Below are 72,089 nucleotides of genomic sequence, written 5' to 3'. Positions count from 1 at the left end.
ATATGAATCAATAATATAAAACGATATGCTCCACATCAGATTTTCTACACTGCCTACAGTGCACAAAGAATTTCTCATAAATTGAATCAAGTTAAATGGGTTAGCATCGTTTGGCATAATCCTTGCAGCCCTGGAGCAATGGCCCATCTGGGTATCTCACAAGAACAGCACTATCAACTATGCAATGTTATGGGCTGGGCCGTGACACCCCTGATGTGATCTATGGATAGTTTGGGCTTTCCTCCTCCCATTCATCTACTTGGTGGCCTACGCTGGCCGTTGATGTTAGTTGCTTAATCTTAAACATAACTAAAGTTAAATGGCTATAGTTACGACCTCTACCTCTATGTATTCTATCTAAATATTTTTTTTTAATCCCTAGCAATCAGATAGTTCGTTAGAACTTATGCTTATGAAATAGGGGAACTTAACACCCTGACCATTGTTCGATGGCCATTTCATATTTTGTCCCTTGCGCCCAAGTAGGTTTTTGTTTAGAAAAAACCAATGGTCTAGTTGATAGGTGTGGCTGATGCCTTGATTCTCTTAGGAGGCAATTCTTTATTTTGATACCTGTGGAAGAGAAAAATTATTGGTCCACCAATTTGGTATTGGATCAGTCCAACTAGAAAGCAACGTGCACGTGCAAAAAATAAAGAAGGATAAAAAAGAGTCGGGGTTTGTAGTTGTCCATGTTGCTTTTTGGTTGGACCAATCAGTTTAGCAATGAATCTGGTCGATTAAAAATTTTTCATAAAAATAACCTTCTAATGTCGGTTTCTTTTAATATCTATCCGCACGTGAAGAAATAGAAGTCTACACGTGGTACGCATTAAAAGCATGTGTTTTTAGGACTGTTAGTTTAGCTCGATTAGATAGTATTTTCGTACAACCGATCAAGACATAGGGCATCCACTCCTTCATTTACTCGATGCGTGTACGTTTTGAATTCGAATCCATTACATGAAAATAAAATCCTGTTCTACTTGGATTACAACCCGATCAACAAATATTAATTTCTTTTAATATCTATAACCTAGCCTATTTTTCGATCATACCATGGATTGTGCACACCAATTTCATGGCATGGTTCTGGACACAAATGTATGAGATGGAGGAATGGCAAATTTTAGGCACAAAGGATAATGGCTTAAGATTCGGTCGGTGTGCCAAGCTTGTCAGCAGCCTAATCAGCCTCTTATGCAGCACACTCAATCAAAGAAAGGAAAAATTCCACAACCAAACCCTTCCCTTAAATGAGTTTGTTAAGGAGCATTGGAATATTTTGAAACACGTTCCTTTTTCTTTCGGCAAGAAAGAAACACGTTTCCTAAAGTTACGTTGGAGGAGATCTCATACATGGTCAACAGGCTACGAGCATGATGATGTCAACACCAAGACAAAACAATATCAACGCAAGATCGATGTCTCATGTTCGTATGATGAGAAGATCAAAATAGGAAGCAGGAATATCACCAAACGTCCCATCAGCCATGCCACAAGGGTAGCACAGTATCCCAAGTTGCAATATCTTAGTAGATACATATCTTGCGTACAGTATAAAATAGGAACTAATTCCCAACAAAATGCTAGCCTTCGTACTGTCGTGGGATCGGCCCAGAAATTTGGTGGGTCAACGGTCAGCAGCATAAGAGAATGGGCGTTTGATGGAACTCAAAACTTTGAACGAGGATTTTATAGCCATATGTCCAGGTGCGTTTCATGTAGTCTGTTGTGGTGAATCGGCGATCTTATCCTTCTAACCACAGCGTGGGGTCGTGAGGTTTACATGACTCTAGGGGCGGCTCAACACATTTGGTCGTCTAAAATTAAATATTAAAATATAATTTTTTTAATTAAAATTTATATAATTTTTTTATTAAAATTTTATTTTTTTAATTTTTAAGATAAAAATTTTTAATTAAATTTTTATAATTAAATTTTTTAAATATTTTTTAATTGATAATATAGTCAATCTATTTAATTTTTTTTGGAACACTGTTGATTTTAAATAAGATTTTATTAATTTTAATTTAAAATTTTTTTTTTCTGTCGAAGTAATATTTACTGAAATTATTAATATTATTTTAAAAATAATATATGTATTTGGAAAAGAGTCGAATCATCTTATATGATTGAGTATGTCCATTGGACTGTTATCTTCCATCTGTATAATTTTTTTTTAAATTTTTAGCTCTGAAAATAAATCTAAACCATCGATATCAGAGTAGTTATTATATTTTAAGGAACATTAAGATTAAGACAATATTCTTTCAAACTATCATTATCTATTGACTTCAATTTTTTACCACTAAATAGAAAATAAAAATATTTTCATATATCTTAAATTGTTCAATCTATTTTGAAGTTAAAAAATTGCTTGATCTACTATATATAAGAAATAATCAATTCTAAATGATTCTTTAAAGATTTTATTATTTCATTAATTGTCAACATCCTCGTCAAATTGTTTCTTTCTACGAATGATACGCTTATCATGAAATTTAGGTTCTATTTTCATTTCAGATACAATTTTTTTAGAAGAAATCATAGCGGATACAAATCCATCTTCTCTATATTTAAAAAAAAAAAATTAATTATTCTATAGTAACATCAATATGCAATCTTTTGATTATAAACTTTTACTAACTAAGTTAACAGCAAATAATATATCATACCAAATAGTCATGCACAATAAAAATTCAAAATTTTCAAGCTCATATGTTGCTAAGCAATTAGCTTCACTTTTAGTTTTAGGATCTTCACTAACTTCTGCTAATTCCAATAAAGCATCTCTTATTTGTGGAGCTTGGAATCTTATTGCTTTAATACTTTCAATACGATTTTTCCAACGTATTTGTGATAATGATTTAAGAGTTAGACCGAAAATATTATCTTGCAAAATTTTTTATTGTTTAGTAGAAGAAAAAAATAATGAATATATACATTGCACTACTTCAAAAAATGAAATAACTTTAGTACAAGAACTAATCATATCACAAAGTACTAAATTTAGACTATGACAACCACATGGCGTATAAAAGGATCTAAGATTTATATCTAAAAGTTTTTTTGTACTCCTTACTGTTTGTCCTTCATATTAGATCCATTATCATATCCCTGTCCTCTTAAATTATTAATATCAAGTTCAATATATTTTATTTCATCCATAATGACATCAAAAAGACCTTTTTCGATTGTATCATCTACTTTTAAAAATTTTAAAAAATATTTCATAATTTTGATTGGACTTGATGAAATATCTACACATTACAATATAAAAGATATTTGCTCTTGATGACTTGCATATGGAGTGCAATCAAGTATTATTGAAAAATATTTTACTTCTATAATTTTTTAATAATTTTATTTTTAATTTCACTTGCTAAAAATTTATCAATTTATTTTGTACATTATGTCTAAGGTAATGAGTATGAATTTTATAATCTTTAATATGTCGAATATGTTTTTGTATCACTGGATCAAATTCTGCAATCATTTCAATTAGACTTAAAAATTTTTATTATTTTCTTGATAGATTTTTTTATTTTTTCATAAAAATAAATTATTTTTACAAAAAAATTTATTACAGTAAGAATTCTTAATAATATTTTTTTCAATATTTTCATCTCTATTTATTTATTTTAATATTTTTATCAATTATTTTATTTTTCAATTTTATTTCTAAATCAATCCATGAACTCATATTAATAATATGCTCATTACTCATCTCATGACTCTTAAGCTTAGCACTAAGTTTCTCCAATCTCTACTGCCAATATTAGTTAGTTTACTTATACTAGAAGCAGAATTAAATAATTTATAATAAAAATAAAATACTCTGTCCAATCTTTTGAATAAACTAGCCATCTTTTTTCATACTTCTCTCCGTTTGCCAATTTTGAATATAGTATGTAGTAGAAAAATATCTTAAGAATTCATCTTTAAAAAAATCTATATCATTAATTTTAATTGGATCTTTTTTACTAATAAATCTCTCAAATTTGTATCAATATTTATCCATTGACTTGGATCATAAATATTTTAGAAATGCAATCATTTAAATTAACCGATTGGTTCTCTTCACCATGACTTTGAGGATCATTTTGAATCTCTTTGTTGACTTCTTCTTATTCTAATATTTTATTATCATCTAATTTTAAAATATTATTAACTTATTCATTTAAAAATATTTATCAATATTTTTAATTTATTATTTTTATTACTTGTAAAAAATTTATCAAGAGCTCCTTTTTGAGATTGTATTAAACTTTTAATTCTTCTTTTTTTTTTAAGCTTTGAATAATCAAATTCATATTTTTGAGTTGTTATATTTAAATTCTTATTATGAATTATCAAAAAAATTTAACTATTATAATTATCTTTATTTTTTAAATAGCTAATACAAGATCAACAATCAAAATTTCTAATTCAATGAATCAAGTATTAAATAAAATAGAGATAATATATAATAATATAATATAAATTTTAAATTAAATAAAAAATATAAAGATTAAAATAATAGTATCCGATTGTTGAATGCTGATTGTAAATGAGATGATCAATAATTAACTAATTTATAGTATCGATTGTTGAATGCTGTTGTACGAGAGTGCAAACTGCAGAAAATATGAGTTAGAGTTATTATCAAGAAGAAGAGTAAAGAGAATAATAAAAGAAGAATTAAGAAATAGATACTATAAATTAAAAAAATATTTTTTTTATAAAAAAAAAACTATATTAATCTAGAGAAAAAATGATAATCTGTTGAACTTACAAACATAGAATAATCCAAACTACAAAATATCAAAGTATCAAACACTTCCCACCTCAACTAGTTTTGAGAATTTACAAATTTTCTGAAGGAGTACAAAAATAGATAACAAAAAAAAATCAAAAATCAAACAAAATTCTATATTTTATGGAGTGTATATGCCGTGTAAAATTGCAGCATCCACAATATTTTTATCAAAATATAACAGTATAAGAAAATAAATAAACAACCTATTTTTATAAAGGATGAAAAAAATGACTGTTGGTGGCTTGGTGCCTGGATTAACTCGGTAATTGGCCACTGTTAATGAAGAGGCCGCCCGTCGCCCGCTCTTTTTTTTCATTTTCTCCCACACTGCCTCAAACAGTAACCCCTTATGCTCTGCCATGTGTCCCTGAAAAACTTAAAAAAAAAAACCGACGGACATCACAGACCTTTCATCTTCCACTGTTCCTTGCCATCGGTGATCCGTGACTGGCCGATTGGCCGTCGCGACCACTCAGCCGCTCAGACCTCCGATGAGTGGCACCGTTCATCTTCTCTCGGGCCAAGCGGAGAGGGGGGGATTTGGGGGCAGGGGCCTTCCAAAAAATGAAAAAAGAAAAATGGTCTTCTAGGGATCATGGGCCTTCATCCTCCATCTTTGGAAGAGTTTGACGCGTGGCGTCGGTGGCCCGACGCCGTTCATCTTCTCGCAGGATGAGCAGGGGGGACCTGGGGGCAGGGCAGGGGCCTTCCAACTTCTAGAAAATGAAAAAAAAATCATCTTCTTTGAGGGGCTTCGGTCCTTGGAAGAGTTTGACGCCGGCACATTCATCTTCTCGCAGGCTGAGCGGGGGGGGGGGGGCTAAGGGCGGGGGCTTTTTGGAAAACAAAAAAAAATGACCATCCCGTTCATCGTCGCGCTACTCGCGGAGACGTCTTCCTCACCACCGATGACCAGTCGGCGGTCGACCGTGCGCTAAGCCGTTCTTCCTTGCGTGGTGCCGTTCATCTTCTCGCTGGTCGAGCGGGGCACCGGAGCCGCCTGGGGGCTGGGGGCAGTTGGGCGGGGGCCTTCAAGGGCAGAGGCATCCTACCATTTTGTCTTCTCTAGGGCTGAGCAGGGGGCTTGGGGGCAGAGTCGCGGAGGGAGGGGAGGGGGAGGTAGTGGGGTGGAGCCGTGGAGTCGGGGTGGAGCCGTGGTGGAGTCTTTCTGAGGAGACCTTACCGGGGTGGAGCGTGGAGGCGGAAGCGGGGGCCTCCTGAGGGCAGAGGCCTAAAATAAGGGTTTCGATGGCTTTGCCCTTTAGCCGCCCCGTATAACTCGTACCTTATCAGTTTCCTTCTAATATGGAATCTTAAGATTCTACATAAAATGAAGTAAAATTCATATACAAATGCCAGCTTATTTTTGTTTTCTAATTCGGCACAGAATTACTATTCGTATTCAAATTGATAACTTCAAGCGAGTTAAAGTATATTTTTTTTGAGAAAAACATGAAGCACATTTTTGAGGTATGTACCATCAAACTTTTTGCTTGGCATACTTCTGATGTGGTTTGGAAGAAAGGTGAGAGGTTGGGTTCTTCAGCAACTCATCTTCCAGTTGATTCTTAGTGGTCGAATTTTGTCCCGTAAAAAAAAGATAAATCATCGGCATGTTAGGCTTGTCCCTAAAATGGTTTAGATGAGAAATTGAGGTTACAAGGGATATGATTAGATGATGTGTAGATGGTGGTACCACAAATCAATAGTGGTTTGCAAGGGTATTGTCGGCCGCCAACTCAACATCAAGTTTTGGTTGTTTTGGTAACATGGATTAGGTGACCAATTGGTGACGGAGGATTTGATATTACAAGAGATAGGACTAAGATTCTCAACCTATTTTTAGAATATTTTGGATTTTCTCTTCCCTCTAATATGAATGAAACCTCATCGCTGTCTGTCCACCTACCTACCAATATTAGAGGATTGCATTTTCCGTTCCCAGTTGTACTTTGATTGCCTAAATAATTAAGCATTGAATTCTACATTAAAAGAGTATATCCATCCCGAAGGCACCTTAAGCAATACAGTCTAAAAATAATCTCCAATCTCTTATATACTTTATATTTTTGTAGGAAATTGTTAGCATACGTGGCCCAAAAAATCATATTTCGTATGAAGTTAATGTTGCAACTTGACAAGTCATATATGTTTAATGTCTGCCAAATAATACTTGATGGACTAACCCTTTTTCCAAAGCAACAACCAGGATACTACAAACTAGGAAGGATGATCAAGACTAACAAATTTTTAGAACAAAAAATAGTTGCAAGCCGAACTTTGAAGCAAATGAATATTACACTTCAGTCATATGCAATCAGTCCATTCAAGTCAAATTCTAATGTAATCAAGGTGTGCATAAATTGATTTTAGGCCTGGAAAGTTATCTGGCCCTAATCATGTTGAGTCCGGATTTCAATGATTTGGAGCATTTTTGAGCCGGTCTATTTGCGATCCAATTGATCATGATCAGGATAACTTGGCACACCACGAGTTTAGATTTGAATCCACATTTGGTTAGTGCGATCTAAAGTTAATTCATGACCTTTCACAAAGTTGCAATCATCCCTGCCATTTCCTCAAACCATCGTTCTATTATTGTAACCATCATTTATTACCATAATCATAATCTACTCTTGGTGAATTGAGTAACTTGGCATTTCATCCCTCCTAAAAGTGCAGGACAGGCTCTTCGATTATGCATAGGATTCAAGGACAAGAAATTCTTTGTACACCATTCACGTGTATAAAATTGATATGGAGGTACATTTATCTGATTGGTTACGTACGATTGCTTTCCACGCATACTTAATGCCCAGTTTCATTTTTTTTTTGAATTTTGAACGACGAAATATTTTTTTTTTCTAAAATTTCTAAGTGCAACTCTTCGATTATGCATAGGATTCAAGGACAAGAAATTCTTTGTACACCATTCACGTGTATAAAATTCGATATGAGGTACTTTTATCTGATTGTTACGTAGCGACTGCTTTCCAACGCATACTTAATGCCCCAGTTTCATTTTTTTGTTTGAAATTTTGAACGACGAAAATATTTTTTTTCTTCTAAAAAAATTATAACATTCTGTGTTGAAATTATGACTTCCAGCATATCATAATAACACAGCATGTCATAAAGAGAGAAAGATATTTTTATCATTGAAAAATTTATAAAATATTTATGTGACGAAAATACTTCTATCAAAATTATGACATCTTATTATAAAATTATGACACCTGTGCGGAAAGTCATGATTTCAATGTGAAATGTTATAATACCGACACAAAATATCATAATTTTTTAAAAAAATATTTTCATCGTTCAAAATTTTAAATAAAAAAATAAATTGTAGATATTAAATATATATTAAAAAATAATAATTATGTTCAATATAATTGAATAATATATTTTATATATTTTTATTGCACCATTCGTGTGTACAAAATATTTCTCACGCAAGGACGATAGAGATAGAGAGAGATGGCTTCTCTTTACTTGTGGAAGAGCAATCCAAGTTTTTGGAGCCCACCAAGGCTGGTGCCGGCAAGACAATTTGGCCCCACGCCAAAAGGCAAGCGGGAACGAACATTCAGTGGACCGTACAAGAGGATACTATGAAAGCGTGATCTCATGGTTGCGCGTATCCAATTGCATCCGCTGGCCGAAAACTCTGAATCCGGTCGTCGGCCCACCCTATATGACTACATACGCTGTATAAAAGATTGCAGTTCCCTTCCTCGCAACTTGCCCGCACCTTCCAGCTTCCAAATAAAAAAAAAAAAAAAAAGATTACGCAAAATTGAGATATATCATCCGAGTTATCATCCATATCACCATATCATATTACAATAGTTGTTTGAATCATCTCTATAAAACCTTTATTTTAGCAAAATACCAAGATCTATATTATTTAAAGAATTTCTAGAATTGTTTTATTTAAATATCATGGTCATGAGTAGCTATCGATTGATGCAATGTATCACATGAGCTCCCTTGTATGAGTTGATGCAATGTATCATATCAGTTTCCTTGTACGGGTCAAAAACTAGGAGCGAGTCGCAATAGTGACGCGTGTTTGACAAAAAAAAAAAAAGAATTTTGACCAGAAAGGAAAAGAGGAAAATTAAGTGTGATGTCTTATGTTACACCATATATAGAAAACTTTATGGCATCCATATGGGGACATTGAACCTACACAAGCATTTGGGTGTCTATTATTTACATGTGCTCTGGATCATGTGAATCCTATGAGTCCATGTGTTGTGTCGGCACGATATTTGTGTTGATCACGTGTCCGTGATGAAAACCAATAAACATTTGTATGCAAAGTATACCATCTCTCATATTTAGATCCCCGAAGGATTTAACGACATCTTAAATAAAACATGAGGAAATTCGAGCATTCAAATGCAATAATGAAGCACTAATCTAGCATTCAAGAACATGTTCATCCACCAAATCCCATTTTACATGGATCAATCCATGAGGGAGAAATTAATATTGCCAAATGCCAACAGTAGAATATAGAAGCTCCCACAACTTCAGTTGTGACTATAAATTCCAAGAAGAATCATTTTGGAATGATTCACTGTTGGGACCCGGTATTTCTTATATTACTACTACTGCTACTATTATTTTATTATCATTATTATGTTGGTACAAGGAAATCAATAAGAGCAGGCTTGATGGGTCATTGATCAGACCTGAAGATATTGCCAAAAAAAACCAACCCGGATCCTTTTTACTAGAACTTGACCCTGGTGAGGGGCAAAGGAGAAAAAATATAATTGGGGAGTCACTGAAGGAGGCCAGGGGAGAAGAACCTTAAAACATTGAAAATATCAAGTTTGCCTCCTAACAAAGAAAAGGAAATCCCCATCACTGCCCCCACTTGGGTATAGAATACAGTGCATCTGTCCTTCTCTAACGCACACACCAACTCAGCACACAGCCCAAATAAATAAAGAGCTAATCAGCCAACCCCAACCATATCAGCCTCGTAAGTCCTGTTATCTCCGATTCTTGCCCGAGTGAGGCATTACATTTATCAATTGCGCCTCCCCATTAAACAACATCTCTACCACCCTTCTCCTCTCCACCCCTCTTTCTTCCTTATTCTTGGCCCTCCTACTTCTCTAATAGAATAAAATAAAAGGAGCTCCAGGTATCACATGTGCTGATCTCACATGTCATTCTTCTTTAATGTTTGGGATTTTGGCTTGAAGGAAAAAAATACTTGCTGCGCAATGCAAAGGAGGTCCCTTTTCCAGTGGTGACAGGAGCAAATCCAACTGAGGTAATGCTTAGTTCTTTGTTGTTTCTCTTACTGTAATGGATCTCTAGAGCATTTTTACAGAATCAGTTGGGTCTGAATCTGAAGGGGCTTTGGAAGAAAGCTCTAATTCATATCATATAGGAAGGCATCGATGTTTTATGTTTGCTCAAAAAGTTAGGAGTCTTTTGTGTCATTTTGATCATGTGGGAGGTCTTAAAAGCCAAAGGCTGAGAGGGAAGGATGAATTTTTTATTTTTCCATCCATTCTTTTTTTGTTTTTTTTTTTGGGTTTGATTGGTCAGGCTGCCCATCATCTGTATATAAAGGAAAAGAATATGCCAATAGAACTGCCTGCATGTTAATTTCTTCCAACTCCAAGAGCCCAGTTTGTGTTTTCCTTTTTCTTTACTTTTTGGTCTCTCCCTCCTCCTTGTCAAAAAAATGGCAATTTGATATATATCTTTTTTTCCACATAATATGTTGTTGAAAAAAGATCTTCAATTTTCTTGGACTGATGGGGATCCATATTCCATTCATTATCAACAGGTTGAAGTTTGAAAGTTGAAGGCTATCTCCTTCTCAATAGCAGTGGATTACCAGTTTCCTTGAGGACCTACTTTGCTTGCTTGTCTGCGGTTAAGTTGCAGTTGGTCAAAGCTTTGTCACAAAACAGCATCACCAGTTGGGGATACTGGGTCATGATTCAATAAATATATTTGGATTGCAAGCGACAGAAAGGCAAAGAACAAACTCAAGTTTGCAAGAACCTTAAAGTCCCACGTCAGAGAGGAATTTATAAGCTTGATGAACAGATCTCTTACCTCTTGAAAGATTGATAAGCCTTCACATATCCAAGTTGGGAATTTAAATGCACTTTGTGGCCTTTGGATGCTGAGTGGCAATTTTCAAAAGGTTTCATTGTTTTAAGTCTAATTGCAGTGGTGTAATGGAAAGCAGAGTAAAGAGGACAACATTGGGCAGTGTACCAAACTTGGAGTATAAGAGGACTCAATCGCAGAGGAATCATGGGAAATCCTTTCCATCGAGTTATTTCAGCACAGAAAAATTTCTGGTACTGATCTGCCTCACAGCATCAATGATACTTCTTCCGCTTATCCTGCCACCATTGCCTCCACCACCTTCCTTGTTACTACTGCTTCCTGTAGGCATGCTAGTTGTGCTAATGGTCTTGGCTTTTATGCCATCCGACATGCAAAAAATTGCCTCCTCTTACTTGTAAAGAGTTAGACAAATGTTCACACGAGTAGAGTGCCCAATATTTTTTCCGTCTTTTCATGTTGATGCCTACTTATTACTTTCAGCATTCTCATCCAAGTTTTGTCATTAGTCCTTTAAATTACATTTGTATGTATCAACTTCTTTATAGTTTTTGATGGTGGTCAGTCTTCAGAAATGAAGATCATGATCAGTCTCTCACATTTCAGAGTCTCGGATAAATCCATGCTGCCATTGATACTACTCCCCGTCCAACCTCACTCTAACTGATTTAACAAAGCAAAAATCCACAAGATCTTTAGCAATCTCTGGTAGTGGGGTTTTTAATCTGTTGCTCGATTTATTTATTTATTTATTTATTTTTCTCCTATGCTATGCATATCGAATGCGGTGAAAAAAGAGAATAGATGTATAATTGGAACCATTCTACCAGCAGTGAGGTAAAACTAAAGAGAAGGCAGATAATTTAAACACTGGAGATGAACTGAGTGGCCTATAAACACAATTAAAGTGCATGTAGATCTTTACGCAAAAAAGAAAAAGTGCCTGAAGATTGAGACCATGTTCTTAATAGATTGGAGCTTTTGAAGCCAATTTATTTAAAATAAAAGGATGGACATTCTTTGCCTTGGTGCTGTATATACTTTACATAGTCTGAAGCACAACGACTGGTTGATATAAGAACCCATTTCACTGGATCAAATAAAAGACCAAAAATATAAAGCTCCGGTCGACATAAACATGTCATGCAATTTTCTGCTTGTTGTCTTGAATTAGGCTGTTGTTTTATAATGTGGTTATTGTCAGCATCTCAACATCTTTATTTCTCATCCTCCTTCCCAATTTTGTTTCTTTGATGAGTATGATCTCTGTTTGGGACTGGTGGTCTGGTGACTTTATCACATAAATAGTACGGGCACCAATATGTGTTTCTATGTGCATGTTGTATTCAATCATCAAAAAAAGGAAAAAAAAAGAAGAAGTTTTTGTTGTATTCTTTCATTTCTTTGTTCCTGTATGTGTTTCTATGTGCATGTATGATAAAGAAATTGCACACATGCACCGATATATGTGAGTGCTATCTACTGAAGACTTGGTGAAAATTCAGCCTTGTACAAAACTTTGAAGTCTTTACCACAACATGGTTATCAAGGTCCTGTTGTTTCAACCTAAGATCAACACATAATTCAGAACAAAAAAATTGTATTGCAGTTAATATATCTTAGTTTGGCTATCGTAACATTTGTTGGCTGTCTCGTTGCTGAGTGTATCCTGCGCTCCTATGGTTTGAATCTAAGATCAAAACAACCATTCAGCATAGAAAACATTGCAGTCAATATATCTTAGTTTGGTTGTGGTAAGAATTGTTGGCTGTCTCATCGCTGAGTATGGGTATCCTGTGCTTCCATTGTCGGCACTGCTCTAACTCTAAGAAGTAAATACTCATTACTGGCTTCATTAACTATTCCATGTAGTGGATCATATAGATTCCAAATTTCCAAAGGTGTACAACATTTATTTTTCTTACAACTTATGGAAGGAAATTATCATATAAAATTTTAAGTTGCATTTTATTATTTCATGTCATTGCAGCTTCGCTTCGTTGGCTCTTTAGTCTATAAGGCTACTTCATTCAAGAGCCCTAAACTTCTAGGGTCCTGAAGCTGCCTTAGGCTGTATTTAGTTTGGATTTTTGTTATCACCAAGCTATTGTTGATGAAGATACTAATGCACCTACTTAAAAGTTTCTCAGTAAAATGAAGCAGTTGAAACTTACATCTTTCTAATCACCTGATCAGGTCTTCCTTTCTTTTTTTCTTTTTCTTTTTCTTTTTTTTTTTTTTTTTGGAGATGAATGGGATTCCTGTACTTGCTAGTCTGATTATGCAATCTGGTGATTGCAGCTTGTCCTAAAAGCAAGCCAATCACCTTTTCCTTTTCAAAGTGCATTCTATCAGAAGAATGTATCACAGCTGATATGGTATCATAGTCCAATGAAAAGGGGGTAGGCTGAAATTAGATAGGCAGAGATGATTGTAAAAGGAACAAGAAGTGACTCAAGCTGCCAGCTGAATTCTTGTTATTGGGTTGAATGAATCAAATGCGTTTTATTGTTTGCATGAAAAATGAATGAGATTCAAGGTAGTATCATAGGTCCCCTCAGAATAAACAAAATTATACTTCACCTAAGAGCTTCCTGGAACTGCAATTCTCAGCACCTCTGAGTAAGGAAAATCAAGACTAGTTTCTAATAAGATCTTCCTTTGTCCAAGAAGCTATATTATTTCACTTGCATTCCAATGCAGATGCTTAAATTCTCAAGAGGATGACTTTTGGCTTTCCTTTTCATTTCATGGAAGTCCTCCACCTTGATCCACCTATGCAGTACCAACTTAATATTTTTATGATGCTTCCACGGCATCAAACTTATGCTTGATTGTCCTGTATTTTATGATGATAAATCATCGCCATTAACCTTAACCTCTTCCAAATAAAGGCTAGCTATCAAGGTCTTTTTGTTGTAGCCTGACAACTAATCCTTCTCAAAAGAATATCTAAATCAATGAGTAACCTTGCAGACAACCAATATGAAACAGAGTCTAGATGTGATCAGAACGGGTTTTAGTGCCTGAACAGCAGGTCTACCAAAACAATTATGATTGCCTCGCCAAGATATTCCCCTCATTGTTCCTTTATATTGTTTACAAAATCTGGTTCTTTTTGGGTTATAATTGATGGTTCTTTCTTAATATCTATCCCTACTGTAGAATCAGACATGAGAGTTTTTTTTCAAAATTAAAGGCTATGTCAAGGTGCTAATATGACCTCTCAGAACTTGAGTAATCTTGCTTTGTGTCTCTAGCGAATTTCATGAGGCATCAAATGCTCTCTCTGACAGCTTATGTTCTTTCCATGGGGACATTGGTGGCTCTTTGAATCCAACTTCTGTCTCCTGGATACCCCACCCCGAATAAATTGAAGGCCAATTTCGATTCTTGCACAAGGACATCTACTACATGCTTCTTCTCAGGTACTTTACTTTGCCTCTGTTCCATTGGCTGAGCTAAGAGCTGCATGGGAGGGATTCATAGCAAGAACATAATTCCTAGGGTGCGGGACCACTTGGTTTGAAGGAGACACTTTAATAGCCATTCGGTGGATTAAAAAACCAAGAACACATTATAAGATATCCTCCATGACATCATCTATCTGATTGTATCCTTGCTTTGATCTTCGTGCAAGCCATACTTTCAGGGAGGCTAATCAGATGGCAGATTGGCATATAAGCAGTCATAGTGAGGATGTGGTCAGACAGATTCCTTGCTACCTGCTGATCTTCCTGTGTTGCTACTCTCCTTCTCCATCGGTTGTGCATATATTGAAAAATTAGTTAGATCTTTCCCTTTGTTTCTTTGGATAAAAAGAAAGCTTTTTTTTTTTTTAACATGAGAAAGGGAGGGAGTCCCACCCATAATATAATTATCTAGATCCAAATTTTTGGAAATGCATCACCAAAAAATGAATCTGGTTGGCAAAGAAAGGGGTATGGCAACTAATAGGCAATTTATATGCAACAAGGTTATCCTACAAAAAAGGTTTTATTTATTTTTAAATGTATGAAATTGCCCTCCATGAAAGCTTTAGTCGCCTCCATTACCATAACTTAAGAAACAGGTGATTTGTTTGCTTATCAGGATGGGAAGCAACTAGTGCTTCTTGGAACCAATGGGTCAAATAATTTTTCAGAAATCATATTTTGAAATATATTCTGTTGTGCTTTGTCTCACAGAAATCTTAGCAATTTTTCATGAGAAAACAGATTGGCAAGAAAAACATTGGACAACAATTTCTTGTGCAAGCATGTCCATACCTCAGGTCAGTCCACTAATTAAGGCTAAATTTCTGATAGACAATTTTGACAAAGAGAGAAGCCAAACATAAAGTCTAGGAAGATGCTAGCAGGACAGAGATCGACCCATTAAACTATGAATTGAACAAAATCATCAGAGATATGCAGTACATGCTCAGAGACCAACCACCTGTTCCTGTTCCTCAATTGCTCAGCGACCAGACAGCTAAAGGAGAAAATTCTTCAGAGTTGGAACATTAATGGAATTCCAAATTTCCCTGTTATCTCTTTGGACAACTTGGAGTAGAAGGAAAACTCCAAAGTCTTGGAGACCAGCCTGGGATCACTTGGTTGCTGCTTTTTGCTGGGTTATCTGCAAAGAAAGAAATCATCAGATTTTCTTGCAGAAACACAGATCCCTTCTGCTGTTGTATCCAACTTTTTGATGACTGGTTGCCTTCTAGCTCTAGAATTGTCAATTGTTTATATACTGTTGGAAATCTTCTAAAGGGTACAAAACCTTAGAATTGTAATATAACTGTTATCATTCGTTCAATAAATTTTAGGTGGGTTATTCCCTTTTTTTTTCTCAGATAGAGACAGAGAGATAGATAGATAGATAGATAGGGGGGGAGAGAGAGAAAGTCTAGAAGGAATAGTTCCAGCAAATAAATCAGAACACCATTAGAGGGACAAACTCATGAACAGAAACCCAATTATGATATTAAGACGAGAAGAGAAGGAAAAAAGTTAACTGCATGATCATCAGAATTTCATTAAAAATGAAACTAGTAATAGTTAAAAACATAAACCAACAAACATGCCCTCCATTTTGGATCCCTTTGGTTTCGATGATCCAAGATAAATATAACCAAGGGATGATAATAACAAGCAAACTTTAACCAAGCACATTGAAACAACAATAAGATATATTCAAAATGGATCACCCAGAAATAAGACAAAATCCACCTAAGCTGATTCCGAACTATTTTCTACAAGCAAGCTCCTAAAAGGATTAACCACACATTCTTATGATATTATGATTATTAAAGCAGATTTTGGACAAAATGATTTATATGGCCAAGAAAGAAAAACCACATAGGACTGTTTTGAACCATTAGACATAGCACTGCCATTAGAATAAACTTCAGATTAGAAGATTAAGACAAACCTCTTACAACTTTATCTTTAAATTGTCAAACAAAACGCTCAAGGAACTGTACCAATGCTATTCTTAACCCATGAGATCAAAAGATAAATTTGAAACAAATGCTGTCAAGGGCATCAGAAAAATGGCATGTGCTGCTGCAAGATTTATAAAAGCTCTCTCTTCAGGCTCATTTCATCCGCTGCTCAATTGCTAAGCCTCCTTGCCGCCACCAAGAGTTTCCTCTTCAACCTCTGAGGTAGCAATGACCCACTGGCTGCCAAACACTCCCTGTACAGCGGCAGGTATGCTATAGCAATTACCAATGGTGGTGGCAACTCTCTCAGACAAATATCTGACTCTCCTCTCCTAAGAATCCTCATCAAGTTCACATAATGGTCCTCTCCAGCTCTCATTCCCTCAACAAATGCGCCACCGACCAAAGATCAAGTAAGAAAACTCTCAGCTCAGTTGTGATGATCCCCTCATTTGATGTTGCAAGACTGTTGGTAAATGCATACGTTGCAATAGGGTCTCGGAGAAGATCAGAACTAAGAAGAAAGTTAACACCTTGGAAAGAATCAGGTCTCTCCTCCCCCACAGACTTCAGGATCCCAAAGCTGAAAAGGTTGAGCATCTGCTGAGGGATGCATTGGAGGAGGGAGGTGATGATGGCAACTTGATTACTTGATGTGGCAGCAGTGAGTGCATAACAGAGCTCCATATCAGCACATCCTCGCTTGACAAACCACTGGACAACTGGGGCACAACCATTCCTGGCAGCCATCATCAGGGGCCCCAAGAAGGACGTTGCATGCCCCTCTGTGATGAGACACTCCACGGTGTCGATGTTAGAGTATTCAGAGGCAACACAAAGGGCAAGATTTACGTTCACATGCAAACCTCTAGCCTGAGTCAGCTGTAACAGGAGTAAAGTTAGAAGTAAGAGTTTATTGAATTTTTTTCTTTTTCTCCTTCTTGAAAGGATTCAAATTAAGATCGTAAAGTTACTGAAAAAAAGTTATTTTTCTGGATGTCATTGCTTTTGTTTGAAGTTATTCATGTCCAATGAGTCAGCATTTGTTGATCTCATCAAGAGAATCGATGGCACCTTTAACTTGCTGTCTGTGTGTCTTTAAGCATGTGCATACTAGAGCTGCAAAATTTGTGGTAGCTTTTTAAGATGAGAATACATGCTGTTAATTATGATCTACAATGTCTAAACTCCCTAGAAAACAAAAATCATGGGTTTTGGAGGTCCCTTATCAGTCAAGGTGGATGCAAAATGGACAATTTTCATGTTATATGATACCATATATTGATTTGATTGTAATTTTAAAGTATCTAAATTGATCCAATTTTTGATGTGTTTCAAGATGTGTAGATCAAGATCAATGATTTTAATTATTGAAGTATAAGAATTTTATGTAGCTAAGCTTGCTAATTATATTACAACTGCCCATTTCAAGTCTATTTGATACATAGGCAAGAGACTTTCAAAACACTCAATACATGTACATAGCAGAGAAAGAGAAAGAAAGAGAATATGGTAAGATTGACATTCACTGGCTACGCCTGGAAAGCGAGAGGGGGCAGCTACCCCGTGAACTTTAGTGTTAGGATTTGATGCCTCGAGATTCAGCCCACATTGAGCCCACAGCGAGGTTCGCGGCGAAAAATAGAGTCCAACGAGACTAAGATCATCCGAAACGGAGCTCGAATGAAGGAGATACGAGCTTTTGAAGTCGGCACGAGACTCGAGGCGGCAGAGGACTGCCGGCGGCCGGCGGCGGGCAGCAGCGGCGCGGCCGCAAGCGGCAGCGCATGGGACGCGCGACCCAGGCGGGCGGGACGCGTGACCCAGGCGGGCGGGCGGCCCAGCCGGGCACGCGGCCCAGGCGGGCGCGCAGCCCAGTCGTGCGCGGGCCCGCGCGCGCAGGCCGGCCCAGGCCCAGGCGACCTGCCTGGCCCTTTACACCGATCCACCGTGGACCGGGCGGTCCACGGCTAGGCCTGTGGACTGCGTGGGCGTTTCCCACGCGTTTCACGCGGTCCACGGTACTATTCCATGGATCGGTCGTGATCGAACGACCCAGTGAGTTCCCGATGACGATCCGACGGTTCAGGAGCGTGATTTGGCTTGTTTAGGAGACCTAAACCTAATCTAATTAGGTTTAAACCCAGTTTAAGCCTTTAAAAAGGCCTGTGACGAACACAGAGAGGTGTGGTTCGTTTTCTCAGCCGCGCAGAACCCAAGAAGAGAGAAGAGAGAGGCGGAAGCGCTGAGAGACAAAGAGCAGGAGGCTCCTGGACAGCGGTCGCCAGACACTTCAGGGGTTCAGGGGGTCTTCCAAGAGAGAGAGAGAGCTTTTGTGAGGAAAACTTCTAGTGAGAGAGAATTGGATGTACAAGGGTTGAGGGTGAGATCTCCTCTTGTAAAATTTTTTTTTCATAGTGAAGTTTACATGCCCCGTGAAGGCGAGCCCTTTTGTGGCTGATCCACGTATTTTGATTGTTCTTTCTTTTTGTTTTGTTTCTTCTTTATTCCTGCTGCATCGCGTGGTATTGAAAAGGTCTTGAAAGGTGGTGTCCAGGCCAAACATCTACCCAACAAGTGGTATCAGAGCAAGGCGGTACAATGACGTAGATTGCAGTGGTGGTGAGCAAGACTGAAGATGAAGAAGACAGGAACAATCAAGATGAAGATCAACAAGTTCGATGGTAAGAGCAATTTCTCTTTGTGGCAGGCAAGGGTGAAGGACGTGCTCATTCAACAGGGTTTGATCGATGCTCTCTTGTGCGATGAAAAGCCGACCACCATGGAGGTGCGGGATTGAAAACGACTACAGATGCAGGCGGTGAGTACCATCCGCATGTACCTGACGGATGAGGTGGTGATCCATGTGCTGAGTGAGACTTCTTCGACGGTGCTGTGATCGAAGCTCGAGGAGTTGTACATGACGAAGTCTCTCACCAACACACTTTTCCTCTGGAGGCAGTTTTACCAACTGCGGATGACTGAGGGACAGCGTGCAGGAGCATTTGAGCCACTTCTAGAAGATCCTCACCGACCTCCTCAGCGTTGGCGACAACGTTGAGGAGAAGACCAGGGCGCTGGTTTTACTGACGTCGCTTCCTCCTTCGTAAGAGTCCTTGGTGACTGCTCTTCTAGTGGGGAAGAGCACTATCAAGATGGACGAGGTCACTGCGGCGATACTCCAGAATGAGGTTCTCAGGAGGGAGAACCCAGCTTCGAGCTCAGGTGGCGATAGCTCAGCTTTGGTGGCTTCTGGAAGAGCAGGAGGCGGTAGACGGAGCGACAGGAGATCGCAACGAGAGCGGTCTAAGTCCAGGAGGGACTTGAGCAAAACCAGGTGTTACCGGTGTGAGGAGTTAGGACATCTAGCCAGAGATTGCCCTCAACTCAAAAAATCGAACGGTGATTGCTATAGCGACGGCCGGCAGCGATTCAGATGGAGATGTCTTTGAGATATCTGATGAGGTATCTACTTCTTCCCAGCAGTGGATATTAGATTCTGCATGCCCCTATCATGTATGTTGCAGAGAGGAGCGGTTTGACTCCTTAGAGAACAGTGAGGGCACTGTATATCTGCCGGATGGATCGAGCTGTATGATCAGAGGTATTGGGACGGTCAGCTGGAGGACACATGACGGTACAGTGAGGAGATTGAGGGAGGTCCGATACATATCCGATTTCAGGCGGAATCTTATCTCACTTAGCAGACTGGATTCGAAAGGCTACAGGACGGTAGCTGGTGGAGGAATCCTGAGGGTGCTACGCGGCAATAGAATTGTGCTGGAGGGGAAGAAGGGGAGCATAGGACATTATTACCTGACGGGGAGCCCAGTGTGAGGTGGAGCTTCGGGAGCCAGGTAGAGCCCAGAGCGAGGTGGAGCTCTAGGAGGCAGATCGGGCACGAGACAGGAGACTCAAGAGGACGAGAGACAACGTCGCAAGGTGAGATTCCTATTACCGCAGGACGATGCCCCGAGCAGGTGTCAGGTCAGGAGGAGCACAGCATACGACGGAGATGGGATCGAGCAGCCTGGCTCGACTTTCATGTTTGCCCATCCATGATCAGTAGGCGATTGTCCCAGGGCATGGGGGCGAGGAGATCCAGAAGCTTTCGAAGTTTGGAGGAAGCCGAATATCGAGTCGAGATGAAGATTGTTAGGATTTGACGCCTCGAGATTCAGCCCACATTGAGTCCACAGCGAGGTTCGCGGCGAAAAATAGAGTTCAACGAGACCAAGATCACCCGAAACAGAGCTCGGATGAAGGAGATACGAACTTTTGAAGTCGATACGAGACTCGAGGCGGCCGGCGGCGGGCAGCAGCGGTGCGGCCGTAGGCGGCGGCGCACGGGACGCGCGACCCAGGCGGGCGGGCGGCCCAGGTGGGCGCGCGGCCCAGGTGGGCGCGTGGCCCAGGCAGGCGCGCGGCCCAGCCCATGCGCGGGCCCGCGCGCAGGCGCGGCCCAGGCCTGCGCGCGCGGGCCGGCCCAGGCGGCCTGCCTGGCCCTTTACACCGGTCCACCATGGACCGGGCGGTCCACGACTGGGCCTGTGGACCGCATGGGCGTTTTCCACGCATTTCACGTGGTCCACGGCACTATTCCGTGGACCGGTCGCTATCGAATGGCCCAGTGAGTTCCCGATGACGATCCGACGGTTCAGGAGCATGATTTGGCTTGTTTAGGAGACCTAAACCTAATCTAATTAGGTTTAAACCCAGTTTAAGCCTTTAAAAAGGCCTGTGACGAATAGAGAGAGATGTGGTTCGTTTTCTCAGCCGCGCAGAACCCAAGAAGAAGAAGAGAGAGACGGAAGCGCTGAGAGACAAGGAGCAGGAGGCTCCTGGACAGCGGTCGGCAGGCACTTCAGGGGTTCAGGGGGTCTTCCAAGAGAGAGAGAGCTTTTGTGAGGGAAACTTCTAGTGAGAGAGAATTGGGTGTACAAGGGTTGAGGGTGAGGTCTCCTCTTGTAAAATTTCTTTTTCATAGTGAAGTTTGCATGCCCCGTGGAGGCGAGCCCTTTTGTGTCAGATTCACGTATTTTGATTGTTTTTTATTTTTGTTTTGTTTCTTCTTTCTTCCTGCTGCATCGCGTGGTACTGAAAAGGTCTTGAAAGGTGGTGTCCAGGCCAGACATCCACCCAACATTTAGCATTCTACCAAACATAACTTAGGACATCTCCTATTGCCAAGGACTTTGTTATAGGTGGAGAGATGCTTGCCTCCTATAATTAAGGAGGAAGTTTTTCAATCATGGTGTTAGATCTATACTGGTACCATATTAGTATATTTCAGCAATGCTCATTATGGAGGTCAATTTGGCATATTGACACTTAGTATGCCTATCATGGTATAGGGAACAATTTGGCATATTGACACTTAGTATGCACAACATACTGAGTATCGGTTTAGTACTAGTATAGTATGGTTGCTTGATATGGAACACTACACATGGGTATCTGCAAACCTTGTTACATAACTGGTTATATGGAGAGTTTTTTTTGTAGGTTTTTCAAGAATAACATATTGTTTGATGGTCAGAAGAAGGTCCCCCTATAACTATTATTTGATAAGTGTAAATGCTATTCCCTTCCTATTTTCATGGAATATGCTAGTGTAAGGGTGTGAAGAACAAAATGGAAATATCATCAATGCCATGCATCATGAAAGTTTAAATGGCCACATTTAACTAATGAAAAACTCTTGTTGTTTGATTAGATCCATGAACCAGGTCTTGATAAGAGAAAGAAGAGGCTAGCGGATAAGAGTAGATCTTTTGATAGAAGTTGAGTAAAGAATAGGAATGATAATAGTATTAGGGACTCCCATTTGTGCCAATAGCGAATTATATTTTTCCTTCATTTTTCCCTCATTTTTCCACTCATTATTACAAGATTTCAAAAAAAGAAGTTTAACCAAATTGAATTCTACCATTTCTCATGGTACTGGCTAACCCATTTCTATCCATCAAGATTGCTGGTCATTGATCATTTTTAGCATAGCAGAAACCTCATTCAAACTAGTTGCAAAAATTGTTAGATAGCCCATTTGTATACATAAATCTAGTCCTATAATTCCTACCATGTTATGAACATTTTCAGTCTACCATGTTTCATTTATAGATGTCAGTTTACCCATTAGCCCATCTAAGCTTTCACTTCCTCAAGACAATTACCATGATCTTACATCAAAAAATAAATTTTCATAACCATGTGGTAAATCCCAAGGCAACATGATCTTAATAATCATTGTCCTCTCATCTCATTAAGTAATGCCTTACACATCATTTGATGTTTTTGTGTTCAGAATTCTAAAATAATCTGCTATTATCCTAACGACCTTATCCTGCCTCCAAAATAGAATATCATAACCATATAGTAAATCCCAAGGCAACATGATCTTAATAATCATTGTCCTCTCATCTCATCAAGTAACACTTACACATCATTTTATGTTCAGAATTCTAAAATAATATGCTACTATCCCAACGACCTTATCCTGTCTTACAAATAGAATATCATACATGCATTGGCAAAAACATGAGTTGAACTTAAAAAAAGGTTGTGGATGGTTTCCCTTCCATTCTCATCACTAAATGATTTTATAGCTCAGTTAAAGTCATCGCGTTGCACCTGTCTGCCCCATTTTATGAATGTCATGTTCTCTTTTAAAAATGGGTGGTGACTTTCTTCCAAACCCTGTGACCCCCACCTCACCCCCCCCCCCCTCGCACCCAAAAAAAAAGAAAAAAAACTAGAGAGGTTGGTACGACCGAAGATATATCACCATCTGAGATAATCACTTACCACATTTTTCCCATATCCTACTATCAATTAGGATAATTCTTTATAGAATGGATAATAATGAAAATTAGAGCTTGTCTAAGTAATCATGTCCACTGATTAGAAGCAAGCTGTGGTTCCAATATTATTTAAAATCCGATAAGAAATTTCTGCAATTATCTGCACTATTATTACAATCCAACTAAAAGTAAAGGATAACTAGAGCTACCATAGGTAAAATGCTTTTGTGCAAAAGTAGGATACATTACCTGCAATAAAATGCTTACAAGTTCTGTGCTCCCAAATCGAGTAGCTTTCATGAAGTATTGGTTTACATTTTCTGCACCCCCCTCCACCAAGAAACCTAGTAACTCCGGTACAGCATCTCTTGCTACTCCAGATGACCAGCCATGGTTAACTGAGTTAGACAAGAGAGGGATTAAAAAGTAGGCTGCATCAAAGGCCCTACCAAACTCCTGTCCCGTAATGTTTTCTCTAGCAATTTTTAAAAAAGAATTATATGCTGGCAATTGTAGTTGGATTTCGAAGATTGATTTATGGATATCTTTATCCTTATTTTTTTGATTGTGCCAATGGAATTCTATCAGATTAAATGCCCAAGCAATGAATTTTTCAAGGTTGGCACTCCAATTGGCCTTCGTATGCACATAGCCTTTATATGCTTGGAGGTGTTCTTTCACCTTATAGAAAATTAACAAGAAAAACAAATTAATCATACATGAATATTAACCTCCATAGCTATTATTGTATAAATATCCCTTTGTAGCAAACTGAGTACAACACTTCAAATTCAGTAATAAAAAATCAATATGTCATTTATACGGAGGAATTTGAATGAGTTCTCCACAAACAAAATACATAATAAATGACCCTTGACACCACATTTTATGGTACAAGGTAATGGAAATCAAAGTGATGAGACTTCACAATCACAGGATATCACGAAACAATTATCAATTCTTGATCTCTTCGAAAAATTAGAGTGAGCTATTTTACAAAATCAAATATAGAATACAATGATTGCTAAGATTATATATGCAAGGGAATCAAAATAGTAAGAATTTACCTCTTAATCATGCCGGTTTTGGTATTTGGAAAGCTCATTGTGCAATTTAGAGGAGCCAAAATTCACAATGCAAGAAAAGACGTCTCTGACAAGTCACCTTTGTGAAATCATGTGCTCCATTTGAGACAATCCTTTTAATCAAGTGAGTAGCTTTGTCCAAATCTTGGTGTGTATAGAAACCAAATACTACTTACCACCATACAAAGCCCAATGTTATGATATTGTAGATCGATTGACAAAATCAAGCTCTCAGCAAGTTCCCAATCATGAGAGTCCAATGCCCTTTGAAACCTCCAGTATAACCCCTCCATCTTCCTATGTTCCCCTCTTTGAAATTCCTTATCTTTCTGAGAATCCTCAGATTCCTCTGCCATGGGCGGTTTCCTTGACCAAAGGCTTTTTCCCCAATGGGTGCAATCCAAAGAACAATGACTATTTTTGCTCAATAATGATTCCCTCAAGAAACCAAGAATTGTTCGACGGATTTCCTTCACCAGTTCATCGACCAACACATGCCGAACACCCATTTCTCTGATGGCAACAACCCTGCAACCGCCGTGTCCCGACAAAGTTCAAGCAATATGATCAAAGTAATATCTTGACCCTTCCATACATGGAAGCATGATATTAATGCTATTAAAGAAGTCGATAAAAGAAAATCTCCAAAGTATTTTAAATTAAATGGAAGCAAATGGCAACCAAACAACCCTCGAAAATTCTTGGAGAAATTTACTTATGACCCTTGGTTTGATTATCACTTTATGTTTAGAACCTTTTAAGCAGAAATTCTATCCCCAACCCTTTGTTTTGTTGACTGTTTTACTTTTAGTTCCTAGACCATCTAATACTATATGTGGAATGGGTCATGCGTATAAGAAAAATTATAATGCAAGAGTTGTTTGCTATGCTTCTAGAGCAATAAATTATGTGTTTATTTGTGCTAATCATAATATCCTATTCCTAGGTTATCCTTCACCCATGCATCACTACCCATCTAGAATAGAATAATTCCTTAACCTTTGGCCAACCCTTTAATCTCTCTCTGTCTCCTTATAGCCTCCACACCCATTGCCTCCTCTAGTTGATAGCTATGCTTGGTCCCTCCGACAATGACATGGCCCACTAGCCAATAATCTCCTAGACCGCAAAATCCCTATTTCATCTTGTTCAGCATCCGCTACTGCCCCACTCACATCCTTTATCACCTCTAGCACCGACCTTTCCATACCCCCTGCACCTTACAAAATAAAAGCATGGTTGATATAAGAACTTCATCCAAGTTGAATGACAAACTCCCTATTTCCAAATTCAATGTAAATTAATATAATATATGTATATATAAAAATGTACGTGTGTGTGTGTGTATATATTGAAAACTATATAAACATGCCAACGTCTCTTCTATGTGAAATGCCCACATTCGCAAAATATCCCTCTTCCAAATGCTCAATATAATAGCTAGAGTTTGTCTCAAAGCATGCCTCCCTTACTAATCACTCTTCCAGTCATAATATCCTTGTCTTTTAAACAACTCCCAACTCTCTAAATCCTGCAATCAACTCCCATATCTTTGAACTATCTGTGACTCATTAATGAAAATTAATATTGACCTTAGATTCCATATGTGACTGCCATTATATCTAGAAATGGTTCCATATGCAGAGAGTATTCAATCTAGAGTTGGTATGTTAGAGCCAATTCTACTCTTTCCATTGCATTTAGTTGCAAGAGTTGTTCTAATAAACAAAAATGTCCAACTCTATTCTTAGTGCAAATCCTCTCCAAAGGACACTCCATTTCTTTCCTCACATGGAAGTGCCATCTTGGTTGCAAAGAATTCAGACCTCGAAGAATTTTTCCTTACAAAATAGGAGGATTTCCCTTGTAAAAGAACTCTAACTGTCTCATTGCTATGAAATCATGCATGTTCCCTTCTCTGTATACAATAATACTTCCATTCTCTCCCTATAGGATCAATTTAAAAAGCCCGCCACCAAAGTCCTATCTTCGTTCAAATATTGAATAAGCTATTTTTTCCGAGGAGCTATTAGTTGATGATGCATTAGAAAATTTTTCTTAATATTTTCTATTCATAAGATCTGAACACCAGATTCTCTTACTATTTCTTAATATTAGTAAGACATTGATGCATGTCATGCATGATTGTTTTTTCAAAAAAAATAGCGGATGGTCCTAATTGCATCTTTTTTTTTAAAAAAAAAAACTATTGGGATTATAAAGGGCTATAATAGTTTTTAGAAATTGCCCATATCATAAGTAAAAAGATAAAGATGGGAATTTTCTTCTTATTTTTTGGACACTAGGAGGAGGGAATAGATAAGCTTTGTGAAGAAATTAAATTATAGAGGTCTTAAGAATAGGCATTGCTCTTTCCTATACAAAATTGTTACATTTGTGATGATATCTCAACCAATGCAATAAGGCCTACTTGGCTTCAAACGAATCAATCCTTATGCACTTCTCTTGGACATATAAACCCCCACGGACTACTAAATTTGAAGAGATTCGCCTGCTCATTAACGTATTGTCTCTTCACAATAAGAAATCTCACTCATAAGCCCCAAAAAAATTCAAGATACACAATAATATTAAATTTTAGAAATAAAAAATTACCATGAGTAACGGTGGTTGGATGGCCGAGTCATTGAGAGGTGAGCTGCATGAGAAGAGAGAAATGCTAGCCTATAAAACTTGTTAATCCGATATGCTTGCAGAAGGGTGCAGCTTTGGCCAATTTTACCCAATCCTAATCCGACCAATTTGTAACTTAGGGTGGATTAAGTTAATATATAACTAACCTGGGTTATGCTCGATGTCAACACAATGTGATTTTGAATCAACTTTAGGTTGATAACTTGGGTATTTGATTGCAATCCAAATTGCACTAGCATGTCAGTTTGTCAATCCAATTAAAGACTAACTGATATTTTTTGCAAGAGTATCAACTGGAGCAAACCTCAACTTTACCCATAGTTTTACAATCAAGACCTCCAAAGTAAACCTATTTTAAACCTTGTTCAAGTGAACAAAGCCAAACTCATATGGTGTTTTAGTAGACGATCCTGAAATTGCACTGTATTTAAGTTTGGGTGGTTAGTTGATCCTTAGGATGGATTGATTTAATGAATAAGATTTTGTTGAACATAAATATCATTTTTATATTCCATTGGCTTGATTTGTTTTCTTTAAATTTTAGTGATTCTAATTCATGAATCATCAAAATCTTTCTTAAGTAGGCACAGGACAATGTATGCATGCATGCTTAAAGATCACTCTCGGATGCATATTTCTCCAAAATCATGAATTCAAAAACTTGAAAAGAAATAAAATATTAAACTTTGACACAAATATCGGCATTCCAAGAGAAACTAGCTAATATCCAGATCACTATTAATCATATAGTCAAAAAAGCGAAGAGCTTTAGAATGGCCATGCATAAAATATTTCTTGAACCAATTAGAATCACAACCACAGCAACCACTAAATATCCAACATTCACGCTAAACTACCAACAATATTATCCAAAAATTGCAAGCTTTTCAAAACGCAACACAAAATGAGGTAAAAGTTGAAGAATTACCAATAGGGAAAGAATAATCCGAACCCATCCTTCGGACAAGGTGATACCTATAGACTGTCACTGGCTATGTTAGTTTTTCCGCTTTTTCTTCAATCCCGAAGGACCCAACCACATCCGTCTCCACTTCTTGGTGCCATGAGCATCTCTTTGACCTCCTATTTCTAGACCCTCACTCATCTCCATGATGAGGATGCTGTAGGCGATGAGTCGGGCGCTAGTGTGCAGAAGGAAAGGAGGTGGTGAGGGAAGAGGAGAGAACAATTTAGAAAAAAAAAGAAGAAGAAGAATTTAGGCTCCCCCTGCAAACGGTGCAAGAGGTTTATCACCACTAGAGGGGTATTTCATCAAACATTTGGTGTGCTCTTGCTCTTGCTCATGCTTTCGATCTCTTGAGAGCACAGCGGGGTAGAACTCCTCGACATCCGATCTTCATGGGGATCTCAATACTCGCCGTGGGGCCTGGGTGGCAGCGGAAGGGCCACGGTTACCATTGACATCGCTGCCGGGATAGAAGCAAGAGGTGCCAAAACCCCGCGCAAATCCGCCCTTCATCTTTCTTCTTTCCGTGATGCAATCTATCTGGTGCAGCCAATCCCCCGAAAACAGCACCCGCAAAGAAAGTCTTCGTTGATCAGAGATATCTCCGACGGACATCCTTCGATATTCAAGTCAGAGAGAAGATTAGACAACAGTCGAAAGAACCAAAGACTCAACTTGAGAAGCTTAAGAGAGTTTGCCAAAATTTACCAAAACTGTTGTCTTACTCCATTTTATAATAGAATGCGGTATAATCTCATCATTAATAAAGCAGATAATTGAAGAGTTGTCAAATCGTCGGAAGCTGTCAAATCGGCGTGGGTTGTCAGATCATCAGAATTAACCCATATCCTTGGCAGGACAAAGCTCCAGAGCGATCGCACAGCATGTCCTTGACAGAACAACAGTCCATAGCGGTTGTATGACGTTGGGACGGATTGGCCGACTATATGTCGGTATTCGACTGTCGGAACATCGGGTAATGACTCGAAAATACCATCGACTGATCTGGTGCTTTGTGGAAGTCGGACGTCGGCTGCCACCCCTGACAGTAAATTAGTGATATGGGTTCGGCCGTTCGGCCGGTTGGAAACAGTATTGGTCTGTTTGACCGGCATATCTTCGGTCGGATACTGTCGGCAGTTATTGTCAGAGTCGTCTGTCTGTCCGGTGGGTAGAGTCGGGTGTCGGTTGGATCGATCCGAGGATAAGTCGGTGTATGAGATCAGTCGGTATATCCCAACACTATCCATTTGAAGGCGCAGAGAAAATATTATAAATTTTTTTGGCTAAAAAAAGATATAATTTTTGGCACTTCTCCAAGAAATAGTGTAGTTCGATGAATTTTTCGTTCTTAGCAGAAATATCTGAATATTTTTTTCTAAAAGATTCGATTGTTGACGCTCTATTGATCGGTTTGAATTGTTTTCACATACTTTTGATATCTCTCTTCCTATTCGCCTCGCCGCTACGTCGTCCTCCACCACCGGTATCTACATATTTGCCATCAAACACCAGTGTTTTCCTCAACCGTGTTAGGCTTAAAAATGTTTTGAGCCATCACGTGACACAATTTTTTTTCTAAGATCGGATCAAGGGCTCGGTTGAGGTGGATGGCAGGATCTCATTGAAATAGTCAAGTAAGTGAAGGATCCAAATGAAAATTTTTAAGATAGAGAGGTGTGGCTGAAATTAGGAAAAGTAGAGGGTGAAACAAAAATTTTTCCTTAAAAAAAAATTCTAGGATAAGGACCCTAAAGTGTCGGTAATTATATGCTAGGATTTAGGTTAGTAAAAGCTTGTCTGATGTGATCTCAATAGTTAATCCAAATAAGAGTAAAGAGAAAAAAAAAAAATCAATAAAAGATAGTTCTGTCCTTCTCCAATGCATGTGTTAGAGCATTTAAAGGATCTTTCCATGGTACAAGAGGACTTGGAATGCACACCTGCTCATAGTAAATGATAAGTAGTCAAATGTAGAACGGATAACTCTTAAAACTATTTAGATAGTAAGCCCATCCTAATATAAGTTCTCTCATATTTCGACTTCTTTAGTCGAGACAATAATGGGTTCTCCACTCTTATGAAAATGGAGCGGTAGAAGTATTGAGAATCTAAAATAAGAAGAAATATGAAGTGCACAATTTTCTAAGAGTCTATTTTCCTTCTTCACTTAAACTTTCCCCAAGCTTGCTTCATTCAAGATATTTAACCCTAAATCCCTTCTTATTGGTCCTTTTTTTTTTCATTATTTGAGACATATGACTGACATAAATGAGTTGGTTGGTCAAGCATGGATCCATATAAAATAAATGGTTTGATTATGGCTTTATACTTCTCAAACCAATTACTAATGAGTCAAGTATGGATTGATGGTTTTCAATCGAACCTAGGTTTAATGTGATCCATTGGCACCTCTAAACTAGATATGATTATATAGATTGAGAAAGAAAATGATTACTAAAAGGGAAGATTAGCATTCTAATCAAATAAAGAACAAGTTTTTTACTTTTTGCTAAAGAAAATGCAACATTAAGAGAGATTTTTAAAGCTATCTTAGATTTTTCTTCTCGAATAGCAAGCAATTGTTCAAATGCATGTACTATGTTAAAAAACTAAAATAGCAAACAAAAGTTCAAGGGATTAGGGAATAAGATGGATAGAATACATGAAGTAGATAATAAGTATTGATATTTATGATTACTAAAAGGGAAGATTAGTGTTATGATCAAATAAAGAAAGAGTGTTTCACTTTTTGCGAATGAAAATGCAAAATTAAAAGAGTCTTTCAAAGCTATCTCAGATTTTTCCTTTTGAATGGTTAGCTATTGTTCAAATGCATGTACTATGTTAAAAAGCTAAAATAAAAAAAAAAAAGTTCAAGGGATTAGGGAATAAGATGGATAGAATACATGAAGAAGAGAATGACTATTGATACTTTCATTTATTTTTTTAAAATTTTAATAAGATTCTAATTTCTTGGGATATGGACAAGAGATAGGTAGGGTCTTTTTACACAAAATTGAATCCATTTATTTAAGAGGGACTTTATAGGTGATCAATATAAATAAATAATTAGGATGTTCATGATATAGTTTAAAAACTTAAAAATTTGAATCCATTTGTAAGTTTGCCAAGTTGGGTCCGTTCGAAGACTCAAGGTAATACCAAATAAGTCTCGAACACAAGGACTTAATAATATATATGATATTTATTATTAAATATATATCTATTATGAAATATTGATTTTTAAAGAACATAAATAGATATATTTTTATATATGGAACATAAGACTTAAATCTATAATTGATTATTAACATATAATTAGTATATTAATTAACAATCAAAATAAAAAAAATTAAGATGTCAATGACTCTTTTAACGTGCTATCAAATAATATTGTATTTTGAGATCGAGTGTTAGGAGGGGATGGTGAATGGAACCCCCTCAACTAATAATGGGAACACAAATAATAGGATTGTGGGGGTGCATGAAAAGATCGATCATTATAGAGATTCTTAGCATGTAAGAAGTAGAAGCCTCCTAAAATTTTTTTTGTTTGACTTATATTACTATATTTCATAATAAGAATAAATTACAAAAATTTTTCAGAAAATAGGTCGAAATAATAGGTACATCCAATAGTTTTCAAAATCTATAATTACATCCTTAATATTTTAGTCAATCCTACAGTCTAACCCATGCCATTAGACCGTCCGTTAATATTAACTTGAATTTCATTGCCATGTCATTATAAATTCTTGAAATGACCAAAATAATCTCGAATAAAAAAATTAAATAAAAAGAGAACCTTCATCTCCATTAAATTTGGTCTCATCTCTCTGAGTGCTCTAGACCCTCCACCACCGTCTCCACCCCGCCATTAGGGCTAGAAGTGGGCTCAGGCCGGCCCGAGACCCATCAGGCTAAGCCAATTTCGGGGTCAAGCTTTGGGCTCGGCTCAAAACCATTTAGGCTGGGCTCGGGCCAAAAAATAGAGCCCATTTTGCTTTTTGGTCGGGCTCAGCCCAAAATTTGGCCCAGGCTGAAGGGGAAGTGGGAAGGGGGAGGATTGAACTCTCCTTTCTATATTTTTTTCTTTTGGCTTCTTCGACACTCTCTCGAGCCCTCTTCCTCTCTCCTCATCGAAGCTCTCACGGATGCCCACTTCCCTCTGCTCTCCTCACCGCACCAGCATCGGCCTTCCTCATCGGCCTCCTCTCTCTTTGCTTGCTGCCACCTCCTATTGATCTCCGCTGTCGTCTTTCTCCCCATCATTGTCGACATCGATCTTTTCCTCAGGTGATTTTCTTCCCATAGATCTCCAAAAAAAAACCTTTCTCCCCTGATTTTTGCTTCTGCTTTTTCCCTCCCCGCTTTCCTCCCACTAGTCGCTTAAATCAAACAAAGCTACATAAATCGAAGAGGAAGGCAAAGGAGGAGGATGCGTCCATCAGAATCTCCTAGGTCTTCCCCTCCTCTAATCTTGTCGACCTTGTTCACTCCCTCTCCCACCTCTTCGGCCTCGATTTTCTGCTCTACACCCGCCAAAATCTCAATAATCCCACTATCCGTAATCCTAACCTATTTCTTGATGATGGATTTCGCTTTTGGGAGTCGGGGACAACACAGGCGGCGATGCCAACAAGTTTTCAGTGGAGGCCATGGAACCTAGCGAAGTCGAAATAAAGGAAGGCAGGCTCGGGTTGGCCCAATCGAGCTTCGACCTAGGCTCGGGCCAATTTTTTTTCAAAATAATCGGGCTTAAACCTGACCCGAAGCCCAAAAAAATTTTTTGAGCCAGGCTCAGGTAGGGGTAGAGCCCAGCCTAGCTCGATCTAGTTCCAGTCCTACCCACCATCGCCTTGCCCTCTACCATCTCCTCCTCTACCTCCACTTCTTGGACTGGTCCGACTGCTAGCCCAGCTATAGCTACTCTAGTGCTACCTACGATGCCGTCTTCCGTCTTCTCTCCCATGCTCGCCTCGTCTCCATTATCCTAGAGTGGTCAGCCTCTTTCCCCCACCTCCTGCAACCCCTTCCTCCTCACCTTGAACACTGCCACACCACACCCCCGCTTCCACGAGGCTCGTGTCCATCACAACGGAGCCAGTGGCGGTGGTGGAGGTGTCCCTATGACTCCTTTAGCGATGGTGGTGGTGGGGGGTAAGAAAGAATGGGCCGCACCTTCAATGATAGTGATGACTCCTCCGATGCCTTCAGCGACTGCAATAGCAACCACTCCCGCGAGTTCCCCTCCTTCACTAGCTCTGCCTCCAACGGTAGCACCGCCCTTCACCACCTCCTCATGTCCTGCACCGTCAACTACTTCGACGAGCTCATCCGTGGCCTCATCTTTGATTTAGAGTCCTCCTCCTCCATCGAAACCCAGCTCCACGCGGCCATGATGCTTCACCTCTTGGCTCAACACAATCCAAAGAACCGCCTAAAGATCGGCCATGCCGACATCATCCATCCCCTCATCACCCTCCTTTCCCACCCAAACCTCCAGCTCTAGGAGCACGACGCCATCGCGATTCTCAACCTCTGCCTCTATGACGAGAACAAGGACCCCATCACCACCATCGGAGCCACCTGCTCCCTCTCCCGTGCCTTCAAGACTGTACCCCTACCGCCCGCGAGAACGCTGCCATCGCCCTCCTTTGCCTATTCGAGGTGGAGGAGCACAAGATCGCCATCAGCCACTCTAAAGTGATCCCCCTCCACCTCCTTGAGATCGGGGGTCCGCATGGGAAGAAGGATGCCTCGACAGTGCCCTAGTCGCTGTGCTCCACCTAGGTCCACTTTGCTTTGTTAAGTCTCGGAGGTAATTTGGTCATTTCAGAAGTTTGAAATTTTTAAGTAACACCATTATTTCTTAGAGGTGTAAATATAGGTTTTTCAACATATTGGTTGAAATGTAATAAACGTAAATCTCAGGAGGATTTTTGTAATTTATTCTTTATAATAAAAATATGGAAAGCTAACCTCAATAACTCTTTTGAGTGAAATTTGAAAAAAATATTAAAATAGATTGTGGTTAGTTTTAAATACTTTACCAAGTCAAACAATTTGAACCAAGTTTCAAATAATTTGGTAAGTCAATTGAGCCGAGATTAATCCAAAATTTGAATTTTACATAAACCAAATTTTCTATCAAGTCAACTTGAAAACTTATCATGTCGATTTGACTTGGCTGTATTTCAAGTGGACCCGAAGTTAAAACTTCGATTCATGAAGAGAAGATAAAATATATTTTAATCATTTGTAGCTAAAATAAAAAATGATGTATTTTTCTTCTATTTAACAATATAGTATAGATATGTTTAGACCACACTATAGTCAAAAGATTTGGAGTCATAAGTTCATACCAATAAATTTTTAAGAATAAGAAACTAATCTAAATTTTAAAAAGTAATTTTATTGCTTGAAAGGTATAGATTATTGACATCAATTTTTGTACAACAAATAACAAAAAAAAGGACAATACCTCTCATGTGCAATAACATAGTGTAATAGTGCTACGCTAAGTTATTAATATCATAAAGTTTTGATCAGTGGTTCCTTTACTCCAATTATTAGAGGTAAAATCTATCATGAAAGATTTTGAAGATCTATAAATGCATTTTATATAGCAAATACCTATCATGCATTATATAAATCGAGGAGCTTTTTATGTTGTCTAAAGCTGAAGAATACATTTTGTAAAACTACTGATTCCAAATGATTAGACTGGTCTAGGTGCTTACTTATATCACATAACCAAGGCTCTAACCAAATACAAAATCAAAACATATATCATCATTTCTATCTATTATTGCACAAACACCATAAATTATTTATTTACTAGATCTATTATGATTTATTCAAATACTAGATAATAATTCAAAGGACCATTCATCTCTGGGGGAAGATATGAAGTTATGTACATTTCAAAAAACCTTGAATAATTTGGATAACACTAACTAGGCTAAAAAAATGACCCTTGCATTTTGTATGAAATTGTCAATCTCTCTACGTATTAAACTACTGTAATATCAATCTCACATTTTCATACATTACTGCAATATGATTACCTTCTTCCAATTCAAATTAGGGTTTATCGAAGATGCCTAAATGCAGCTGACATAAAGGGAGTTATATTTGATATGGACTTAGGTATCTAACGTAGACTTAGTTATCTAGCGTTGAAGCTATCTCCATGAGAGCAAGGTTAGGGTTTGGAAGAAGGAAAAGAGATTCCATGAACTAACAAGAATGGTGATCTCACCAGTGGTGGAGCCGGATGGAAGGGAGGAGGAGGCACAGAAAGGGGGTAGTATGAGACCCCATCATTTGGAGATCCAACCAAATTGCAGAAATCATCATCGTTAGATGGTGCTAATGCTGGTGTTGATGTCGATCTCCAATGGTATTATTTATGGTTTGAATTGGAGTGAGACATGTGGTTATGCTAAAAATTCTCATCGACAAAGGTTGGATAATGATGTTGTTATGATTGGCAGTTGCAAAATGGATCCCTCACCTAGGGTATTTGTTTCTTACAGTAACAAGATGAGGAAAGACCTTTGCATGAACTAGTTTCCAACTCCAAAGCAACAATAACCATCGTCAAAATCACAATCGGTAAATTGATTTTAGTGGTAGGGTGACTTTGAGGGCTTTTGGGTTATTGGTTACTCAATTGGGTGCATTCGAGTCGATGCATTTAGATGTGAAGACTTCATACAAGGAAAAGTTGTCGAGGGCAATGGACAACTAGGGGCCAAGAAAGATAGGCTAGAAGCTAACAAATGAGATAAAGGCGCCCCTCAATCATATTTAGGCTGAGTGCTAGCTAGAGGGGGGAGAAGCTCAACTAAAGGCTCTATATTCCCAGTGCCATAATGCAAAATATCCAAAGATGGAAAGGTCGCTTTTCTTAATGATGCCATAACTTACATTACTAATCTCTAGAAGAAACCTAGGAAAATGGAGGTTGTGAGGGAATAGTTGCTAGAATCCACATTAGCAGATCAAAGAGGTAGGCATAGTGCCCTGAGCCAGGCTGTGCACAATAAGGCAATCATCCGAGTAAGTTGCCCGATGGACACCCATCTTATTTCTAAAGTAATCTAAGTTCTTAAGGAGTTACATATCAGTATAGTGGATTACAAAGTCTCAGTGAGCAACAAAACTATCTTGCATACATTTGTGGTGCAATTGCTAGGACCTAAGTAGCCGATGAGAGATGAGTTGGTTGCAGTGATATCTCATCAGATGAGTTCATTGTAATGATCCATGATGAGTTATTGTGGTAGTGTTGGTCTTGTACCAAGAGGTGAATAGAAGAAACTCAAGTATTTTGTATAGCAACTTTTAGACAGATATTAAAAAAAAGCTTCCAATTGAGCTGGTCTAATAAAATTTGGGAAGAGTGTGACTACTATGAGATTTTTGAACGATGCGTAAATACTAAATAAGCTCCAATAAAATAAGCAACCACTATTATAATATACTATTGATTTTTTTACCACCCTTTTATATTATTATTGCCACATTCCATTTCTTTTTGGTTCTGTTTCTTGATGGATTTGGTGAATTTAGATCAATGACTGTCTAAGAATTGGAACATATGTTGACCTCAAAGCCTAGGGGAGAAAATAGGGATGACACTATGGTTTTCACTTTAAATAAAGGGGTCTTCTATTTTCTTTCTCCTAAATCCTAACCTTTGCTCTAATGGAGATAACTTCTACATCAAATAATTGATTCCATATCAAAATCTTGAATCCACATCAAAATCATGAATCCACATTAGCTGGCACGTAGGCATCTCCAACGAACCTTAATTTGAATTGGGAGGAGATGGATCATATATACAATACATTAAATTTGAGACCAAAGCCTCCTCAGTGCGACAAGTGTCAGCTATCCATGGGGGGACAAATGGCGTGCATCCAGCATGTAGAAAAAATATGATGCTTCGTTTGAAAAAGAAGATAGCGATCTGGATTGGATGGATCGAAGATGCTCCCAATGGCTGAGCAGACCGGCTCTACTCTAACTCTCCTCTCCCATGTCATTTTCTATCATGAGAGAGGCGTACACAAAAAAAAAGAAAGAAAGAAAGAGAGGAATGGGATGGAGCTCTATGTGCAGCGTCTCTTCTCTCCCATGTCATTTTCTATCACAAGAGAGGCGCCCGCAAAAAAAAAAGAGCGAGGAATGTGGTGGATGAAAAGAAATCTCAGAGAGAAGATTTTTGAGAAAAAATCAAAAAATATTGATGCCAAAGCATGGATTATCTTATCAATTTCTTTTTATACTTTAGCCTATATATATGTGGGAAGGTTCAAAGCATTATTCAAACATCGAGAACGGCTGAATAGAAAAAGTGAGGTGGGGAGTATTTTTTTTGGATCTATTTATAATTGCTACTTTTATTATTTTTCATCAGACTTATTGAGGATTAGAAAGATCGAAGATGGTGGCAGCAGATAAGAAAAATCGAGTAAAGAGAGCTAGAGAAGGTGGGTTTAGGGATCTTTGTTTATTTTTTGGATTTATTTTTATTAAATATTTATAATTTTTATTCTCTCATCAGTTAATTTTTTCTTTCACAGTAATATTAGAAAGAACATTCTGTTTCTTTTTAAGAATGCAGGGGGGTTGCTGCCTATATTTTGACAGCCTTCCACTCCTTATTTACAAACATTATGTAAGGAAAGAGAAAAACAAATGATTGCTGCCATACTATAGTATCCTTCCTCAACATCCACATAAAAGAAAAAAAATGTCATGATTGCTGCTAAGATTCGGCAGCTTTCTAGAGAATAGAAAAAGGAAGGAACAGAGATTTGCTGTGAAACCTTTCGATGAACAGAAAGAAAAATATATATTAGTTTTGACGAATCGGATTAGGGTTTGATGAATAGAAAGAAATAAATGGATTAAGATAGGAAAAGAAGATACAGATTAATGGGTTTAAGAATGGATCGTGATGGAATCCATGCAGATCAGTTAACAGGTGTGCCAAATGGGTCATAGATCATTCGACTGACAGGTTAGCATATCCGATTAGGGTTAGGGTTATGATAGAGGATCTAATTAGGGTTAGCTATCCGGCTAGGTGGCTGGTTAGGGTTAGGGTTAGATTCTGCTGAAGGTTAGGATTAAGGTTAGATTCTGCTAAGGGTTAGGATTAGAGTTAGATTTTTGAAGGTTAGGGTTAGGGTTAGGGTTGGGGCTAGGGTTAGGGTTAAGATAGGGATACAGAGAAGGTTGAATTGGAGAAGAAAATAAAAAAAAATAAAAATAAATGATCGAAAAGAGGAAGGGTTGAATAATTTTTTTTCTTTAAATTTAAAAAAAGAATATATACGGTTTGATTTCTTGCTTTCCTATAATTAAATTGGCATTATTCTTTTCTTATGTTTAAACTAATTTTTTTTTTAAATTTTTATTATTTAATTTCTTGCATGAGGCATAAAAATTTTATTTCTTTCGTTGAAGATTTTTTTTCTAATGAACTTATTATAATAAAAATTAAGGATCCATCATTTCTTAATCCTCTCTTTTATGAAGATTTTTTTTATCAAAAAATACTTTTTAAATTAACTAATCGTGGTGCTTATAAAGTAAAGAAACTATAGCTCTTCTATTTATTATTTAATTTTCTATTCTTCCAACTATGTTTTCAGATTAGGGAACATCAATTAAAAGAATAATTTTCAATTCTTTGGTGAATATTTATAATTCATGAATATTTTTATAATTCAAGCATATTCTATGTCATGTTTCTTAACAAATGTTTTGAAGGCATCGCAGGTTGAGAATTTTTTTGACTCTGTCTTCTATTTATTAAAACCTACAATGTAGCACGGGTTTTATGCTAGTATTGCAATAATGTTAAAATGGAAGGTTGATATGTAGAGAATATGTGTAAATCTATGTAAAATTCAAGGGGTAGATTTTTTTAAGGCCACTATCTGTGCTAATAAAAAGAAAAGGCCAAACAGTCATTTCAGGACGTTAACTTTCAGTTAATATCCATTTTAGGACAAAAATTCTTCGAGTTTTCAAAGAAGGACAAACTTTTTTAAAAAATTTAGATAAGGATGAGAGCTAAGACTGTTAGAATTTTTTAACAGAATAGGTTACATGACTTGCACATAACTCTCCTTATATCTGACATGGCATAGCTTAAGAAAAAAATAAAAAAAAGAAAGGACTGTTTATAAACGAGGGCTGGAACCAACTAGTGCAAGTCATGTTATCAAAAAAATAAAAAAAAATAAAAAAAATAAAGAACACACCTTGAGAAACATTTTAGACATAAAGATAAGCTTCATAAGTCCAATATCAGTGAAATAAACATTTCTGAGCAGTTGATGAGAAGAAATAAAAAGAAAATTTTAAAAACAACAATAGATGTCGAACAAAGAGTCCTACTCATGAGATGAAGAAAAAGGTGATCAGAGATGAAGTGAAAGGCGTAAAGCTTGTCGTGGCCGTCATAGACCCCAACGAAGGTGGTGTCAGGTCTCGTCTCAATCTGATGTGGTCCTCGAAAACCCTGTTGGTCTGGACGATCGTGATCGAGAACTCTCCGATCGAGTGAAAATATCTCTCATTGCCTCCTCGATGAAGCCTTAGGGTTCCCTCATCGGAGATCGCTGGAGCTGCCATAAACTGAAGCTTTCGTTATCGGATCTCAATCAAAAAAGAAATATCTGCCAAAAGAAAATCGTTAAAAATTAGGGTTTCGGCATCAGATTTGGGGGAGATGTGTCGTTCACAATAAGCGATGGAGAAAAGAAGAAAGTTTTGAGTAGTGTACGAGGCTGGGTGTTCTCTTGAAATTTTTTTTTAATAAAATGGTGCAAGTCAGAACACGTCAATCCAATTTTTTTTTTTTTCTTGAACTATACCATATCAGATATAAGAAGAGTTATATGTAAATTACGTGAACTATTATGTTAAAAAATTTTAATAATATTAACTTTCATTCCCATCCAAAATATTTTTTTTAATTTTTTTTTAAAAAATTAATAAATTTATATTTTGAAATGAATATTAACTGAAAGTTAATATCCTGACTGTTTGGCCAGAAGAAAAAATTACCCCGGAGAACATCCACACTCTCACCATAGGTGACCACAACCAATATCTTGTCCATCATTTTCCCCCTGTATTTTTGTCAACTCCCCTTCCTTCGGCTTTCCTGTCTAATCGAGTCCTCTGCTGGCTTCTGTAGCTCAACAAAGCATCCACCTTTCTCTTGCTTTTGCCCTCTCTTCTCCTCCTCGTCTCTTCCCCCTTTTTCCTTCTTTTGTTGATACCTTTCTCCACCTCGATCTCTCTCATCTCTCTCTGCTCCCTTCGGCCTCGCTATGGATGAGGAGTACGATGTGATAGTCCTCGGGACCGGGCTCAAGGAGTGCATCCTCAGCGGCCTTCTATCCGTGGATGGCCTCAAGGTCTCCTCTTTCTCTCTCTTGATCTGTTGTATCATTTGGATTTTACGCGATCCATTGTTTTGAATCTTGGGTGCTGTCACCATCTGTTGGCGATGCCGTTCATGTAATTGGAACTGGTGGCGATCGAGTTTAGATTCCTAAAAGATCTTCTTTTCGGACTGCTCCTTTTGTGTTATGTTGGTGATTATTTCTTCATTTTATTATGATTGTTATGATTGATAGCTGAAATGACCTTAAAAGATTGTATCTTGGTGTGTTTTGTGGAGCGGATTGTTCTGGTTTTGATATAGATTTGGTATTTCTTGTGCTATCCCGTTATCTACATGAAAAATATATAGCAAGTATTCTTTTAAGTCGTTTGCATGAAGGGCGCGGCATCTATCAATTCAGATGATACTTGAGAAGTGGGATGAGAGGTTATTGGAGTTCTATTGGTGGTCCCAATTTTGTCTTTTGGTTTTCTGATTGCTCCATAATGGTGAAAATGTTTTGATCACTTGATTTAATGTGATGCCTGTAGCAGTATTAAAATGAGGTCAGATTCTTGTTTACTTGCTGGCTTGTGATGCTTGTGCTTTCAATTATTCCGTATAGTCTTGGTCGAATGTGCTTTAGCGTGTGAATAGATAACCTTAGTTTTCTTTGATGACCTTTTTTTCTTAAGATATGTGCATTTCTCTCAATTTCTTCATGATATTTGCATTGCTAGAAGGCATGCCTGAACCAATGAAAAGCTATTCTACTGACTTTATAAATATAACAGTTTATTTTCTTTTTATGCTCAATCTTGCTAACTTAGCATTTTATTATGAATCATAACTTGATCAGTTTTATGTGCTGACTTAAAGGAACATCGCCATTTTTATTGTACTGTCATAGTTGCACCATGATCAGAGATTATCTTCAGATCGCCTAAGTACATTTCTAAGTTTTTAAACAGTTAAAAAGAACCTTAGCTTGAGATAAACATGGGTGTTTCATAATTGTGTCATTTATTGGTTTCCAGCATGTTTGCAATCTGATGCTTGACACTTTTATTGCTGCCCAGGAAAAGTTTTGATGAATTCATCTGGAACGAACTAGACTTCTTTTTGTCTTTATTTGATTTTTATGAGTCTTTTTTTCTGAAAATTAAATATTAATTCGGCAGAGTGATTGAAGTATACATACCTGACACCGAGTATTCACTTTATTCTAGCTATTGTTAAGAACATTTATACATGATTTGACAGAAGATGTCGTGCAGCTATTCTGATGAGAAATTATGAAAATCTTCTAAAATTTATATCTGCAGTTTGCTATTTTGGTTTCTAACAATATTTTTACTTTCCATCATGCATTAGGTCCTGCACATGGACAGGAATGATTACTATGGAGGAGAGTCATCTTCACTTAATCTCATCCAGGCAAGGACCTGATCTGGGATGATTAAATAGCTGATGCTTACTGCACGATATATACACTTGTTTAAATCTATCACCTTTATGGTCTTATGTTGTTCTAATACCATCTGACAAAAAACTGCTAGACTAAAGCAAGCTCCAAGTCACTGTCAGGTACTATAATTTGGGACCATTCATTGTAATATATAAATAAAAAGACTTCAGCAATTTCTTTCTTAACTTAAAGATGAATGCCACTGTGTAGGCTTTTAAAGAGTAAAATATCGATTATCTTGATGTGTGACCAAGACTGAGATGAACTGAGCTGTGGATTTATCTCAGCTCTAATAGAAGGTCAGAAAACTTGGAAAGATCTAAGATTTTCTGAGTTCTCGGCTGATGTATCAGAAGATATGAAAATCTTGATCAATGGGCTGAAATTTGCAAGTATTTTTACACATTGATTTTGGAGATTTATTAGTCAAAACATCTATTTCAGGAACTAAAAGAAGGTAGATGGAAAATATAGGCCAAAATATTAATATTGGACCATCCAATGTCTTGGAATCTATCACTTTATATTGAACTATATCATAAGGTCTGATATTTTCTATTTATCATATAGGTGGGTGCCTGATACTAACCAAGATGTCTGACCAGATGAAATCCTTGATGCTATGTATCAAAAAAGTTTTTTTATTGTATTTTATTTTATTTTAATTTTAATTTTAATTTACATTCACATCGTGAGCAATATTAACTGACTAAAGCATCCTTTTTTGTGCAGCTCTGGAAAAGGTTTAGGGGCAGCGATAAGCCTCCGGCGCATTTAGGTCCTAGCAGAGATTACAATGTTGACATGATCCCAAAGGTCTGTTTGTTTGGCATTCTTGCAATTCATGATTTATTATGTCACAAAATAGTACAAGCTGAATTTCACCTAACGTACTTGTAGACTACTTCAATAAGTTGTTTTAATAAAAAGGATAAATGGTCGTGATGAACTAGTGATATGAGGTGGGCAGAGTGATTGACAATCACTTGAACCAGTATACAGTTTGTGTAGTGCCATAACTTTTTAAGCTCTTAATTTATGTTGTTTCCCTCTTCTGTTTCTTTACTGGATTGCCTTATTACAAGGTTTTAAAAAACTAAGAAAATTCAACTTTTTGTACATTTCATAATAGCGTGACATGAGGTTCCCAGAAAGGTGTCTGATATTTAAAACTTTTAACCTGAAGAACTTCCATGTATTATATTCCATATTCAATGTTAAAGTTTCCTATATAATTTGTATCTTTATAGGCTTTATAGTCACAAGGCACTTCAAGATGGAACATTGTAGTGGAAGACGTAGTTTCATAGGATAAACCTCTTAGGTAAGTGTTGCTTGAGCAGAATGTAAGTGAGAATGTTAATGAGTGTTGTAAGAAACTGGACCCATTTATAAATTTCATCTTCTAATCTCTGTTTACTGAAAGCATCAGGATACTCATGGATTATGAATATTTATTGAAACTGTGGGCAATATGAAGGGCACATTGATGTGAAATGTTTGACAAAGCAGAATATATTAAGAAGTGGGAAAGGTAGAGAGTGTCAACTCAGAAATTTGTATATTTGTGGTACTTTTGGTGTGCCTTTAATCTATAAAACCAACCAGCTATACATTGGATAAGGCTCACTAACTGAGCTATTAAGACATTTCTGACAGATTTAATGAGAGACTGCCAGTCTGGACATGGTCACCAAGGATCCTTGGCATAACTTGTGGATCTAGAAGAGGGGAAGGAAAGGGGGAAAGAAAAACTTGGGTGGAAGTGACAAGAAGAAAATGGAAGTGATTTTCAATCTACAATGCTTGGATTTACATGCAAGCTATGGTGAATTACAATCCACACACGTTACATGAAACCCAATTAGATTGCATGAGGCTTGATATTTATGTTGTCTAGCATAGCATGTGGGTACTCTGTCTATGTGCCATACTGTTAAAGAGATCCTTGCAGGTGAAAAGTATGAGCAAGTGCTATTAAAACTTTTAAACAGCTATATGTTTTGTAGAGTTAACAAAATACAGCGCATACTTTGTTATGCTAGGGATCCACAACACCATCAGTCAAAGGTTCTACTTATTTATTTTCAATAGTATTACGTCTTTTTTCATTTTTCATATTATAGATGTCTTTGCAGAAGAATAAACTGTGGGCAAGCAAATTGTGGTTAAATTGTACACCTTATAATGAAAGAATTCAGCTTGATTAAAATGTTCATTTTGGGCAAGCCCATGATGGTATTTGCAACCATGAATTATTTGTCGGACTGTCATATCATAATGTCAAAGGGCACACGCTTGCTTGCTTTGTTAATTGCCTTATCAATTTAGCAGTGCTCACAACAATCTTGTTGATGTACATGCATTCTATTATAATTCTTTTATTCTTTGTAATATAACTGATTAATTAATGTTTGTCTGACTAGTTCATGATGGCAAATGGTACTTTGGTTCGTGTTCTTATACATACTGATGTTACAAAATACCTTTCCTTCAAAGCAGCAGATGGGAGCTATGTCTTTAATAAAGGAAAGGTATACTTGTTTGTGTGCTTTATTAGTTGCTTCCATGTTTGAGCAACCTAGCTTTTTGGTAATTTGTTACCATTTCTGAGTGTTCGATGATGCTTTTGTTTAATACCTGCTGCTCTTTTCTCATTGGAATAGATTCACAAAGTTCCTGCAACTGATATAGAAGCTCTCAAATCTCCATTGATGGGTTTGTTTGAGAAGCGCCGAGCTCGGAAATTTATCATTTATGTTCAGGATTATGATGAAAATGATCCAAAAACACATGAGGGATTGGATCTTACAAGAGTGACAACTAGAGCACTTATCTCGTGGGTACCTAATTACTGTTACCTATATCTATCACTTTCACACTATGAAGCTCTGCTTTTTGCAATACAATGTTTGTTTGTGATATATTTTGTGGAATTCCTGGTTTGTATTACATATTGCTTTGCTGAAAGAATGACATTACCATGGCATTTTAACAAGTGAAAAAAAGGAAGGCTCAATTTAATAAGTCAATCAATATCTGTGGAACTCATTTATGAGCAATAAGATATTAAATTTTAAGAAAAACCAGCCAAGAAGTTCTAGAACTTGAGTTGAGGAAATTTTATATTTAATCTGAATATACTTTAAATTAAAGTACAGACTAAAATAAAATATTACTCATTGAAGGTAGGTGTGGAAAGTAATTTATTTTTTAAAAAAATTAGGATAGCTAATCCCCACGTTTTTTGCCCCATATCACCCCACCCTCAGGTGGCTGGCTCCAACCAGAATTGAAGTCTGCTCCCTTGCCCAAATTGCAAAAGGTGATACCATCCAAGCAAGAGCCCTGTAGTGGACAGTAATAGGGATTAAAATTAATATTTATATGAGATTAAAGAACCTTAGGAATATGCTAAAAGGGATCAACTAGAAAATTAAACAACGAAATAAGGAATTTAAGAAGAAAGAATCTTGAGGGGGAGAGGATAAATAACGGTTTTGCATCAGCTATGACACTTAGCACTAAAAGGTCTTGCTTTATAGCACAGAATTGCACCATAAAAATAGAGAAGAAGTTCTTGTTTTTAATTTGATAACCTACATGTCTGGATGTTGCGAGATAGCTAGCCTATCACATGTTAACTTTACTAGTTGATTACTACAAGGGTTTCCCTAAAGATTTAAATATTAATCCTTCTACAAAGAAAAATACCTTTAGTGAGTCACTTTAATGGTTGAGCACTGTTCCTTTTCTTAACTCAATGTAGCCTCCAGGGACTCAAACAGATAAAAATGAACTACAAGAAAATATTTGTCGACTTCCTCTGTACCTACCTTAGCATGGTCTGTCATTGATCTTCCTTTAAGAGTCTTTTCTCGTTTGAACACATTACAATTAACCATTTGTATGGGATCTGAACCGTCTCTCAGAAGCAATCTATGCTTTCAGAATGAAGAGCCCTGTAGACAAATTGGGTTCCTGAACTCATATAAAAACTTTATGGTGGTTGTGGTAGTTTCTCTCGAGAATCTTTTTTCTTTCTGAAATTTTCAAAAAAGAGAAAGAAAATAGAAGATGATATATGGCCAGATAAGGAGTGAATTAGGATATTAGGACCCTGAGAAAGAGGTCTCTTTCCTGGCTGGCACTTTTTTCTCGTTTGTTTGTTTAAATTCCAAAGGAAATCCTTAGACATTTCTGCTCTTTTCTCAGTATGAGAGTCCTAGTTGGACTAGGATCCTCCAATGCTGAGTAAATATTTGAAATAGGGAGACCACTTTTCTTCATCCCAGTCTTCTTTTCTTTTGATCCTTTTCTCTACTCATTAATTATAATGCTTCCACCTTTTCCACTTAGGGAAGTAGTCCTAGTAATTTGAGAATATATCTTATGTGTAATTATTTTATAAGGTTGCAAACCTTTAGAAGAAAAACCATCATGATACAACCCTTGCATTTCTTGAAACTGCGGTCTGCTATTCAGCTGGTATAATGCCTCCTCACCAAAATCTTCTTGAGGTAGTTTCTTTAAATCTTGTATAGCAGAACTACTGAGGCACTTCCATCCACTACACATTCTCTTGCTCTTGTTTGATCTCCATAAGATATCATAATGTCACACGTTCTTCTAAAAGTGCAACACCTCCATCCAACAAGCATTTTCTGCTCTTTTTTTTGAACTTCATAAGATATCGGAACGTCACATGTTTTCTTAAGAATACCTCAATTCATGACACATTCTTGACTCTTTTTGTCAAATTCTCTCAATCTAAAATAAGATTCTCTTCGTTGCAATTTAACTCTAATAGCTTAACCAAATTCTGATTGCTTTTATATGTATCTGTGATGAATATTGCTGTGTTGTTGCCATTGGATTTCTGTGTTTAATTTAGCCTGTTTCATGTCCGTTAGTAACTTTCTGTGAGAAACAAATGGGCAGGATGTTTTGATACCACAATATGATCTAGCAGCATTTTTATACCTTGCTCTTGCAATTCATTCTGCTTCCTTTTTTCCTTTGTTTTTTTTTTTTCGGTCAGCAAATATGGGCTGGATGACAATACAGTGGACTTCATTGGTCATGCACTGGCTCTTCACAGAGATGATCGCTATCTAGATGAACCTGCACTTGATACTGTAAAAAGGATGAAGGTAGGGGTTGTTGCTAAGTGCGTACACTCTTCTTGATTGCTCAAAACAACCACCTATTATGCAGTAAGATTTTTTTATTGTTTTTGTTAATTTTTTTCTTTTATTTTTTTTTAAAAATCCATTCATGATTCGACTTTTGTATTTTTGGACCCATGAAGATGGCATTCTGTTTCTTTATTTTGCACATGCTTCCCCGGTTGGTTTAATGGATATAAAACTGACCCAATATATACAACCAGCTAAACACTTAATTGCCTTGAAATAGGTTCGGAAAGCACAAGAAGCTTAAATGATGAAGTCATCTCTCCCAACTCTTAGTCCATTGCCATCAAGCATCCTCCATGTTTCCTGACTACAGCTTTTATAGAAAAGCTATTGAACTAGTTGCATATATCGTCTTTATTTTGTGGTATATAGGTAAAAATTATAAAACTTTGCCCTCGTGAGTTTTTTTAGTAGGTAGCTTCTTTGGACATTTCAAGACACAAAAGTAGCAAAGGGAGTGAATCTGTTTGCCGCATATCATAGTTGACGATTTGGCCTTCTTATAAGAATGCTGTAACTTTCACTCATCCAACAGATCTTTTCTTTGTATTTGTTGACAAGGTTTTTCATGAGAGTGGAGAACTAAAGATGAAATGTATTATCAATATATGATGCATAACATATACACTTTTTTCTTGTGCTTCTCTTGCATGTATCTTGATTCTTTTCGAGAATGTGCATGGATTATCTATTATTACTCGATAATGCAGTCTTGCTCATAGGTGGAAATGCTTGCTAAGGACATATATAGCTTTATGCCCTAATTAGGATGGTTAGTTGCTTCTCAAGTTTCAGATTTTAAATCTTGAAATATGGTACCATCTATCTTCTATTCTTCAAGTTGTTTCTCGGATATAGATTTTTGTTGGATACTTCATAGGTGCTTTTCTATTTTTCCTTTTTTTTTTTTAACAAAAAATAAACCTTAGGAGAACAGGCCTTTGTATTCAAATCCTTTGATTTAGCAAAATATGCACCGTACCGGACTCAACTGAGCTGCCAGGTAGGTGCTTTGAGTTCATCACTACCCTTTGTTCATGGGCATGTGCTCTTCTTAGGAATCATCCTTCTTGTATCTAATCAGAGAATGGGTTTTAATTCTTTTCAAAATGGACTTGCATCACCACCCAAAGCTATTATTTCTGGGATAGAATTGTTGCTCATGGTGTTGGTTGTCATTTTTGACAGCTTTATTCAGAATCTCTGGCTCGTTTTCAAGGAGGGTCACCATATATCTATCCTTTATATGGATTAGGAGAACTACCACAGGTTGGCCATTTCCAGAATGCATTCTAATTTTTATAATATATGATCTATTTAACTTGAGGTGTTTGTTGGACTTACAGGCTTTTGCTCGCCTTAGTGCTGTTTATGGTGGGACGTACATGTTAAATAAACCAGAGTGCAAGGTGTTTTATTACTGCCATACATGCTCACCATGTTTTTTTTTTTTGCATTATGAAAGAATAAAAGTAGGGTGTCCTAACGGGTGAGGCTCCTGCCACTGCGGAGTCTGGGGAGGGTCAGATGTATACTGCTTTACCCCATGTGCGGCGGGGCTGTTTTTAGTGTTTGGAAACCGTGACACGCAGGTCACAGTGGAGCAACCTTACTGTTGCTCCAAGGCACCTCTAATGATTTATGAAAGTATAAATATAGTTATAAATGATCATACAAATATGTTGGAATGATACTGATTTGTCCTGCTTAATGAAGATTTTTCCTGATAGATTGCATTAAGTTCACTTGTGCCAGGTTGAATTTGATGTTGAAGGAAAAGTTTGTGGTGTGACATCGGAAGGGGAAACTGCTAAGTGCAAGAAGGTCGTGTGTGACCCTTCCTACTTACCAAACAAGGTAAACATTCTTGTTTTTTTGGCAACCTCTATCTGATGCTATCTGAGAATGTACCCTATCTGTGATTTATTTAGGATGTAAATTTGTTTCCATTATTTCTGGACAATATATGCCACTATATGACTTGATCAGCAGCATATTCATTTCAGAACATCGTATTGCAGCCAGTGACGGAGCGTAAGAGGGACCAGAGGGGGCCACTGTCCCTCCAAAAAATTTTAAAATATTTATTATCTATATATTTATATATATATAGTGGCCCTCCCAATATTTTAGTCTTACACACATTACGAATCCACTAGTTTGAAAAAAATCATTTATATATTATTTTTTTATTTAAAATAGTAAATTTTTTAAAGAAAAAATAGTTGTTTATTTATTCTTTGACTTTTTATTTATTCTTCAACCTTTAATGTGGAAGATATTATTGAGATTTTTACACAATTAAAATCATTTTGCAGATGGCATAATATAATATTTTTACATATCTTTATTTATACATAAAATTAAATATTTATTGATATTTTTGTAATATTTTTGAATATATATATATCTTTATTTTATTATTTATTATAAAATATTTTATTTAAAAATTTATTAATAAATTATTACTTCGTCCTCCCAATATTTGATGCCAGGCTCCGCCACTGGTAGCAGCAGAACTAATGATAGATTTTATATAGGAAGGTTTTTGAGGATAAATGACCACTCACTAAAACTATAGGACTTTCACTCGTTGGCCACAGGTCAGGAAGGTTGGAAAGGTTGCAAGGGCGATTGCCATTATGAGTCATCCCATCCCAAATACTGATGACTCTCATTCAGCGCAAGTTATTCTGCCTCAGAAGCAGCTGGGACGCAAGTCAGACATGTCAGTCTTCTTCCATGAAGCACCAATCAGTTTCATGTCATGCATTGAATTCTTAATGATATTTCTCTACTATTTCTGCAACACCTATCATAGTGGTTTCCATTTTGTATGCTTTTATAGGTATCTCTTCTGTTGTTCTTATTCTCACAATGTTGCACCAAAGGGGAAGTTCGTTGCATTTGTCTCAACAGAAGCTGAGACTGATCATCCGGAGATAGAACTAAAGCCAGGAATTGACCTTCTCGGGCCTGTAGATGAGCTATTTTTTGAAACTTATGACAGATCTGTACCTGTCAATGAACCCTCACTGGATAATTGCTTCATCTCAACTGTAAGTATTGATGATACATATTCTAGCTTTGATGTTGCAGATGTTCACTGACAAGTGCACTGTCTGCAGAGTTATGATGCTACGACACATTTTGAGTCAACTGTCATGGATGTGCTTCACATGTATCGCATGATCACAGGAAAGGTAATGACTTTGCCGTGTCTTTGTGCCCTATTTTCTCTGTAATCATTCTTTTTCTTACAAAATACTACCGTCAAGTTAAGCCAAGCATGGCAAGACATATAAATTCTTGTCACACTATTGTCTCCTTAGGTTTCCTCCTGTGGTTTTTCTTCATAATATACCATCTCAAGATGATACGTGTTACTTTGTTCTCTTTTTTCTGAGTCTTTCTTGCTTCCACCTGCTGTATAAGAGATTTTTAGTTTCTAAAATTTCTGCTTTATTTTATTAGGAGCTCTCTAGTAGCATCCTGCCCCTGTAACACTCTTGTTTCACTTCATAGTGAAGTCTAGCATTTATTCTCAATTAGTATATACTAAAGACAAGCTTATTGCCACAGGATGTTGATCTCAGTGTGGATCTGAGTGCGGCGAGTGCTGCTGAAGAATGATAACATGGTAGGAGTGAAAGATTCTGTCATCCCTGCAATATTATCAGCTGATCTTTATGATATAGCATTGTGCAGAACAAAATGTTGTATTACAATATTTGTTCCTTTGATATCTTCTGCCTCAAGTCATTTTCTTCTTAACATAACAATATTTTTAGATGCTTTTAAACAGTTACCTCTGCTGTGTTGTGGAGATGTGGGGGATCGTGCCGGTGAAATCATGTTTCAGTTCATAACGTGACCTCATTATTAAACTCTTTCTTGCTTCTTGGTTGCTAAAATATTTGTTAAGATAACATGCTAAAAAGTATAAACATTGCAGCCCTGCAGATCGGATGCTATGATGTGCTAGTATGGTCTGTTGGGATCTGAATCTATTTGGATATCAATATAACATTGAGCACCTGACTAGTATCCAGTTTTATTTACATAATTTTTTATAGTTTTTATGAGATAAGTGACTATATTAATATATTATTAACTTAATTTACCATTTACATGATGATATCTTTTATTTGGCAGTCATAATATTTAATTTCCTGACTTGTATCCATTTAAAACAAGTTTGATTATGACCTTTATATCTGAGTCGGTTGTGGATATGGATAATCCCGATATCAGTTTCATATTTGATCCAAATTGAACATATGGAACATTTTGGTTCAGGGCTAGCCCTTTGTAAATTACTTCATTCTGAATATTTTTGCAACAAGTTTAGACATAAGTGCAATGCATTGCACAAAACAAAAGTTTGTCCAAGGGAACAAGCAGGGCTTGCAAGCCCTAATCCGTCCTGTTCTAGACCCTGTTTGAATCTGACTCATATTTGGAACATTCCTGCGTGGTTCCAACAATTGCTCAGGTACATTCCAATTGCATGGGGTGTGAAATTGGTTGAATTAAATGTAGTAAAGTTGCGTCTCATTAGTCCAGATAAAAATTAGTTGAAAGACGTGGATCTAACATGATATATTTTAAAATAGGACTGACCCAACCCACCATCAGAAGACAAGCTATTTTGGTTTAAATAAAGAGAGAACTGAAAGCTATTTGCACTGGGAGTTGATGCCAAAATATCATCAGCATTACCATGATTGAAAAATATCAAGCAGACAATGACTCAGAAGCCTGTCAAGACTCATAACCACCTGGAAATTAATAGCAAAATCTCCGGTTGATGAAGTCGCACAATGATCAGTAAACTAAAACATCTAAATGAAACCAACCAAACTAGAAATCTAATGTAGAAAATCTTCTATTACCAGAACTATTTTATGTCATCTATTTCTCTACATTAGCAATAACAATATAGTAGAACTAAATCCACATGAAGGCACCTGCCATATCTTAATCTGAAACATATGCCAGTAAATTATTCCAACCTTAGAAAGGAACTCAGTGAACAGCACCCTCATGTGCATTATATAAAACATATGCGATTCATGTTCTGAATGTGCACTGGCATATTAAGTGTGGATATATAAGTTATAGTATCATAGTTGCTGGCCAATTGATGGATTGCATGAGTATTTAGCTATGGCATATCTGGGTGAGCATGTCCACCTCCCCCCTCTTCCTTCTTCCTAACGAGTCCCTGCATCTCAATCTTGACAGAAGATTCTGCTGATCTGCGGCTTAATCCAGCAAGCTCATTGCCCACTTTTGCCCCCTTCCTCCTCTTTACCTTCTCAGCCCAGCTAACAAGACCCTCTTGCACATGCTCATCAAATATGGCCTTCTTAAAAGAACTCCCCATCTTAAACCAACCAAAAAAAGAGAAAAGAAAAGAAAAAAATTAGCCGGCGCCATGCCAATTAGTTCATTATAATTCATAGTTTGCTACCACGCTCACCTGTGAGACAATGGCATACAGTGGTAGTGTGCTATAGCTGCAGAGAAGCTGGATGATGACCCTGCCAAGAAATTAGACCCATGAATTTTCAGCATACGAACCATGAAATTAGAATTCTTGAAGGAAAAAAAAAAGGGTGCGAGGTTTCTAGCTACCCAATCACAAGTCTGGGGATGACAAAACCAACATGATCCAACATGCAGGAATCTAAGCCAAAAGTAGTCTGATGAAGGGGGAAAAGAAAATCTTGTTAGTAGTTTATTTAGCATCTAAACTGCAAACAGGTTATTAGATTGTCCACTATCTCTGGCAGCTAAATCATAAATCCGACAATAGCAACAGAAGGACAAATCAATTGGCTTGGATAACAAATATATTTACAGTTTTTGTTCTATCCTCAAGGAAAGATTGCAACTGTATAAACATAAAGTGCTTGGAGGTTGTCCGTCTGGTAATATCAAGAGCAGATGCAAGATTTATTTTATTTTCTATGCTGCTTACCAGTATCCAGAAGAAAAATGCAATCTCGAAGGCATTTTGAAAGAGGATAAAGTGAACAAGGTACAGTACAAGACGCGGCCGGTGGAACCAGAAGTGATCATCTGATGGCTTGACTACCAGATCACCTTCTATTGCTGAATGCTTTTCAGCAACCTCACGTGCCAACTGAGTAATGACATGCTCCAATTTAGTGCCAAGAGCAAGCAGAAGCTGCAATGGCAGACCAGAAAATACTAAGCATCTTAACAAAGTTCAGCATGTGTGCCCAACAATGCAGATGCTTCATCATAAATAGCACCTTATAAGTATATGTCAAGATGTAAACATTTAATTGCACTCAAAGAAGCTGATGACAGATATTCCTAGATTGCTGCATATAGTGATGATTTGCACCAAACAGAGAGGGGAAAAAACAAAAGAAATGGAGGAAAATAAAGGAAGAAACAAGACCATCTTAATAAGTCTGAAGTACCGAAGAAAAATATGGTACATGCAACATGGACATCTGGGACTCCCAGGCAAGGAGCTCTTTTTTCATCTTCTGATTCTTAAAGCGTTACTCTTGTAATCAATATTTGGAGAAGTGAACCAACTTGTTAAGCAATTGACCTTTCAAGTGCTTGAACAACAGCAGTATAGGAGGGTCACAGTATTATATCTCTCTTGTTTGGCCACTCTATCTTAGTTCTAAAATTTAAGACCTTGAGTTTACAAGGCAGATGACAGGTTTTGCCCAAATCCACTGTTGATGAAACCTTAATTAACTAAAGTAGAACAGGTTGGATGTAATAGTGGGGAAAGCATTAAATAAGTATGAAAAAGAGCTTTAGAAAATAAAGATAGCCCAAACAGATGAGCACTGGACAGGGAGATGTTGAAGTGGATATGCATCAGAACCACCAAGAGGAGCACAAGGAATGCACTGATTAAGGGTATGTTGAAGGATAGGTGGCAAAAAAAAGCAATCATATGAGGGGACAACGGCTAACAATTTGTATTGGATTGCAAGGTACAAAAACAGAGAGTCCAGAAGAAGAGAGGCAAATATCCTATAGATGTGGATCTCGAGATATATGAACTAAAAGATGGCTACATGTGCAGAAATGAGAGAAGACACCTCGGGAGCAACAAAAAGTAGTGAAGAACAGAATGAGTCATTGAGATAAGTATGAACATGTGCAACATTGATACAACATGCCCCTAGAAAAATTTGGATTTGTATGAAAGGGTTAAATTGAGAAGGCAAGAGAGAACCTGGATAGGAATCATGACTCATGAGAAATGACTGAATAATTTACTTTTGATATAATTTTTTTTGTCAGTCATGATTTATTTTCCTTTTATAAGAATGCCAATATGCGTATTAAAAATAATCTAGTGAAAATGTTTGAGTAACCTGTGACTTGACCACCTCAATGTATGCCACCTGGAAAAATTATAAAAGGGCATCGTGTTCACTATATTTTTAGTACATCTATCTTGCTTCAACACCACAATAATCAATTCTTTTCAACTCCACTTTGTTAGGTTGATAATACTCAGACTCAAGGAGAAAGCTTAGATTTTAAAAGTAAGCAGCCTTCATAAGGAGCTATCACAATGCATAATGCTATATTAATTGCTCACTCGATATGCAACATCTCTACACTAATTAAAGATAGGCATACTTACAATCAAAGGAATGAATGCGATCCAAAAAAATGTATGCCAACCTGCACAATGAAATAAGACTGGCATGATATGATATGATATGATAGACAAACACAAGTAAAAATTTTCCATGCGAAACCTACTAGAGACAATTGCTATAATTGTAGAAGCATATTGCTGTATAGAAGGAACATGCCTTGACAAACCCTTGGATGAAAAAGCATGTAAAATCCTTAAGATCACATAATGATAGCTCTTACTTTGTAGCTTATAGTGTAAATATACTAAGAAAAATCTTTAGGTGTCTTGACCGCCCTACGGAATATACAAACTTAACTAAGAGAAAAGGTATTCCATGTTGCAAATCTTATGCGAACAACTTTTGAGGTCCATTACTGGCTTTTAAGAAATTCAAAATATCCAATTACTAAGCTGTGATATGGGACAAATCTAGCTAAAATTACACTGACTAATTATTTGATTTTATTTGGATAGTTAAATGGTAGGTCAAATGATGGTTCCAGCAAAGTTGATTGATCAGACTGTAAGAATTATCCATCCATATTAATCTTTTAGCTGCATCCAGTCAGAGCTTCAGAGAGGTGATGCATCAAAACAAAAGACAAAAATAGTTTACACCTTATTTTACCAATATCTTGCTGATAGCTTGGGCCCCCTCGGAAGGAGGCCTTCTTCGCCTTCCACCTAAGTTGCATAAGAAAGGTCCAAAGCCTATCTTAAGGAACAGTAAAGCTTCATAAGGTCTTTCTATCTACATGCAGTTAATCCACATCTTCACAGACATATCCATTTCACTGAGACTTTCTCTCAGCCATTTGAAAGCATTGTGAAATTCAAAAAAATTCAATCAATCAAAAAAAAAAATTTCAAATGATTTATTTCAAACATATCAGTACCTATGTTAGAATTTCAATCTACCAATTTCACTCAAGGGAAAAATGAACTGTAGCATAAATGATGTCTTTAAGGGGATTGAAGTTGAGCCTACCGTTAACATTCAGCACCATGAAGATAATCACAAAGATCCAAAGGTACCAGCTGAAAGAAAGAAAAACTGTAATCGATGAGGATCACATATTAAGCAGGGGTAATCAGACAAAATGCTACATGATCTTCAATAGGGACTCTGACACTGCTGAGGCCAATTCCAAATTATGATGCATAAAAGCTAACCTGCAAATTGAATGAATGATCTGAAAATTAAGTTCAGATTACCTTAGACCAACAACTTTCCTGAAATCAGCTTCAAGCGTTCGCACCATATACTTATGGAAATCAAATTTTGGGTTCCCCCTGCAATGTGTCTCAAGGAAAGGGTTTGAAGAGAAGAAACAAACTAACACGTTAGACAAGAAAAGGACAGGAAAAGAAGTCCTTTAACCACAGATTGCTTACCATAATAAAACCCAGTCTCATTGTGGTGTAGTCTGATTTAGTTACAGAACCATAGAATTGCTTAGCAAAACAATGCTGAAGAAAACAAATAATAAGATTTAGAACAAACACTGAATCTCTAATCAAGTGGCACTCAGAAGTCACAAGCAATCAACAAAAGAAACACGACAATGAATTATTTCTATTTGCAAGGAAAACATTTCAAGGGAACTATTGGCATCTCTGGATTTGGGAAGCAAAAATATATTCATAGGGAAAGCCATAATTAAGATAGTTCTATTTGGGCCCCTACTCCATACCAATCATATAACTAGGTTGGTTATAGGAGGATAAACCTTGTTCATATTAATAGTAGCACACTTCAAATGGAGGGTTCTGTTAAAATGTAATGTTTATTCTTAGTTACGTGAGTTTTTAGTTTAGTTGTATGTTGAGTTCATGTATGGGCTCATATATATTTGGGCTCATGTTGTCATAGTAGCTTATGTATGTATTAATGTATGAATTTTTGTAGGATGTGGTAGCCAGATCAACAAGTTTTGAATTTGAAGACAATAAGTGGGAAAGAGAGCACCATTCAAAAAGATCTCTATGGCAAGTTCAAGCAATATGGGTATGAGCATTAATCAACCTTCTATTCCTATTTTTGATGGAGAAAACTATGATTATTGAAGCATCAAGATGAAAACCCTCTTCATTTTATAAAAGATTTAGGATTTGGTGGAGAGTGGGTATGAAGAGCCATCCACTATAACTAACCAACAAAGGGAGTAAATGAAGGACTACAAAAAGAAGGATGCCAAAGCCCTCTTCTTCATCCAACAAGCGGTGTCCGACAAGATTTTTTCAAGAATCATTAGAGCCATCAAATTAAAAGAGGCATGGGACATCATATAAGAGAAATTTCAAGGGAATACCAAGGTGAGAACTATCAAACTTCAAACTCTAAGAAGAGAGTTAGATAATTTGAGAATACAAGAAAATTAGAAGTTGAAGGATTACTTCTCCAAAATCATGGAGATTGTTAATCAAATGAAGAGCTATGGTGAAACCATCACCGAGCAAAGAATATGTGAGAAAATTTTGGCTAGTTTGCCTCCAAAGTTTGATACCATAATTACTATTGTTGAAGAATCTAAAGATCTTTCTACTTTAAGTGTTCATGAGTTGATGGGATCTCTTGAAGCTCATGACCAAAGATTGTTTAGGCACAAGAAATTATCATTAGAAAGTACCTTTCAATCTAAGCTCAAGGTGTTTGACAAAAGTCCTCAAAGAGAACCGTCTAGTCATGTACAAGTTAAAGAGAAGTCATCTAAAGGTGGAAACCAAAGTAAAGGAAGAGGAAGAAATATGAGAGGAAGAAGAAAGAGAAAAAATAACTTTTCAAAAAATCAAAATGATGAGAGTACTCAACCTAGATGCAATATATGTAAAAGATCTTCTCATGTTGAAAAAGATTGTTGGTTTAGGGAGAAATCCCAATGTTATAATTGCAAAAAGTTTGGCCATGTTCATAAAGAATGAAGGTACCAAACAAATGAGCAAGCGCACTTCTCCAAAGAAAATGAATACGGCCAAAGTACATTCTATGCATGTCAAACCGTGGAAGAGCAAAGAAATGATATATGATACCTTGATAGTGGATGTAGCAACCACATGACCGGTGACAAGTCCATCTTTGTTGATATTAATAGTTCTTTAATCTCACAAGTTAAGATAAAAAATGGTGCATTAGTCCCAGTAAGAGGTAAAGGGACAATTGCAATTGACACAAAGAAAGGGAGGAAGTTTATCTATGATGTTTTACTTGTTCCAGACTTGACACAAAATCTTCTAAGTGTTGGATAACTGATTGAGCATGGGCATATGGTGCACTTTAAAAATAATGGATGCAAAATATATGGCAAAAGGGAGAAAAAGCAACTTATGGCAAATATGAACATAGAGAAAAATAGAAGTTTTTCTCTCATTTTGCACTATGCAAAAAATATTGCATAGAAAATGGAGATGAATGATGAGTCATGGCTATAGTACAAAAGGTATAGGCACTTGAACTTTCAAAGCTTGAGAAGTCTACATCAAAAAAATATGGTGTATGGTCTACCGGCAATATAAGACAAGAAAGAAAATTGTGAAGGATGTGCACCTGAAAAACAAAACCGAGAGGCATTTCAAAAGAGCGTGCATGGAGAGCCAAAGCACCATTGGAGCTTGTTCATACCGACATATGTGGACCTATGAAAACTCGTTCTCATGCCGGTAACATCTATTTCATTACCTTTATTGATGATTACTCAAGAATGATATGGGTGTACTTTATGAGGCATAAGTTCGAAGCATTCATCATCTTCAAGAAGTTCAAAAATCTTGTGGAAAGATAAAGTGAGCACTACATCAAGGTGCTAAGAAGTGATAGAGGTGGTGAATATAACTCAAATGAATTTGAGAAGTTTTGTGAAGATGTTGGTTTGCAAAGATAATTGACCGTTGGCTACACACCGGAATAAAATAGAGTTGTCGAAAGAAAGAATCATACTATTTTTGAGATGGCTAGATCTTTGCTCAAAGACAAAGGCCTTTCAATTTTTTTTTGGGCGGAAGCGATGTACACGACGGTGTACTTGATGAATAGATATCCAACAAAAGCTCTCCAAAATAAAACATCATTTGAAGCTTGGTCTGGTAGAAAATTTTCGATGAAGTATTTCAAAGTCTTTAGATATGTATGCTATGCATATATTCTAAAAGAAAAGAGGCACAAACTTGATGAAGTAAGTGAAAAATATATTTTTGTTGGCTATAGTTTTAAATCAAAAGGCTATAAACTTTTTAGCTTGAAGTACAACCAGGTGATCATAAAAAGAGATTCTTTTCAATGAGAAGGCTACTTGGGATTGGAAGGATAAAAAAGTTGAAGAAAATATTGTTACTCTTGATGAAGAAATTTATGATGCTCCAAATGAAGAAAATAAGGATGAAGGTTCACCACAAACTTCTCCAAGTGTAAGTCCATCACCAACTTCAAGCTCAAGCTCATCTTCAAATTTCACTCCCACAAGAATGAGAAGCCTAAGTGATATTTATACCATTTGTAACTTTTGCATGATTAAGCCTAAAACTTATAAAGAAGCTATATACAACAAGGCAATACAAGAAGAAATTGATGTGATTGAGAAGAACCAAACTTGGGAGCTAGTGGAGAAATCAAATGATAAGAAAATCATTGGCTTGAAGTGGATTTACAAGACAAAACATAATTCAGATGGGTCCATTCAAAGATATAAAGCAAGATTGATAGCAAAATGGTACTCTCAACTATCCGAAATTGATTATCAAAAAACTTTTGCACTGGTTGCTCGATATGATACAATTAGAACTCTCGTTTATATGGCGACACACAAAGGTTGGAAACTATATCAAGTTGATGTAAAGTCGGCATTCTTGAATGGGATATTGGAGGAAGAAATTTATGTAGAACAACTTCAAGGCTTCATTATCAAAGGTCAAGAAAGCAAAGTGTACAAGTTGAAGAAAGCATTGTATGGGTTGAAGCAAGCATCCCGAGCATGGTATTCTCAAATTGATGTCTACTTCAATAGGAAAGGTTTTCGAAGAAGTGCAAGTGAACCAACACTTTATATGAAGAAGCAAAGTAATGACATTCTCATTGTCTCTTTTTATGTTGATGATTTGATCATTACCGGTAACATGAGAATATAATTTTGTCTTTCAAAAGTGATATGATGAGAAGATATGAAATGAATGATATGTGTTTGCTCCATTACTTTTTGGAAATTGAAATCAAGCCAAGAGAAGATAACATTTTTATTTGTCGAAAGAAGTATGTAGAAAGTATTCTCAAGAAATTCAAAATGAAGAATTGTAATGTTATGGCGACACTTTTAGTAGTAAATGAGAAGTTCATGAAAGAAGATGAAAGTGGTGAAGCCAATGCACCACTATATAGAAGCATTATTGAAAACTTATTGTATCTCATAACTACAAGACCGGATATAATGTTTGCATCCAGTTTACTTTCTAGATTCATGCAAAAACCAAGCAAGATGCACTTTGGGGTGGTAAAAAGAGTCTTGAGACACATCAAAAATATCAAAGATTATGACATCATATATGAAATGAGCATAAATAACCATGTGAAGTTATTTGGATTTTGTGATAGTGATTGAGTCGAAAGCATTAATAATATGAAGAACACATCGGGCTATATATATATTTTTGGATCCGGCGTCATATCTTGGGCATCAAAGAAGCAAGACATTGTGGCATTGTCATCTGCGGAAGCCGAATATATCTCAACTATCTTGGCGGTACAATAAATAATTTGGTTGAAAAGAATACTAGAAGATGTGGGTGAGAAGTAAGAAGAAACCACTACACTATGTGACAACAAGTCTACCATTTCTATGACAAAGAATCCTATCTATCATAGCTGCACCAAGTACATCAAAATCAAGTATCATTTTATAAGAGATGTGGTAGAAGAAAAAAAGTTGAAGTGAAGTATGTGAGGACTCAAAATCAAGTGACGGATATTTTCACCAAGGCATTATCCAAAGAGAAATTCATCTACTTTAGAGATCTCATGGGCATTCAAGAACAACCATTAAAGGGGAGTGTTAAAATGTAATGTTTGTTCTTTTTAATTTCCAAATTATGTGAGTTTTTAGTTTAGTTGTATATTGGGTTCATGTATGGACTCATATATATTTGGGCTCATGTTATCATAGTAGTTTATGTATTGATGTATGAACTTTTATAGGATATGGTAGCCTCACACATAAGAGGCCTTATGTTTTAAGAAAACAAAAAGAAAGAATCCTAGATCTATATTCTCCTTCTATTTTCCATCTCATTCTCCACTTTAATCTTCTCCCAAATCTCATCAAGTTGGTAAACAAGCCAACAGGTTCAAGCAGATTAATAGCAACAATTACACTTGATACGAGTAATGTTTTATATCTCACTAGGATGGGAGGCATCCCAGCTGTCTTGTTCTATTCTTGTGAGCAAACAAGATTTGGCAAAGGGAGGAACTTCAAAACCCATCGATGCGTGGAAAGAAAAAGAAAGAGGAAAGAATGAGAGGAAGGAAAGAAGAAGAAAAAGAAAGAAAGAAAATAAGAAAGAAAGGAAAGAATGATCAAAAATATGAACAAAAAGAAGAAGAAAATGGAATGAATGGAACGAAGGGAGAAGAAAAGGAAAGAACGAATGGTAAGAAGGAAAAAATGGAAAGAAAAAGGAAAGAAAGGAAGAAAGAAAGAAGAAAAAAAAGGAATGAGAGAATGAAGAGAAGGAAAAAACAAAGAAATAAAGAAATTAAAAAGAGAGAGAGAGAGAGGGGTTACCTACCAACATCTTGACTAGAACAGTTGTTAGAATAGGGGAGAAACAATCGGACATCCCATTTAATGGAGAAATGGAAAACTCCAATCTCACGAGATTTAGAATCTTGAATATAAAAAAGTAAAATCAACAAAAATACCTGTTGTTAAAAGGAAGAGATCTGGGTGTCTACTGAAGGAAAGAACAAAAAATTCAATGCACCTAGATGCTCGAAGATATCTACAAGCCAGAGGAAACAAAAAACACATGCTCCCACAATAAAATGCAAGAGGAATGAGACTTATAAGACTATGGGAAGCTAGGACAATGTGGTCTTAAATAGATAAATCATGGAAATTAAAACTCATTTGGTTCATAGGAAGAATTTTTTTCTCAAAAATTTTATTCATAGGAAGTTATTTCATGAGAATATGATTTTGGCATGTTGGTTGATCATTGAAAAGTAGCTTATTTTGAAGTGACTTATATTTGGTTGAACATCTATTTTTTTGAAAAAACTGCATAAAATATCTATTATGTCCTTAATAGATATAAAACCATATCATTTTGCTCCAAAACTTTATATAAATATTAATATTATATTATATTAATACAAATATAATTTTAATATAATATAGCATAACATTAGATTATAATAATTTATTATATGAATAAAATACTAATATATATATATGTATTGATATTATATAAATATAAAATAAATATTATATTATATTAATATAAATATTAATATATATATAGAGATTTTGGTATATATCACTATTCAATATTTCATCTTAATCATTCATAAATATGTTGTAAAATTTTAGTTGTGAATCTTAAAAAAAATATTTTGAAAAGAAAAAATGACCATCAATTCTTCGTGGGAAGTCCCAAAACCAACCTCCCCTATAGGTTTTTATTTTTTATGAAATATGGGAAGTGTATTTCCATGGGAAGATTTTTTTTTTTATTCTCCTCTTAAAATTCTAATAAAATAAGAGGATCCTCCTCCAACTCTCAGGAATCATCTTTTCCCCACTCCAATTCTCACGAACCAATCGAGTCCTTAATGATATATATACAAACATTTTAATATCTTGATGATGCTTTCCCAAATTCTAGCATTGGAAGGCATTATTGTTGAAAAAGTGTCACACGGAAATACGATGGCAAATTCTCATGCACCGGCTTTGGAGTTGCCTAAATTGCCATTGAAGTCCAAATAATAATTCTTAATTGATGAGACAAAACATCTGACTAATGATATGAAGTCTAGGCCCAAGTGAAAGAAGTCATAAAGAGACACGTTAAGAGGCAATTCATAACTTGTATATTTTCTCATCTCATACAACAGATTTTCCCCATAAATCTCTGTGGCCAGAAATTTACATATTTATTAGCTTCTTTGTGTGACAAAAAAATAATATCATTTTTTTGAATTTCACGATAGCTCAACCAGTAAACAGAAATATCAACAATATAATGTGGTAAATTTCACCTCATGTGGGGATTTTCAGTCAACCAGGCATGGTAATCCAATAATATATACAACCGCATTCTCCAAACTAGCCCTTTTAGCTGAGGTATCAGATCAGATATGAAGCATGAAGATCTCACAGTCTCAGAACACATTCATTAAGCAATCTGGGTTCTGATGATTTAGTTCGAAAATCATGCATTTTATAGCTATAGAGTCATTATTCAACAATGTAGCTCCTAATATATAGCCATCATATCTATTGCTACATTATTGGACTAAAGGATTAAAATTTAGAACTAATTATCTTTCTCCTAGCTGCTATGCCACAACCAGGGTTTTTATCTTAAAAAAATTCATCTATGACTATGAAAAGGCTTTAACTTCAACTCAGAAAAAGAAAGGACCTTAAATTCCAAATGAAATAAAGTATACAAGCTCCTTTAAAAGAAATCCTATGTTCACTGTATTTCAAATACAATTGCGTAACATGTATCACTTACCACCCAACTTAGGATCCGCAAATCTTTGCCAATACCCTTGAAATGGTCCCTGATAAACTCAAATTGTTGCACATGGGTAACCTTTTGGGAAGCTGCCCCTATTAACACAATCAGGTCAGCACATCAGTAATTTCTTTCTGGATTATGGTTTGACATCAGAAAAGAAAATTATATGGCAAATTTGCTCTCCTTAGGGACAAGTGGTTAGACATTATCATTTATTCCACATCATTAAGAGGAATATTTCATACCATTTCCCGTTATTTCTTTCTGGATTGACTCTTCCCAACGTTTCCACTGACTGATCTGAGCCATGAAGAGAAAGTACAGTTAGACATGACTCATGTTTGAAAATTTATCAGCAAATGCACAACCAATCAAAAAGTGAAGAAGTGTCACCCATTTACCTGTGCTCCGCCCAGAAGCATGGTGAGAACACTGAAAACCACATGAGTGATTGCCAGAACAAAAATGAAGATATGCAAGTGATGTATTGCTTCAAGAGATAGCAATGGGACTTTTCCCTGAAAAGTAGAAAGCAATGTAACAGTATGTGGAGAGGGCCAAATGTGGCAAGCTGCGCAACTGCTAGCAGGTAATATAAAGAATGCAGCTTAGAATTATGAAATCTCTTTCAGAGAAGAGCAGAATTAGCAAAACTGATTTATCCAACAAGAAAGTTATTTGTCCTATGATATGAAAAAGTTAGACAAAACTGATTTACCAAAAAAAAAAAAAAAAGAGACAAAACTTTTTGTCCTGCCCATAAACATTTCATGCTCTTCTCTTTTTTTTTGGCAGTCAAGCCACCAGCTAAAGCATTAACATTATACAAGAACTAGCAAATATGGGAATCATCTTCATGACAGTGATTATTTTCATAATATAATTACTCAGATGGTCTAAAGCTTAGTTGTGTTTTATTCCTTCAATACAGGATGCTTCTATCTAACTTTAAAACTATTGAAACAGTACAAGTAGGAACATGGGGGTTCTTTACAAGCGAGGCTTCTAAAAGAAACAATAAAGTTAAAATATCAGGGGCTGGCATTGCCAACTAGCGTAAAGTTGAACCAGTTACCAGCCATAAGAAGCATTTGCCACTAGAGATGTAACATTTGTTTGCTAAGATCTAGAGCACAATCACATCTCCATGACAAAATTTCTGCTTTGCTTTGCAAATACAACAGAAGCAGATTCCTCATCTCTACAAGGGCGTAACCAAAATCGGATGCAAAGTCTTATTCTAATCTCTTATTCCGAACCTCTATCAAAACTGCTTTTTTTTTTTTTCAAAAGAACCATCAAGGTCATAAGACAATCCTCAGCCCAACTCCAGAAACTTGACAGCAAAATGGAAATTTTAGGCAGAAAAATAGGCCACGAACGCCAACCAACCTTCCTTCGGCAATGTTCCTCCCCAAGTCCACTTCCAGAAAGCAGCCGCCGGCCACTGCCGAGAACACCGGCAAAGAAGTGCTCCGTCGTGGCAGCCTCCTCCAACTCCTTTTTGCAGGGAAGCATGTGCCTGGTCCATCCCTCGGGGATGCAGATATTCTGGATAGACCCTTGGAACACCGTCAGCAGCAGCGATATGAACCCCAACACCATCAACTCTGCACCCAAAATTCCAATGCCACCCATCCTTGATCGCTAAGAAGCAACAAAGATGAGAACACAGAGAGAGAGAGATGGGAGAAACGGAAACAGAGCCGACCTTCTTTAACTTTCTGTAGCGCATCGAAGAGGGGCTTCTGGTTCTTCTTCTTCAGAGCCTGGCCGATCACCAACGGGTTGAATCATTCAGAGAGAATGAGAAAGAAAAGATGATAAGAAATTAGAGAAAGGTCAAACCTTTCCGAAGTAATGGAGCAATCGCTCGACGAAGAGGGAGATGAAGACGATTACGGAGCACACAGCGGCGACGATCCATGTGGGCGTGAACTCCAGAAGGATAGCTTCCTTTTCGGCTTCGCCTCCCCTGGCCATTCTTCCTCCTCCTAGTAAAGCAGTCGGAGATCAAGTCAATATATACAAATCCAAACCGGGAGCACGAATCGATGAAGCCTCGAAGAATCCCAAACGGAGAGCAAGCTCCGGCAGTAAATGGGACAATTTTTTTTTGTCCTGAGAGAGAGAGAGAGAGAGGGGGGGGGGGGGGGGGGGGCAAAGTTGGTAGTAGGGGATATGGTAGAATTATTCTATTTTTTTATGGACAAATAACCAAATCTTTTAGGGTCCACCATCATTAAAAATCTTTTTGCCACGTGGCATGGGAGATTGTTGCTTCATGCAGCAACCCTCCGTGCAGCCAATCAAGCATGGGGCTTTATATTTGATACAACCCAATTAATGTTAATTAATTAATTATAATCTAAAATTTTATTCGATCATGCAAACGAAAATGACGCAATGAATGCGATTTGGCACCATATAAATAAAAAATTTATTATGTGGATATCTGAAATATGGGATGGTGATTGGACTCTCCATATTTGAGTGATGCTGGATGTCTTACTCATCCGATGTGATGATTATAAATTTTATATATGATGAAAAATTATATTAAATATTTTTTAATAAAATAATGATCATGTCCAACACTCATTCTCCAATGAAGTGGTGATCATGTCCAGAAAAAATAGCTACACTGATCGGCGCCCTCACTGTTTTTTTTTTTAATTAAAAAAATTCCGACTGTATATTTACCGTTTGCCTGCTGTCGATTGAGTGTTTGCGCCGGTTCACCGCACAGGGTAATGGTCAGCAGGGGGTAGCTAATGATTCGTTGGGCGATGTAGGTTGGCAGTTACGGTGTGCGGTGTCTGGCCGATCGCTTTTGTCGGACGCTGTGTCAGAGTTTCTGGAAGGCTCGGGATCGTGACGAGACAGACGAGTCGGACATTGTGGTATCGAACGCGGGTCGGGGGCAGTACACGTCGCCGCGTCCGAGAGTGGCGGCGAGCACGTGGCCGTATCGGAGCGGGACGATCGGATCTGTGCGGTGCAGGCCGGCAACCCGCGTCGGTTTCGATGTCGCGACCGTTTTGAGCTCGACGGCAGGATGGCGCGCCGAGATTAGCAGGTAATCAAAGTGTGGGACCCACGCGTTTGTTTTTTTCCGCGATTTGGAAAGTTTAGTACTGGCAGCAGCTATTAAGTGCAGCAGTTTAGTGCGGCCCGCCGACGTTCTTTTCGACTTCCCAAGCACAGCCAGGGAGTCCAAGGACCTAGCGGACGAGGTGAGCTGTTTTTGACCCTTTTAGGAAACAGAGGAGGTGCGTTATTTTTAACGCTCCAGGAAACAAAGGAGATTTTCCATTTATAGAAACATGAGATGGATTTTTTATTTTATCCTATTTTATTAATAATAATTTTTTTAAAAAATAAAAAATATTTTTTATTAATAAAATTATCAATTTCATGTGTAAAAAAAAATTTGATTTTTACTTTCTTCCTCATTTTCAAAATATATTTTTTATTTGTACATTATATTGTTAAATAATACACACTAAGTAAATTAATTAAATGATATACATCAAGTAAATTGATCATTATGTAAGTCAATACATATATTTACATAAATAAATACATACTTTCAGAATATAAAATTTGTCAATGCACAGTATATGACTAGATGATATATATTTAGTAAATTAGTCATCTAGTAACTCAATACATATTTTTAAATAAATTGATATATAATTTTTAAAATATTATATTCATCAATATATACTGCATGTTCTGCTGATATATATTCATCGACTTTGTAATATATACTATAAACTTTTTTGATACACATCCAGCAATGATATAATACATATATCTAAGTAAAAAGTATGTTATGGCACAACAAGAAAACAATACTTTTGTAATCGATTTTGCGACCGATCCTACGGTCGATTTTTGGATAAATAACAATATTGTGATTGATAAAAAATTGATTACAAAATTTTTTGCCACAAGGCACGCGAAGACTTTACGATCGATTTTTCAACCAATTTATTGAATATAAAAATAAATTTATAAAAAATTATTTTTTTATATTTTGTAACCAAAAAATCGATACTAAATATTTTTAATTATTTAGTTTTATTTTTAAATAATTTTACAACTAATTTTTTGATTGCAAAATAGATGTAATATAATAAGTTGCAACCAAAAAATTGGCCATAATTTTTTAAGTATTTTTTTATTTTATAAACATATTTGCAACCAAAAAATCAATCAAAAAATTATTATTTATTTATTTATTTTGTAAATCATTTATGATGGATTTATCGATTGCAAAATGGCTTTAATAGGTTGCAACCGAAAAATCAATCGCAACTCTTTTGATTTTTTTTTTTTGATTTTGTACATAATTTTGAGACCAATTTTTCAGTTTGCAAAATTGTAATTAAAAAATCAATCGCAAGATTTTTCATATATTTTTTTAATTTATAAATATGTTTGTGATCAATTTTTTGATTGTAAAATTTTTTTATTATGTAAATATTTTGGAGATCGATCGATTTTTCGATTGCAAATAGATTTTTTAGTTTGCAACCAAAAAATCAATCATAATATTTTTTATTTTTTTAAAAATTATAAATAAATTGGTGATCAATTTTTTAATTGCAAGTTTGTCTAATAATTTGCAACTGATAAATCGATCACAAAGGCTTTTAATTACTTTTTTATTATTTAAATTTATTTATAATCAATTTTTTGGTTGTAAATCATTAAAAAATTTTACAATCAAAAAATCGATCTCAAAATTTTTGAATTATTTTTTTAGTGTGTAGATATATTTTTAACTGATTTTTTGGTTACAATTTTTTTTAATAATTTATAATAAAAAAATTGATCATAAATTTGAATTCTAAAAAAAAATTGATGCCTTTATTCTAAATAAAATTAAATAAGAATCATTTTTAAAAAATATTTTAAATTTAAAAAATTTAATTTTAAATTATATTATAAATTTTTTTAAATAAATAATTTTTTTATATTTTTGTGACTGATATTTGAGTTGTTAGATTTTTTTATGCTTAGCAACTGATAAATCGGTTACTAAATCTAATTTATAAACCCCCCCCCCCCAAAATCCTGATCTCTCTTCAACCCTAGCCATCGCACCCTCTTCTCGAACCCTAATCATCGCCCCCCTCCCCGGTCCACCCGATCGTGGTAGCCCCCCTCCCCTCCCAAGCGACTGCAGTCCGCCCTCCCCCCTTCATGGCCCTAACTGCCTCACCGCGCCACCCCCTCCACCCCAATTTGCTCACCCACGACAACCTCCCCTCCCCAGTGATAGTAGCCCCCTCTCCCCTTCTTCGGCCCTATCGATCGCACCGAGCTATCCCCTCCCTCCTGATCCGCTCGTCCACAACAGCCTCCCCTCCCCTCCTCGGTGATAGTAGCCCCCTCCTCTGTGACAATGATTTCCCCTCCCCCCTCTCCTAGCCCCCCCTGTCGCACCATGCGACCCCCTCCCCCCCTCGCCGCACCGTGCCGCCCCCTCCCCCCCCGCATCGCACTGTGCCGCCCTACCCACCACACCAGTGCCCCCTCCCTTCCCCGATGACAGCAGCCCCCCTCTATCTCTATGACACCAGCGCCCCCCCGACCTAACCACCGCACCACGCCGCCCCCTCCCCCCTCGGACCGCAATAGCGCCCTCTCCCCTCCCTGGCGACAGCAGCCCCCCCTCTCTATACGACACCAGCACCCCTTCCCCCCAGCCTACCCACTGGCGACAACCCCCCTTTTGATGCCAAGTGTTTATTCACCACCTCCTGCTGGTTCACCATCAGGTGCTATGTATTCACCACCTTTTTATTCAGCATCTCCTATCCATCATGCAGCACCTCTTATTCATTCTGCGACACCTCTTATTCATCCTAGACCACCTCCTATCCATTCAGAATCACCTGCTGTCCATTCAACATCTCCTTCTATTCATTTTATAGATCCTGAAACTAGCTATTCTCAAAATATTGCAGAGACACAGACTAGCGATGGCATGCCAGTGTTATACTTTGATGGAGATGGATAAGTGATCACTTTATTTTAGAATATCATAGTCACTTTAGCATGTTGAATATATTTGATCTATACTGACTAATAATTTATAATATTTATAGGTTCTTATCTTCTCACCCAGTCGCAAATGCCATTGTTGAAATTATGAGGAGCCACTTTGATGAGCCTTCGATATCATGAAAAAAAATATCTCTCACTATTAGAGATATGTGGTTTACTAAGCTTAAGGTACGTAAATAATGATATTTATGTGACCAATTTATTATCTATTTATTTTTATTTATTATTTAATTTGTTTGTCCATATTCATATTGCAGAGAAGATATCAGTTTGTGCCACCGAATGATCAATGGGTATGAAAAAATTTTGAAAAGCATGGTGCAGCTCGATTGAAAAATCTACTTGGTAATACTCGTAAGAATATGGAGAGACCACTTTGGATTGGAGATGCTATTTGGGACAGATTGGGCCAACACTGGAGTACTGTACAATATAAAAAAAAAGTATGAAAAAGCTAAACAAAATTGTACTTCTGAGTATGGTGGGTTTGGTGCTTCTCTTCACACTGGTGGCTCCATTACCACTTCTCAATATATGCACAACGTGGTCAAATCTAATTTTTTTTATTAATTATATTTGGTTCATAGTTACAAATTATAATAGTTTCTATAAGAGTTGATGTTTATATCTTTTAAAATATTACAAACAGTGAAGACTGGTGCTGTGCCTTCTCTATCTGAATTATTTATGCACACCCATCAAAAGAAGGATAAGAGTTGGATGGATAGGAGATCAGAGCATATTAGTGTAAATAATATATTATATATTATTTTTAATACTTACTTTATATAAATTGAGACAAATTTGACAGGATGAATTTCGACGTAATATGAAGGAGGCATAATCTCAGAGAGTATCTGATTCTCAACAGCCTCTGCCATCAGAGTTGGATATGTGAGTTCACATAGTTGGTGGAAAGAAGAAAGAAAGGATTTATGGCCTAGGATTAGAATCTACTATATTGACAAATTCATCATATTTTCATAGCTAAGTTTCATCATGCTCAGAATAGATGCAAAGTCAAGAAATTCATGAGTAAATAAGGGGCAAGTTGAAGCTGAATAGAATTCTCGGGTGGAAGCTGCTGAACGTGAAAGAGATAAACTTAGAAAGAGGGTGGAACATAATGAAAAGGAGATTGATGTAAAAAATAGGTTACTGCGTGAGCTTCCTGTAAAGATAAACTTTCAACCATCTCACAGTTTTCAGGAATCTCCTAGTTTTCAATCATCTCCTTCGCAGCCACCCATTTTTCGGTCATATCAAACTTATCAGGCACCAGTACCATAGTATGCACCTTTAAACCTAGGTAGAGATGATGATAATATTGAGGAGGAGAACAGTGATTAGATTTTGCTACCTATTTTTTTAGATTTATGTTTTATTCATGCTATGCTGAGGATTGTACATGAATGCATATTTTGTGAATATCTGATTATTATTACCTTAGCTTTTTGACATGCTTTTAGCTGATAGCAGAGGAATTCTTTATAATCGATTGTAAAAATGATACTTTTATTACCTCATTAGCTCTATATATTATATCGTATTACTTGTTTTTGCTATAGGTAATACTTTGAAAAATCTATCGGATGAGCTGCCTAACAAAAACAAAGGCGGTTCGTGATTATGATATATTTGGCATGAGATATGTTACACAAGTGATACATTTGGCATGAGGTATGCCATAACCTCTTTTTCTTATTCTCACATAATATGTTAAAGCTGATGGGTGCAGATAAATTTTGCTTGCTATATTGTTATGGTTGCCTACTTATTTTTTCTGATGATGATTAAAACTTAATGGATATTAAAGAGAATGGCTCCACATATTGCTATGATCTCTTTTTTTTATTCTCATATGATGTGTTAAAGCTAATGGGGCGTCAATAGATTTTTCTTGCTATATACTTATGGTTGCCTATTTATTTCCTAATGATGATCTAAACTTAATAGATATTGAAGAGAATGGCTTCACAAATTGCTATAGTCTCTTTTTTTTATTTCTATATGATGCCTTAAAGCTAATGGATGCCAAAGCTGATGGATGTCAATAGATTTTACTTACTATATTCTTATGGTTGTCTTTTTATTTTTCTTGATGATGATCCAAACTTAATGAATATTAAAGAAAATGGATCCACAGATTGCTATGGCTTCTTTTTCTTATTCTCATATGATGTATTAAAGCTGATAGGTATCGATATATTTTTCTTGCTATATACTTGCGGTTGCCTACTTATGTTCCTTGATAGTGATCTAAATTTAATGGATATTGAGAGGAATGACTTTACAGATTGCTATGGCCTCTTTTTCTTATTCCTATATAATGTGTTAAAGCTGATGGATGCTGACGAATTTTATTTTTAGCTGACAGCAGAGGAGTTCTTTATAATCGAAAGCAAAAATAACTCTCTCCTATTATCTCACTGGCTCTATATATTATGTTGATATCAAATATTTTTGCTGCAGATAATACTTTGAAAGTCTGTTAGGTGAGTTGTTTAAGAAAGATAAAGGTAGCTCATGATTATGATATATTTGGTATGAAGTATACTAAACAAATGATATATTTAGCATAAAATATGCTATGGTCTCTTTTTCTTATTCTCATATGATGTGTTAAAGCTGATAGGTGTCAATGAATTTTTCTAGATATATACTTATGGTTG

General features: G+C 36.6%; 3 protein-coding genes, 1 long non-coding RNA gene and 1 pseudogene across 4 annotated transcripts; 3 read left to right on the top strand and 2 right to left on the bottom strand.

The window, feature by feature from the left end:
* The first annotated feature begins 9,196 nt into the window (after positions 1-9,196).
* LOC140858505 (uncharacterized) lies at positions 9,197-11,465 on the top strand. The gene is made up of 2 exons (XR_012142068.1): positions 9,197-10,097; positions 10,623-11,465. It is a non-coding gene; the product is annotated as an uncharacterized lncRNA (long non-coding RNA).
* Positions 11,466-15,159: 3,694 nt separating this feature from the next.
* Positions 15,160-28,523, bottom strand: LOC105034766 (ankyrin repeat protein SKIP35). The gene is given in 9 exon segments (XM_073259265.1): positions 15,160-15,535; positions 16,334-16,742; positions 16,745-17,228; positions 23,396-23,827; position 24,018; positions 24,214-24,296; positions 24,299-24,380; positions 24,382-24,759; positions 27,815-28,523. Coding segments are annotated over 7 exon segments (1,737 nt in total). The 5' UTR covers positions 24,741-24,759; positions 27,815-28,523; the 3' UTR covers positions 15,160-15,535; positions 16,334-16,446.
* Positions 28,524-33,026: 4,503 nt separating this feature from the next.
* On the top strand, positions 33,027-33,649 carry LOC109505445 (uncharacterized; annotated as a pseudogene).
* Positions 33,650-40,077: 6,428 nt separating this feature from the next.
* Positions 40,078-50,833, top strand: LOC105034762 (guanosine nucleotide diphosphate dissociation inhibitor 1). Its single transcript, XM_010910034.4, has 13 exons — positions 40,078-40,311; positions 41,655-41,717; positions 42,481-42,564; positions 44,175-44,282; positions 44,415-44,587; positions 46,790-46,901; positions 48,135-48,215; positions 48,293-48,355; positions 48,702-48,803; positions 49,550-49,674; positions 49,795-50,005; positions 50,075-50,149; positions 50,529-50,833. The coding sequence occupies exons 1-13, from the start codon at positions 40,225-40,227 to the stop codon at positions 50,577-50,579; spliced, it is 1,335 nt and encodes a 444-aa protein (XP_010908336.1). The 5' UTR covers positions 40,078-40,224; the 3' UTR covers positions 50,580-50,833.
* Positions 50,834-51,773: 940 nt separating this feature from the next.
* Positions 51,774-65,472, bottom strand: LOC105034749 (MLO-like protein 1). Its single transcript, XM_010910015.4, has 14 exons — positions 65,185-65,472; positions 65,048-65,105; positions 64,729-64,946; positions 63,738-63,854; positions 63,582-63,636; positions 63,331-63,428; positions 55,999-56,073; positions 55,819-55,907; positions 55,592-55,641; positions 54,604-54,644; positions 52,933-53,142; positions 52,587-52,654; positions 52,432-52,492; positions 51,774-52,335 (listed from the first exon to the last, which is right to left on the bottom strand). The coding sequence occupies exons 1-14, from the start codon at positions 65,317-65,319 to the stop codon at positions 52,114-52,116; spliced, it is 1,497 nt and encodes a 498-aa protein (XP_010908317.1). The 5' UTR covers positions 65,320-65,472; the 3' UTR covers positions 51,774-52,113.
* Between the last annotated feature and the right edge of the window lie 6,617 nt (positions 65,473-72,089).

This window comes from Elaeis guineensis, chromosome 1, assembly GCF_000442705.2.
Source record: "Elaeis guineensis isolate ETL-2024a chromosome 1, EG11, whole genome shotgun sequence".
Taxonomy (NCBI): Eukaryota; Viridiplantae; Streptophyta; class Magnoliopsida; order Arecales; family Arecaceae; genus Elaeis; species Elaeis guineensis.
The sequence above is the reverse complement of the archived record's forward strand: the minus strand, read 5'-3'. Positions and strand labels throughout refer to the sequence as shown.

Coding starts and splice junctions, on each gene's coding strand:
- LOC105034762 (XM_010910034.4), top strand. CDS start 40,225: ATGGATGAGGAGTACGATGTGATAGTCCTCGGGACCGGGCTCAAGGAG. Junction 41,718..42,480: donor CTTCACTTAATCTCATCCAG/GCAAGGACCTGA, acceptor TTTTTTGTGCAG/CTCTGGAAAAGGTTTAGGGG. Junction 44,283..44,414: donor ATGTCTTTAATAAAGGAAAG/GTATACTTGTTT, acceptor TCATTGGAATAG/ATTCACAAAGTTCCTGCAAC.
- LOC105034749 (XM_010910015.4), bottom strand. CDS start 65,319: ATGGCCAGGGGAGGCGAAGCCGAAAAGGAAGCTATCCTTCTGGAGTTC. Junction 64,947..65,047: donor GCTACAGAAAGTTAAAGAAG/GTCGGCTCTGTT, acceptor TTTTGGGTGCAG/AGTTGATGGTGTTGGGGTTC. Junction 63,429..63,581: donor GAAAGAAATAACGGGAAATG/GTATGAAATATT, acceptor TTGTGTTAATAG/GGGCAGCTTCCCAAAAGGTT.